General features: G+C 41.3%; 7 protein-coding genes and 1 long non-coding RNA gene across 15 annotated transcripts; 5 read left to right on the top strand and 3 right to left on the bottom strand.

Annotated features, from left to right (window-relative positions):
* Positions 1 to 28642: 28642 nt before the first annotated feature.
* On the bottom strand, positions 28643 to 31629 carry LOC133169648 (uncharacterized). Its single transcript, XR_009718430.1, has 2 exons — positions 31536 to 31629; positions 28643 to 29163 (listed from the first exon to the last, which is right to left on the bottom strand). It is a non-coding gene; the product is annotated as an uncharacterized LOC133169648 (long non-coding RNA).
* Positions 30917 to 34914, top strand: syf2 (SYF2 pre-mRNA-splicing factor). Of its 4 annotated transcripts, none has more exons than XM_061302008.1 (8): positions 30917 to 31005; positions 31273 to 31371; positions 31567 to 31692; positions 32063 to 32180; positions 32315 to 32405; positions 32956 to 33054; positions 33772 to 33933; positions 34209 to 34914. In XM_061302008.1, exons 1-8 carry the CDS (start codon positions 30988 to 30990, stop codon positions 34291 to 34293), a joined length of 798 nt encoding a protein of 265 aa, XP_061157992.1. In that variant the 5' UTR covers positions 30917 to 30987; the 3' UTR covers positions 34294 to 34914. The 4 variants fall into 4 exon arrangements, with proteins under 4 accessions (XP_061157992.1, XP_061157989.1, XP_061157993.1 ...); XM_061302005.1 differs by having other exon boundaries at positions 34203 to 34914; XM_061302006.1 differs by having other exon boundaries at positions 30943 to 31005; positions 31276 to 31371; positions 34203 to 34914.
* rsrp1 (arginine/serine-rich protein 1) lies at positions 34843 to 38028 on the bottom strand. 2 transcript variants are annotated; one of them, XM_061302003.1, is made up of 5 exons: positions 37842 to 38028; positions 36728 to 37227; positions 36469 to 36644; positions 35267 to 35341; positions 34843 to 35195 (listed from the first exon to the last, which is right to left on the bottom strand). In XM_061302003.1, exons 2-5 carry the CDS (start codon positions 37212 to 37214, stop codon positions 35034 to 35036), a joined length of 900 nt encoding a protein of 299 aa, XP_061157987.1. In that variant the 5' UTR covers positions 37215 to 37227; positions 37842 to 38028; the 3' UTR covers positions 34843 to 35033. The 2 variants fall into 2 exon arrangements, with proteins under 2 accessions (XP_061157987.1, XP_061157988.1); XM_061302004.1 differs by having other exon boundaries at positions 36499 to 36644.
* A 452-nt stretch (positions 38029 to 38480) lies between these two features.
* On the top strand, positions 38481 to 39927 carry mgst3b (microsomal glutathione S-transferase 3b). The gene is made up of 4 exons (XM_061302010.1): positions 38481 to 38706; positions 38827 to 38949; positions 39150 to 39222; positions 39584 to 39927. Exons 1-4 carry the CDS (start codon positions 38581 to 38583, stop codon positions 39682 to 39684), a joined length of 423 nt encoding a protein of 140 aa, XP_061157994.1. The 5' UTR covers positions 38481 to 38580; the 3' UTR covers positions 39685 to 39927.
* A 336-nt stretch (positions 39928 to 40263) lies between these two features.
* Positions 40264 to 42676, top strand: tmem50a (transmembrane protein 50A). Its single transcript, XM_061302011.1, has 7 exons — positions 40264 to 40413; positions 40909 to 41014; positions 41181 to 41293; positions 41372 to 41439; positions 41583 to 41675; positions 41834 to 41894; positions 41979 to 42676. The coding sequence occupies exons 2-7, from the start codon at positions 40913 to 40915 to the stop codon at positions 42022 to 42024; spliced, it is 483 nt and encodes a 160-aa protein (XP_061157995.1). The 5' UTR covers positions 40264 to 40413; positions 40909 to 40912; the 3' UTR covers positions 42025 to 42676.
* On the bottom strand, positions 42092 to 44932 carry rhd (Rh blood group, D antigen). Its single transcript, XM_061302002.1, has 10 exons — positions 44649 to 44932; positions 44381 to 44567; positions 44166 to 44316; positions 43882 to 44029; positions 43632 to 43804; positions 43423 to 43560; positions 43230 to 43357; positions 43078 to 43157; positions 42871 to 42944; positions 42092 to 42771 (listed from the first exon to the last, which is right to left on the bottom strand). The coding sequence occupies exons 1-10, from the start codon at positions 44791 to 44793 to the stop codon at positions 42745 to 42747; spliced, it is 1251 nt and encodes a 416-aa protein (XP_061157986.1). The 5' UTR covers positions 44794 to 44932; the 3' UTR covers positions 42092 to 42744.
* A 457-nt stretch (positions 44933 to 45389) lies between these two features.
* On the top strand, positions 45390 to 52787 carry maco1b (macoilin 1b). Its single transcript, XM_061302001.1, has 11 exons — positions 45390 to 45842; positions 46967 to 47108; positions 47207 to 47333; positions 47413 to 47536; positions 47615 to 47793; positions 48000 to 48567; positions 49343 to 49501; positions 49630 to 49812; positions 49917 to 50037; positions 50159 to 50333; positions 50516 to 52787. The coding sequence occupies exons 1-11, from the start codon at positions 45763 to 45765 to the stop codon at positions 50716 to 50718; spliced, it is 2061 nt and encodes a 686-aa protein (XP_061157985.1). The 5' UTR covers positions 45390 to 45762; the 3' UTR covers positions 50719 to 52787.
* Positions 52788 to 55148: 2361 nt separating this feature from the next.
* ldlrap1b (low density lipoprotein receptor adaptor protein 1b) lies at positions 55149 to 68337 on the top strand. 4 transcript variants are annotated; one of them, XM_061301211.1, is made up of 10 exons: positions 55149 to 55389; positions 59450 to 59592; positions 60090 to 60202; positions 61448 to 61562; positions 61906 to 61978; positions 62893 to 62986; positions 64208 to 64343; positions 64461 to 64495; positions 65699 to 65730; positions 66051 to 67169. In XM_061301211.1, exons 1-10 carry the CDS (start codon positions 55302 to 55304, stop codon positions 66095 to 66097), a joined length of 876 nt encoding a protein of 291 aa, XP_061157195.1. In that variant the 5' UTR covers positions 55149 to 55301; the 3' UTR covers positions 66098 to 67169. The 4 variants fall into 4 exon arrangements, with proteins under 4 accessions (XP_061157195.1, XP_061157196.1, XP_061157193.1 ...); XM_061301210.1 differs by lacking the exon at positions 65699 to 65730 and adding an exon at positions 57228 to 57324 and having other exon boundaries at positions 55175 to 55389; XM_061301212.1 differs by lacking the exons at positions 65699 to 65730; positions 66051 to 67169 and adding an exon at positions 67983 to 68337 and having other exon boundaries at positions 55150 to 55389.
* The last annotated feature ends 668 nt before the right edge of the window (positions 68338 to 69005 follow it).

Below are 69005 nucleotides of genomic sequence, written 5' to 3'. Positions count from 1 at the left end.
ACGGTTTTTGTTGTCCCAGTGGTGGTGGTCTTACGTGGAAGTATTGCTGATGTCGGTAGAGGGTGACGAATGGATGAATACCAGTTGGGCTGAGCTCAAAGTTAGAAATTGAATTTTAATGTACCGTAATTTTCGGACTATAAGTCGCGTTTTATTTCATAGTTTGGGTGGGGGGGGCGACTTATATGCATATATATGTTTTTTTTTTTTCACTTTTTTGGGCATTTTATGGCTGGTGCGACTTATACTCCGGTGCGACTTATAGTCCGAAAATTACGGTATGGTCATGTAGCAAATTGTTTTATAAAAATATTTATGCCATACCAAATGTGTAGTACATGTGCTTTTATGAGCATACAGTTTTTCTATACATGTTTTCTGCTATGCTGACTCTACTACTTGTCAATATTTTCGACAAAAATTAAACAGCTTTAAGTGTTATTATCATTTGAAACAGAAGCAGGTTGTCATAAAGCGTCCGGTGCAAGCATGGGGGCTAACTGTAGATAAGATTGATTTACTCCTTTATCCCTCTGACAGCACACATATAGGAAAGAGTCATAATTCTGTGCACCGGGGAGATTAAATTCCTGTATCGCTGTCCGCTACATTAACTGACTTCCTGGATCTCAATTCAATTAGCGCAGCAGCATTCTCTAGCATTAATAAATCAATAGTGACGGCCTGCTGATAGGCGTGCTGCAGCATGTCAAAGATGCTTTCTGTGTGCATGCAAGCTTTTTCAAAACACTCATCGCCTAACAAAATGTCATTCGCTCTTCTTTAATGATCTCCATCTGCTCATGTGATGGAGCACTATTCTATTGTCATCTAAGTATTTGACTTTTTATAAATAAATCCAGGCACGTTTTAACACAACGAAATGGCCTCTGAATAGAAATGAGCCAGCGTGGAATAATACAATATTATAATTGATAATTTTGAACAGCTTACTGCTGCTGCCACTACTAAACCGTAATTAAAGGCCGGTGGTGTCTTGGGGCCAGTAACTCTTTGCTTAACACCTTGTCAAGGACTCCAGCCAAGAAATGCTTGCCACTGTTAGCTCAAGAAAAGTCGGTCTGATTTCAAAACAATTTATTCATCAGTTTGGTCTAACTTTTATCCTGTTCTCCGTCAGATCCCATCAGTGGTCACTTAACTATTCTATTCAGCGTTTTTCCAGAGTACACTCTTCTCTCTCTGAAGTTGATTTCTCCCTGATTACACCAACGATGCATCACTCTGTGAATCGCCAGGAGCTAATTTGGCCGGTCGGCGTGATCAGACAGTTGATAAGGGCATTGATTGGCGCGGCTTCGGAAGAAGAGAAGGGTTTCAACGGGACAAAGATACGTAGCATCCATTTTAGCAATCAGTCCCGCCTTTCCTCCTTCCTTTCCTTCCCCCCGTTTGCCCAAACTCTTCCCAGAAGGCTTTCAATATGGATTACACGACACGGCGCTTGCGGTAATTCAAGGTGAAATAAAACTCTTTAAACCCTTCACTTTATACCTTATTGCTTGCGTCTGCCAGAGGATTGGAAAGTGTAGAAGGACAGACATCAAACTGGAGGTGATTATGTCATTCCTTTGATGCCCCCCATATCTGGCCAGTTCTACTCCTGAAACTTGATTTGGTAGTAACGCTCCACTGAGCACGTCCTCGTTCAAGTCCCTGTCTCTCTGGATGTGAGGAGCAAAAAAAAACATAGGCCTTCATTATCTCCAGTCAGGCAATTTTGGGAACATAATACTGTCCTAGGATTTGGGAGCTTGCCCCCCATCAGGTTTGGGGCCTGATCAAACCATACACATGGATGGGGAAGGAGAGTTTAAGACAAGCTCAGCCTCCGATGGCTTCAATTGCCTTCAAAAGCATATGGTGCAAATTTGATCAAAAGTAGGATGGGGCGGCGGGCGGGAGGGAGGGAGGGAGGTAGGGGATTCGTGTTGCTGATCGAAAAAAATAAGAGCCGGTTTGTAAAAAAACAAATCAAACTTTCTGGGAGCGATTAAAGCAAAAGAAGAACCAGCTGCCTTGTTGTCAGATGCATCTCAATCTCCGCTATATAAATGACCATATAAACATTATATCGATATCGGGCGCAGAAAAGGAACAAATAAGTGACCGTGAGAAATAACAAGGCGCAATAAGGTGATGGAGTTAGGAGTGATGCTACACTGGATGACACTATCGGTGCTGGCACGGGATCAGTTCCTACTCAACTCTTTTTGCAATTGTTCTGTGATTGTCTGGCAACCAGTTGGAGGACTAGGCTGTCTCCCAAATCCAACTGGGATGAACTCCAATCCCTGCTGTCACACTGAACGCAATAAGTGTTATCAAATGTAGAAGCGTGGATAGAGGGAGAACACTTCACCTGCCTCTGGGATGTCAAAGGAATCCTTAAATATTCGCGTCTAGTGGTCATCCTAAGAAACCAGACCTTTGCACAGTCATCAGATTTGATTTGTAATTATCATCCAGACACTTGGATTGATTTGGTCAAATATCTTTGAGCCCATTTTATGTTACACAGTTGAGTAAAAGCATTTCCAATCCCAGAGGTTTCGAGGAAACATCAGTGGGGACTCCTCCTTGAAGTCATCTCCGCACCTTATTGACAGCATTATCTGAGATGAGATGGAGAGAAGTCCTCACCTCCATCCTGGTCAGGGCCCTAAAAGCCCCTTTGTCTTCCACAAGGGACAGTGTAAAGATGGAACCCTAACCCTTCAGCCCTCTTCCAGTGCTCCAAAGCCATGGTCAGGTCCAGAGGTGAAGGTCAAGTCCACAGAGTGTGTCTCCAGCTGTACTCTCGAAGCTTACGCTCAAGCTCCGTCTGTTTGCGTATTTGACTTACCAACTGGTTTCCTTCCAGTCGCAAATAAAAGCCCTCACAGATGATTGATGAACATGTTTGAAATGTTTGACAGTCCTTCCCCTACACTGAATTTCAATCGTTTATCTTCCATTCTCATGTACGGGTGTATTTAATCATTCCTTCTGAAATATGCTCTTGCACAGCCGGCGTAACCTTTATGTAACCACCAGTCAAGTGAGGGGGGAATCATTTGATGGAGAGTCTTGCTTGATTTGTTTGTGGCTCCGCAGAGGCTCACGACATGCGTGCTGCCCCTGTTGGCTTCTGATAAATGAGTGCGGGAGGGGGAAAAGTGTGGATGGAAGCTGGCCAAAGACTTTGGGGTATTTCACAGCTTAACTACATTAAGTGAAAAATCCCACAGACACCCGCATGCATATTCAGCTATTAAATACACATATTTAAGTTCCTCACACACACTGGGTGGTATTCGCTGTAAAACAAATAATGAAGTGGGAAGTTTTTTTTGTTCCAATTCCAAGAGGAAGAATCTTCTCCTTCTTCCTTCACTCAATCATTCGAATCAACTTTTGTACCGTATTTTCCGCCCTATAAGGCGCACCTAAAAACCTAAAATTTTCTCAAAAACCAACAGTGCGCCTTATAGTCCGGTGCGCCTTATATATGGACCAAATTCCTAAATTCAAACTGGCCCGAAGTATTGTGTCATAAAATCAATCATAAGTGGCCCGCTGAAGACTATGAATCATTATTTTATGATTATGAAGTAATTGGTTTCGTCTGAAGTTGAAATAAAAAAGATAAAATGGAGAATGATTTGATTTGGATTAAAAATCTGACATGATGCATTAATGGTGCGCCTTATAGTCCGGTGCGCCTTATATAAGGATAAAGTTTTAAAATGGGCCATTCATTGAAGGTGCGCCTTATAGTCCGGTGCGCCTTATAGGCCGAAAAATACGGTACTCGTCGTGTGTCTTGCAATGAAAATATTGCTAACACTTAAGCTATGCTCATAATAATCTTTGGACACACATGGAAGTTCATCCTCCAATGCTATGATGACTAATGAATGAGTTCTAGGAATATTATTATGGTGACCAGATGTTCACAATATGGTACACGGTGTCCAAAGTCGTCGCCCACCGCACATATAAAGACGCACACTCCCAATGTCAGAGAGCGTGCCATTGGAACACACACATTTACTTGAGCTGATGGCAAACCACAGTAGTGGAGTTTGTGGCAGCTTGCATTTCCTTTAATATCTTGGATAATGTACAGAGAGGAAAGCCACTGGATCCCAGCCAGACTTCCTAGCCCACCGCCACACAAGTCTTATGTAATGTTTTGATCACGACTGTTGGCAGTCCTTTGTGTGGTAGATGTAAATTGGACTTATATCTGGACATGGCAATGTCTCAACTCTTATTAAAGTGTTCCATTTGGCTGCCATTTTCTTCCGTTTACAGTTCATTTATTTATTTCTGCAGATTGGAAAATACAACAAGAAATCTTTCATGGTAGGCAATGTCAAGAATAATTTTCATCATTCTTTATGGTATGTCAAATTACAAGACATTTTTGAACTTTCACGTTATTGGAACTTTATTAAAACACTTTGGGGGACTCTACTGATCTTTGAGTGAAGTTGGTCAAATAGTTAGGCAAGGTGATTTGCTCATTTGAATTTAAAATAGGTAGAAGTGACCTAGTTCGAAATCTTTTGTGGCGATACCAGCTTGTGCAGAAAATGAACACTGATGGTAACGTCGAGCAGAAGCTCTAGTAAAACTTCGGGGGTGTTCCGCTACCCTAACCACAAAAGTTAATCATGGTTACACTCGAAGACGTTCATCGCTCCATTCACTGAAGAAGAAACCACATCTCCTCCCATGAAGTAAAATCCAGTGCCATAGTCAGATCGGAATAAGCATCATCTCTTTTAAACCACAAAAAAGATTCAAATCAAGAAGGGATGCGAGGAAGGCGAGTCAGAGGGCAACGCTATAAGGGAGGCTGTCGGCATTCGTGTCGAGGGGCCAAGGAGGTGAGGAAGGAAACCACAAGGGGGGTTTCGCAACTGAGGGCTCGGGAGTTTCAGTTAAGAGAGTTGTCTCTCGGAAACCGTTACGGAGACTCGCTAAGCTCCGCTTCCTCACGCACAACCTCCTGCCCCCACAACCCCAAAATGGCAACATTTTTCTCGTTTCAAAGTGCCCACATTATGAGTTCAACTCATATTGTGTTATCTTAAACACAGTTGTCATAGCCAAGGCCTGGGGGGGGGGGGGGGGCGATATGGTCCATCACATCATTATTTTGTGGCTCGTGAAAGCAAATCATGTGCTATGATTTTTGCGAAATATTTTTAGCCTACCAAATTTCAAATTGTCATATGTCATGAAAAATAACTTGCATTATTTATTGTTTTAACCAGTGCTTATTTAATTTTTAGGGCTGGCAGAAATTGTTTTGAGTTGAAGCACTTGCAGTCCTTTGCGGGCACAATATCACATTTTCTACAAAGATCTTGGAGAAGTGGATAGGAACATCTGCAAAGCGCTTCAGTGATTATATCTGAGAATGTTGAGACCAAGCGAGAAGTAGAAAGGAGTAAAATGAAGGGGGGCAAAAAAAGTGACTGTGAAATGACTGCCAGATTTCTATTTGTGCATCTTGAAAGGCCTGTGTCTTTGCTGCTGCTGCATATGGGATGTGGGATGAGAGCTCTGGCAAATCAAAGGCACACTGGATAAAGATCTCTGGAAGCTCATGCTAGTAAACAGGCCCATAAAAGCCGCTTGCAGGGAGGAGCGTGAAAGAAAAACTTGAACGTCTGCCCACCGCCAATAAAGCTGGAGCTTCTGCAGGCGTCACTTCCAGCACTGCACATGATGAAGTATGAGGGGGCTGCATCACTTTGTCAAATCCTTTGATTGAAGGTTGTCAGTCAGTCATGGAGAACGTCAACGAGTCTATAATTGTGGAATTGCTCATGCGTTCCTATTTTCTTATGATTTTCCTTTTTTTTTTTTTTGTATATATATTTTTTATTCTTATGATTTTCGTTTGTTTTTTTTGCATGATTTTTTTTTAATCTTACTTTACTATTCATTTAATAACATGACTCATCATCAGTTGAAAAGAAAAAAAAAAAAGCCAGATAAACTGTTCTAGGAAGGTTGTACAGCAAATATATGACACATTTGGAGGCCCATATGCAAAGGTGTTGATGCCAGACTGTTTTATGTGAAAGCCAGTAGCATTCCAACGTAGACAAACCTCCTTCAGATTGCCCAAGGAAGGGAAAAAGGGAAGTAGAAAAACATGGTTGCAGGAGGAAGCTTCATGCTGTGTGGCATTTGTATGTTGTTATTCTTTCCTCTTAGCAAATTCAAGTATTTCACGCTGCCATTCACGTTCTTTAAGGTCAATACTGCTTATAGCAATGCTGCGCTCACTATATCCATTCATTATTTTGGCCTCATTTCTATCTTATTGTATGTTAATTATGACATTAGGGCAGGAACGAGGGCCAACAAACCACAAGTTATATTAGACCAACTCTTAATTGGACACATTCTTAGACACTAATATTTGTTGTGATTGTGTGCACAAAAAGTCAAAACAATACAAACAAATGAAATGTGACAATGAAAATTAAATTGTCATTGTTACACTAATTTTGTGTAACCTTAAAACCAGTTTGATGCTTGCATAACCCCTAATGTATGATATGATACACAAGCAAGGTGACCTAACTTTGCCCCTGCTAAGCTTCCCGTGTGTGTAGCAAAAGCAACAACAACAAAGAGCCCCCTGTGTAAACTGAGACCAAGCAGTGCCCTCCAGTGGTGTACAGCTTTAAAAGGCCCGCCGGGCCTCACTGCTTTACATGCATTCCTCCTGGCTGACCAAAGCACACAGAGCCGCTTTTTTTTCCAATCCCAAATTCAGTTTCCACCACAGTCTGTGGAATGTTTATCAATGTGTAAGCATGCCGCCGTGTAAGCATGGGATGTTTTTTTTTTTTTTGTCTGCTTCGGGTGCACGGAAAGTGATCAAAAATAGTGAACGCCAAACTAATCACGGGATTTTGTTTTGACCAATTTGATAAAGCCAACTCGTGCAAGCTTCTATGGTGATTACACAATTGTGTATCAAATAAATATATGTATATATGTATTAGCAAAATCTTCCTCATCAACCAAGGAAATGACCTGCTCTCTTCTACAAAATTGGAGACAATTATGTGGCACACCTGAAACGGACCAGGATGTTCATTTGCATATTAGGAGTCTAAAAATAGACTTGAATCGTACAAAGCCTGGGAAAAGCCCTTATGGCAAAATATCAAAATAAAGAACATGTGACTCTACTCCACGCTTAACGTTAACTGTGCATGCCCCCACCTCCTAATCTGGTTGCATAGTATCAATGTCATCCTTCACCCAGAGGTTGTGTTTATCTGAACTCAAGAAAAACAGCTGTCTCTCTCGCCAAAAGGAGCCCGAGCCAACAAGAGTCGTCCGTGCGCATGACTCAGCTCGACCGAGCCGAGTCTCGCGCAGACGACTTTAAACGAGGTTGTGAACTCTGAGAGTTAACACCTTTCGGGGTTACAGACGATGAGAACATGTGTTTTGAGTTTGAGCGAGTGGCGTGCCGCCGAAAGAGCAGCGGAGTGACCTTTCAAATGTGTAACACCTCCTCATTTGTCATAACCAGAAGTCCTACCGAGGGGGGGGGGGGGGGAAAGGTCATTAAAGTGCGGGCACAGCAAAGTTTGTTGACCGGGAAGCTCAACGTTTGTGTAGGATGACTTTGCTAAATGGCTTTTCAGTTGAGTGCAGTTCCAAGAAAAAGAAAAAAAAAAGAGGATGCAGGACACTTTTACAGTATACAAGAGCTTCCTTCATCACTGAATGAGCAATTTATAGAAATACAAGTTGGTAACATGACTTGCTCCCTAGGCTGGTCAGGTCCCTCCCAAAGATAATATGAAGACTTGAAACCCAAAAGCTGCCAAGCGTCACAAAGAGAGCCCCGCCCTATCACGGCATCTTCAGTCGCGCCTTTCCTAAACCTGCGAAGCCAACACATTCAAAGTTGGGGAAATGGGAAGCCGACCCATGGGAATCAAATGAAGCTCCCTGCATCTTTATTTTGCCATCATTTTACAAGTCTAAAATAGATGTCGTGAAATATTAAACCCGGTGGAGTTTTAATAATAGACAGTGATGGCCAAGGAGTTGGCCAAAAAAAAAAAAGTCTGCTTGCATTAGACTCTTCTTGAGGTTAGACGCTGCGGCCACCGGGCACAGCTTTTCTTTTCAGCAGGCTGATGGATGATCACAGGAAGTTCGTAAAAGATGACCCCCCCCCCCTCGCCCCAAACTGCATATTCTTGGGCAGACAGTGCTGAGTGCATGTAAGTGCTCCTTAAACCACAACTAAGTATGTTCTCTGGACCTGACGACTCAAGCTGTGGGCAGGATGGGTATAATGATTGCTTTGGAGGAGAGAATGGTTTGTATGCGAGTGTATGTTTGTGCCCGCCTGTGGTATTGAGCGTAGGTTACCCACATGGCTTCCACATCTTGTACGCCGCTCCCTCTGCCCCCAAAAGTGGTATGTTTGGGGTGGCTCTGGCATCCCAAGCTGCCACTTCAAACCTTTATTCAATAACCGGACAACGCTAATTAATGCAATATGAACTCACAACCACTGAAGGCATTTGTCGGTAAAGGAAGAAATAAATCCTTGATTCGTGCCTCCAATTAACTCATAAAGCCAAACATAGATATATAAATATTCATATTTGTTTGATTTATTATTATATTGATTCTTTGTTAATATTGCTACCTGCGTGAAATTGGGCCGAGTAGACTTGATAGTCTCAAAATTCAAGTTCCTTTCAAATCTAAAAGTAGAAGTGTGAATTAGTAACGATTTTAAAACACATTAAATTGCACAATATTAATGCAAGGAACTGTAAATGCCTCTACTTTAAAAAAAAAAAAAAAAAAAAAGATCTTTGTTAGCTCAATTTGCTTGCCTATCAACCCAGCGTTAATACCAATCATCAGTGAGTGATGTCGGCTGATGGTCCTTTGCTTCTTCATCCAAAGCACCGACTCAAGCACTCAATAAGGCCTTTTGGAAATAGGCTAATCAATAATAGATGTCGTGCCCATAACGCTGTGTTGACGGAAGAAGGAAAACTGCTCAATTAAAATCTTCAATGGGTTAAGTTAACAGTGAGCAAATAAAGTTAAACTTTTGTTATACAAATGACATGCTAACATTTCTGTCAGCCCTTCTAATCAAATATCGAATGACGCTACAACCAAAAAATTAATTGTCCAGTCGAGACTAAACTAACATTAATGTCAAATTAAAAATACAATATACAGACAGGTCATATTTAAACACACATTTTATTGCGGGAACCAAAAGTCCTTCGAAACACTTTTCCCAGGTAATGGTTTAAATCTTTTCAACACAACCTCTGATGATTAAAGTAACAAGTACTTACTGGCTTAAAGCTACCTACATGTATTTGAACCTGTGGTAGGAGGTGGCCTTCCTTCTAAAATAGAGGACCATTTCACATGGTCCACCGCTTTGATTCGTCCCGCTGAATGCTTCTTTTCAGCTGACAAAGTGACTCTCAAACACTGAGCGACGGACATTTAAAAGGCGCTCTTTCGAAAATATTTTGGAAAACCAAAATAGACTAGCGAGACAGATACGAGGACGGCGAGTGCTTTTTCGATACGACTGACATCGATGAAATCGTATTAGCCGGCAAAAGTGTGTTTTGCCGATATCTGCTCGTCCCTGTCGAAATATTCGGTGTGTGTGTTTGAAAGAGCCATACTTATGCCCCTCCATGTGTGGGCACTGCCACACACACTCGCCCATCTCACCCAGGCAGGATGAGTGTCTGCCCATCCTTGTGTATACACACACACACACACACACCTACAGTAGCTGCAGCAGATTCAGCAGACCACCCAGGCAAATACGGAACCATGAGAAGGCCACTTTATGCTCCCAGACAGCCCAGGCCGACCACAGTGGCGCCCCTCTGACACCCATGTAGCCGCTATTACCCACCGAGCGCGTGTGTGTGTGCGTGTGTGTGTGTGTGTATCCACATCTAGGTCAAAACTCTTGCGTTGAAAAATATGTCTGGAGTTGTGGACGGGGCTGTGACTCTTCTCTTTATATTCCGTCAACCACAGGCTCCAGCACATTTAACTGGGTTAAATTAGTTTAATTACAGTTCGACATCAGACGTTTCATATTTTGTACCTGGCAAAACTCAAAGCACACTGATGATTTCATTTCTTTCTCGAACAACCGCCTTCTTGCTGATACAAATGTGTTAAGAGAAAAAGAATTAGAGATTGGTCAAAGTGGGAACATTTCTGGTGCGATGCTTTGAGTTGGACTTCATCCGGGCCTCCGTTGGTGCTCATCAATTCCTTCTCACTAGCTATAAATCTCGACCTCGCGTGTTGTAAAGGCTGCGACATTCTTGCTGAGGGAGGAGGCGATGCAATCAAAAGCCAACTGACAAAGCGTGAGTCATTTTTGTGTGATGCTTCTCCAGCCAAGCCTTTGTCACGCCTGGCGTTTTCTAACAGCTGTTCCACCTTTGATGAATGACTTGAAATGTTTTCCGCCGTCTTGCCTCTGAACTTTTATTTAAGTTCCTTGTAACGCTAGTTGGGACTTTTGCCAGTATGCTTGAGGTGACAACAAAGTTAACACGCGCAATTTTAAAAAAAAGATTGATGGGATGACGTGGCGCAAAGAACCTTTTACACATTGATGAGGAATCAGATCGATGGTGCAAAGCAGTCATTTTCATTGGAAACAACGTTATGCAGCATAAGCGTCAAACCCGAGGCCCGGGGGGGAGATACGGCCCGCCACATCATTTTATGTGGCCCGACTTCATGTGTCAAGACTAAAATTGCTTCACTTTTAAAAACTACAGATATTGCTAGCAATTTCTAACACCTTTTTAAAATATTTGAACATTTTTTAGTAGCTAGTCCTTCATCAGTTTGTTATGTAGCCTATCCTGTAAGGCATGGGTGTCAAACTCAAGGCCCGGAGGCCAGATGCGACCCGCCATATCATTTTATGTGGCCCGCGAAGACAGATTTTGCATTAACTTTGTGTCATTACTAAAACGACAAATTGTCTTCACATTTGAAAAATAAATAAAGCTATTACTTGCAATTCGGCTTATAGTCCGGTGCGGCTTATATAAGAAAAAAACTAAAATATCCCCCAATTTTAGCTGGTGCGGTTTATAGTCCGGTGCGGCTTATAGTCCGGAATTTACGATATTTGAACTGTTTTTACTAGTCTCTGATTTCAAAATGAGTTCTTCATCACTTTGTTTCTTAGCCTATATAGAAGACGTTGATAATCATAACGGCCCTCCAAAGGAAACCATGACCACGATGCGGCCCGTGACAAAAATTTCTTTGACACCCTTGCTGTAAGGCCTTGACAGTCATAATGACCCTCCGAAAAGAAACTATGCGGCCCGCGACAAAAACGAGTTTGACACCCCTGATCTCGAGTAACCCGATATATAACGCCATTAATTGGTTGTAAAAGTCCAACTCAAATGATGCTTTATATGTGTGGTGAAAAAGGAAGGAAAGCAAACAGTACGTGAGAAAACCAGAAAGAGTGTCGGCGTCCCACAGGATGATGAAACCACCAGTGTGCGGTGTTCATTCAATAACTGCGTTTCATTTATTTTTCCTTGCCTCGCTCTGATTGGCTGAGCGAGATGTGTGACCAGTGAGCCGCACCATTCCCTCTAGAGTTTGACGACGGATCTAAAGGATAGTTCTCGATCCCTCTTGTTACAAATAACTTCCTCTGACATGTTTGGGCACGCTGACAATGTTTTGACTGAAAACAGCTTTAAGGCTTGGATGGAAGACAAGCTTTCAACCCCAAGGGTGGGCTACTACTTCAACTGCTGCTTTATCCCCCAGAGGAGAAGACGGAGCAGGAGCAGAACAAGCCCGAGCGAGGCCTTGGTTAAACATTGAGATCCAAGTGTGACATAAGTCTGTTTTCTCTCTTCCTCTGTCGCTCTCTCAAATGAACGAGGACAGAGATGTGTCACTTTGTTGACACAGGCAGGCAGGCAGGAGTTTTCTTTTTTTCCGAATCGCCGCCATGGAATCAGGCTCTGTGGTCTCCAAGCCGTTCCAGTTGTTGCATTTGATCTGTGTTGTGGTTCCAAACAAGCTTTGTGTCTGTACTCCAGGTCCGAAAAGGTTGCGCCGTACACGCACTGCAGCTTTGAGCTCCCCGCGAATCCTTTGATTCGAGTCGGCCGAGGCTTAAACGCATTGATGGCGTGGCTGCTTTATTTAAAGCCCTGCTTAGAGCCGCTGTTTTGTCTCCATGATAGCCAAAACAGATTTGGAGTCATAAATATGTATATAAGTCGCTCCTGAGTATAAATCGCCCCCCCACCCAAACTATGAAAAAAAAAATCCGCGACTTATAGTCCGAAAATTACGGTACTGCTTTTACTGATCATTAAGTGGCACAAATCTTGGGGGTTTCTCATAAACTCTTTCTTTTGGGCCAGATCTCAATTTTTCCACCTTGACTTTTTCTCACCGGTCCTCTGGGGCGAGTCTTCCAGATTGGAACACTGGAATGCTCCCCTCAAGTGCCTAATCAAAGGAGATGGTGAAATCAATGAGGTGGATGGATCCTAACAGGAATTTGAAATGAACACCGTGCTCGAAGATCAATGAGTATCTTAGCCTGTTTGTATACGAGAGTGTGAGCGGCCGAAGAGATTCGACCTTGCTTCTTGGATTAGACTTCTATTAATAACTCGTAGAAGAAGGCGAGGATCTAAACTTGTGTTAATTAGAGGTCAAAGGTCTGCCACCAATCAGAGAACTAATGATAATCTATAGGTTATACCGTTGAGGTAGACAACTGACACCATGCAAATCAACCACAGACATGAACAGATGATTGATTTAGTCGAGGACTATTCTCTGGCAATTGTTTGGAAAATTAAAAACGATACCTACATTGATGGACCTTATCTGACCGTTAAGGACTGGGGGGAAATAACGTAGATGAGAGGTGTAGATAACAGGTTAAGGAGGGAATTACCACCGGCTCATCACCATCTGGATCCTATCACCTCAACCGTGACTCTGATGAGGTCACAGAAGGAAGATGGTACCACAAAAGGCCACATGTGTTCCTTGAACAAGGAGATACCGCCTTTGTAAAGTCAATTTGTCAGAAAGCTAAAAGAGCAAACGCCAAGTTGATTTCGTTGCAGAGCAAATGTCATTCGGTTCTGATCGCCACAGCGTGAAAATCCATACGGGCTTTTGGCTCGCTTCTTTTTCAGAATCAGATCCGACCGAAACGCTTTCCCAGAATCTGTCAGGGTTGAGCAAGAACAACGCTTCATCCATCACTGGATGGATTCATGGGCGTTTCATTTGACTGGAGAGGCCCACTTCAGAGAGCAGGCCCAAATTCATGTCATTTGGTTCCCGTATTCCAAAACACTCACTCATTCATCCTCGCTCTTTGTCTCTCTCTATTTCCTCTGTCTCATTTATCTTTATTTCTTACTTTCCCCCTGGTCCCTTCTTCCCACTTCTAATGAGGAGTGGCGAAAATGATGATGTGGTGGTCCAAGCTGCAAATGAAAGGCACATTTCGGAGCTCACCAAAGTGCTTCCACAAATCAGCCCGGAGTGTACTCAAGCATCTGAATTACCGTAATTTTCGGACTATAAATCGCACCGGAGTATAAATCGCACCAGCCATAAAATGCCCAAAAAAGTAAAAATGAAAAAACATATTTATGTATATAAGTCGCTCCTGAGTATAAGTAACCCCCCCCACCCAAACTATGAAAAAAAAACGCAATTTATAGTCCGAAAATTACGGTAATTCCGATTCATCGTTCATCTGAGCAAGAAGCACGTTTTGGCCTCCACATGTCAACACTCACAAGTTAGGGTCCTGAGATGGAAAATTGATGAGGGGTCAGTGGAACACAGATGGTTTATTGACTCACCTCTGACACCGGCCATTTGAAAACAGGGACTGACAAATGTTCCTAAACTGCCTCTTTGTCAATTTGGACTTGTTCACCTCTCTTATCCCGTGCCACCACTCGTACTATCTCCGAGCAGGAAGGAAACTGTTGTTGAGAAACAGTCGACCGTTTCCCTCTGTTCATCTTCTGTTGGCGCTGTTGGAAAAACAGAAGTAACCACCTATAAGTCTTTCTGGACATTGCATTAAGCTTAACTCACAGGTCAACATTTTTTTTTTCCCCCCACAAGGCTTCATTTTTCTTGAGAAGAAATTTATTTCCTGTCCCTCACAGCTTTTGAAGCGCATATTGGATTTTTATTTTTTTTTTCCCCATTTGACTCTAGGTAAATACTGTGTCACGCTCGTAAAGCATCTTTTTTAAATTATATGATAATTAAAGCAATTAGGAGTTGTTTATGGCCCCGTGCTCAGGCGCTGGCTACTTTGAGCAAAGACTCAACCATGTGGATCTTGTTTGGCTGACGTTTGAAGCGGTTCGACTGTTTGGAGTGTCCTGCTAAGTCAAGACTTTTAAATAGCTGCTTTTGAAGCCCAATCTGTGAGCTCCTGGAAACCCAAGGGGAACATTATCGAATTAAACACAAAAACACACTTTCAGATGACTTTTGGGGGATTTTGTCAACTGTAAACGTTCCACCAACCCTGGAGAGACAGAAGCTCCCTTTTTCATTAAGAGCTCAACCAACTTTACCTTGACTATCATTTATGACGTTATGGCTACAATTGGTGCAGTGTGTATATTGTTTCAAAATTGATGTGCACAAATTTCACAATGCACTTACAACGTTATAAAAATGTCTTTAGCATGGTTTGTGGTTATTGTTTGGACAGAAGTGCATTCTATCAGGTGTTTGTAACACGAGAGGAATTAGAAAAACTCATTTTGATGGACACATTGACATGATATATAAACAATGACACAATGTGTTCAAATTGCAACCCTTGATTTTTTTTTTTCCATTTGGATACATACAAAATGAGTCAAAAATATTGCTATTGTTAGATTTTAATTCTTGTTGTTGTTAAATTATGATAGCCTTAAATAAAACAGTAGTGTTGCAATAGAATGTAGGTGTCAAACTCAAGGCCTGGGGGTCAGATATGGCCCGCGACATCATTTTATGTGGTTTGCTCTATTTTGTCACTACTAAAAGAACAAATTGTCTTCGCTTAAATACATTTTTATTCCCATTCTTGTTTTTAAAATATTTGAACAAGTTTTACTAGTCTCTGATTTTAAAACTAGCTATTTATCAGTTTATTGTGCAGCCTATACTGTATGTATATAGAAGACGCTGACAGTCGTAATGGCCCGCCGAGGGAAATTATAATCACCACGCGCCAAAAATTTGACACCCTTGCTCGAGCTTCATATCAGTGTGCTTAATATTGTGAAGGTAATGTGATTTTGGTTTGAGGAATTGCCTTGTCCTCTGCTTTGAGAAAAAGAAAAAAAAAAAAGACAAGTGAGACTCTGTATCAGTCAGTGCATTCCCGGTCAATTTCAGGGAACACTTTCACAAACCACTGGTAAAAATGTCGGTCTCCGGTTAATGGTCCTCGGCTCACGCGAGACCAAACAGAACAAACAAAAGCACTTATGTTGAACACATAGGAAAGCCGATGTTTTATTAATTCCAAATAAGCCCCATACCTATCGTAAACACCTATATTACTGTAATGTTATCATTAATAAGAGCGAGTGGAAGACTTGCAGTCTGATAAACAGCAAACAGCTTTCCATTTTCAAGAATGGCCCGATTGAATCAGCAAAAATAAATCGCTCTTATAACCCTGATTAGCCGAGTTGCCAATGGGAAATCAGAACCTTCTAACTCTGAATCATTTCTCTTTGCTGCATGTCACCTGAATAATAATACAAATCTTTCTGCACCTAAAACATGCGGCTGATACGAGGTGTGGGTGAGCCGTGCAACAGTGTTGCCAGCATGGAGAGTATTTATAAGTGTCACAAGTAAATGCCTCATTCATTCCCAGCATATCAAGCCCTCCGCCACCCTCCTCCTCATAACCTCAACTAGAATATCTTCATGTCTGTGTGCACAGCACCACAGGAAGGCTTGCCAGTGTTTACACGGAAACACACAGTGACACAAACTTGCATGTATACGCACACATGCATCCATATATATAGATATGTGTGTATGGAATATAAATATATAAATGTATAAATAAATAAGTACCGTCATTTTCGGACTATAAGTCGCACCGGAGTATAAATCGCACCAGCCATAAAATGCCCAAAAAAGTGAAAAAAAAACATATATATGTATATGTCGCTCCTGAGTATAAGTCGCCCCCCCACCCAAACTATGAAAAAAAACGCGACTTATAGTCTGAAAATTACGGTATATATATATATATATATATTTATATATTTTTTTTATATATTTATATATAATATCAAAGACAAGCGTCTTTGGGTTCTTGAAAAGCGCTATACAAATATAATGAATTATTATTATTATATATTTATATATATATATATAATAAATATATAAATCTAATGAAGGCTGATTTAAGCAATTGTCAACACATTTGACTCTTCTGCTAATTCACAGTGACTGTGGTCCAAAAGGTGATTTAAACAACAACGCCCGTGCTGTCCTCAGAGCAGTGTTGTATATTAATCGTCAAGAAAGTGGAATACTTGAAAATGCACACCACACTTCCCCTGCGCACATACAAACATGGTGTGATTTGGCCCAGGCCTGTGCAGCTTGTTGACATGTTAGAGGAATGGAATGTCTAAGAAAGTGTGCCCACACATTGAGCAGCCGCCCAAAAAGCTTCAGTTGGCCTCGCACACCTGCAGGAGAGGAATGCAGACAAATAACTTATTGAACAATGCTGCTGCAATTAAACACCAACTTTCTCACCCACCTTTGGTTTCAATCTCCCTGATAGGCTTTTGGAGATGATGGGTAGTAAAGTTTGACAAGATGATGAGCATCACGCCAATGTAGCTCATGTTGATGAGCCGCTTTTATTTATGACTTAATGAATTTCTCTCTCGCAACCACCCACCACGCACCATTTTGAATGTGGATCAGGTTAGGTTTTTGTCTGCAGGCGCTTTTGGATTGGCACAGGTTCCCCTCAACCGCTTTCGATTTGCCCCAGGCACTGATGAAATGAGGCCAATGTTTTACCGCACCTACTGTTTGAGATAGTTCAGGGTTGCATCACAGTCGTATGACGGGGCCCCGAGGATTAATGAATGAACAGGGGGGCGGCTGTTTCATATTTTTTAGGCCTGTGCATCTGCGGTCTATCAGGCCCGGCCCGTTCAGAGGAGCCATAGAAGTGTATTTTGGGCCAGACTGAGTTTAGGCCCACACAGAAACGCTGACAGAGACAGTCAAAGAAAAAAAAAAGAAAGGAGGGAAAAACCAAATTATCCAAGAACAATTATGTCCAAGAGAATTGGCAGATCAAATGTTTAAATGTGCAAAAGGTTTATGTACAAGGGAGAGAACAGCCAGTGTGATGTTTCAACAAATACACAGTAGTGTGCAGACAGTCGCGACGAGCTGGATTTTTTTTTTTTTTTTTTTGTATGTTTTTCCACATAGTCATGAATAGAAACTTTTCGAAACTAGCCTAGAAAAATCTAAAAAGGTAAAGGTGCTAATATATTAATTTACACCCATCCATCAGTTTTCTATGAATTGAGAGGTAGACTGCTAACAAATAAGTGTATGTGCAAATAATTTATATATTTAAAATATATTTATTTATTTTTATGACAGTCTACTCTCTTCTAAGATTTATTCTTGTGAGCTTTTTACAGTTTAAGAATTGATCTTGTACTAAAAAAAAAAAATCTTGGTAAAAATAAAATGACATTAAAATAAAGACAATAATTACCCCAAAACAAAAAAGAAGAAAATCCTTGCCTGTAATTTGTGCCTGCTTGGTTTAGTCTATATTAATAGCGTTAAAGATAACAGTTGTCTTATTGATACACCTGATCAGATCCTATTTCATTTGGCTCACTGATTGAGGCAATTTGCATGGCCCGTGTAATATGGATACAGCTCATGGGCTATGATTCCCAACATTAATATTTAATGGCCATCAAAGTGTCTTTTCAAAGTATAGGGTGACGCTCCGATCTCCCGTTCGAGTCACAATAGAGCAGATCCCGGAGCGGGTGAGGAGCGTCCAGACGTCATCTTATCCCTCCCTCCCCGCCGATGACACCTGTAGCGCCTCTCCACCGACGGTAAATCACGTGACCATTTCCTCACAAAGAAATCTTAATCCGTGTGACCAAGCGGCCTCCTCGGCGCAAGACGGATTGAAACCCGAGGCGACGGCATTAAGAATTAAAAATGCAAGAAAGTGGTCCCCGTGCTCGCCTTGTTTTGTCATCAGTGTTCCATTAGTGTCACTTTATTCCGCACCTCCTCCCGTCAGCACGTTAGGGTCAATATCGGGAATACCGGGACGCTTTCTGCTCAAATGGTTACAATATACCTTCTTCACGCCCATCCAGTGGTGTTAAATATTTATCAGCGACCTGGAGCTCTTCCCAGCTTGCGTAATGTTAACAAAAAAGTTTCACTTGTGCGCGTCATCAATAAAATAGAGCTTTATGATTTATTATAAGGGCCCAGATTATAATATTACCTCCTGCAAGGCTCCCTTATGCTCTGCATCTGCGTCTGCTTGCTTTTGTGTCTTCTTCTTTTCTTATAAAGCCTTCTTGTAGAACTGTAAAATGGTTTGGAGGAATGATCTGTGAGGAATGTCATTTCTGCACTTAAAAAAACGATCGTGAAGAAATGTCGAATGACTAAACGTCTCCATGCAGTTGATTAGTACCAGTACAAAGAAGGAGATCTTAAATATGAATTTCATATCACGCGAGCATAATACAATTTGTGTATAATCAAGCAAATAAGATTATATCTGTCTTACCCTCAACTGAACGGCATCTCACCGAGTGACAAATAAATGAATCCTTCAGTTTCCAGCTTACCTCATTGCAGAATGGCTGTTTATATATTAACGCTCGTTCAAAAAGTTTCCTGGAAGTGACCATAATTACATGCTTTAATGAAAACACGTAAGGCTTTCCAGTTTATAAGGGAGGCTAAAATGTAGGTCTGTCTGGACTAAAAGGAGCCAGCTCACAAAGTAAAAGTGACTGCGAGGGACTATTTTGCAGTGTTTTAAACTTGATAGTACAGGAGAGATCAGCTAGTGTGACATCACACAAATCAGGCTTTGGGGAAGTATTCATTTTAAAAAAAATAATAATAATAATTCATACATGCATACACACTGCTTTGGCTCTTGTCTACATCCTTTATCAAAGTACTCCTAATGCGGTGTCCATCGTTTTTGTTCATGCTAGTATTCAAATGTTTTCATTTTATTTTTTATTTTATTTGTTTTATTTATCTTTTTTTTTTTGTGAATTTTGTTTATTTTATTTGTTTGAATTATTACATTTATTTATTTAATTGAAATGATTTAAAGTGCGCCATAGCTCTTGAATCTCGGTTGCACATCAATAAATACAGCAAAAATAGCATTAGCAATAAGTTGAACTATACGTATGCCCATCCTCTAATATGATAGAATTAGTATCTGTGTTTTTAAGGTTTGGCCATTTAGGTGAAATTCTAAGCCGGACAGGGAGTAATTTGGACACAGGGAAAATTGATTTTGACCATCAGCACTTTCTCATTTTCAAACAGCGCCTGCGGCTAAATGGGTTAGCCGGTTAAACACATTACACAGGTAGCTTCTCCTTTCCTCCCCAATGATTATGTGTCTGCCTTGAGCAATTGATATTTCTTGCAAATAAGAAAATTATCATATTCCATGACTGGAAAGAGAAATTAGGGTACTCGGGACCGAGCGAGAGAGACAGCGCTAGATTTTTCTTTATTCTTTATTTCTTCAAAGGGTGGGGCGCACATACATATCAAGTATCCTGATCTATATGGGAACCAACGGTGGTCCTGTCAGACCTCATGGATAGAAATATACGCTCAACTATCAGTGTGACAGAAGGAAGACTTTCCCGCTGCTCAGGCAATTAAAGAAGCCTTCTATTCATAAATCATAATCCCAGCCTGTTATTCATTTGGATCTGAATCAAACGGATGTGAAAAGCATTGATCCTTTTTCCAGTCACTTGATTTATCTGTTAAGTAACAATAACGATCAGTCTGGAGCCGTGCCGGAAAGAATCAACAAGGCGCTGGTTGGTAGCAATGAGGTGTGTGCCATTATGTGGTTTATCCAGCCTACTGCATATCCAACATCTGTTTGCAGATACGTAGCCGGCCGGAGTCCTCAGCAGAACCACATGGGGGAATCCGATAGCGGCCCTGGGTTTGGACTAGCACTTAACCTGGCCTGTGAGATGAATGGTCACCTGCCACTGGACGTGACCTTTCCGCATACATCCTTACTCACAGATACTTGGATGTGGCTCACTTTCTGGGCTCAGCTCATCCATCCGACATCCTCTCATTGGTTTTTGCGGCCGCCGTGCCCACAGGAGTGGCCGAGCGATAAGGAGCATTTACTGTAGGGCCGCTCGGCACGCCAACGCCAAACACGCTAATGAGAGTGAGACAAAGCCACAGGCCACAGACATCCAGTAAACAGCAGACCACAAGATGCAAGCTCTCTCCCTCCATTTGGATATGCAGGTATTGAACACACAGGCACCACCTTTCTCTCAGAGTTTCTTAGTGCTTTCACTTACTTGCATAATTAACTACACTGGGCTCAGTTAGTGGTGAATTTGCATTAGGTGCAAAGGCTATTTTTTTTTTCTTCTTTCTAATGTGTGCAATGAATCGGGGACATGAGTGGTTCATCTGGCTTGGTGTTCAATGAAATATTTTTATTTTTGGTGTGTTCCATTATGGAATTGGGCCTGTGATTGTAAAAAGAAAAGATTGAGATGATGAACATAGAAGCAATGGGAAATATTAAGAGAGAACATTTTTACTGTCGCGGAAATGTTGTTTGATTTCACAAGCGACACTTGTGAGGGTTAACAATTCATTTCCGTTCACCGTAGAATGAAGTTTTTAAATGAGTACCGTAATTTTCGGACTATAAGTCGCACCGGAGTATAAGTCGCACCAGCCATAAAATGCCCAAAAAAGTGAAAACAAACATATATATGTATATAAGTCGCTCCTGAGTATAAGTCGCCCCCCCCCACCCAAACTATGAAAAAAACGCGACTTATAGTCCGAAAATTACGGTAGATTTTTGTTTGTTGTATTTTGTTGTGGTGTGGTTTGCTCTGGTTTGGTTTTTACTGGTGTCAGTCCAGATATGGAACAAATACATTCATGTGACATTATGTTCTGGAAATTTTTGTTTTGAAATGACAACTTGCAAGTCAAATTGTTTCACTAACCCGATTGTGATTGACGATGGCAATTCCACTGTATTTTATATTCAAAACAAAGCAGATATTCGATTAGGAAATGAATCTGGACTCATGTAGTTAGTGTGTGTCTTTCTGACTTTCTGATCTGCTTCTGCCAGCGTGTTGTTTTCCTTTCGGACCGCTCGGTGGTCCCAGACTGGGGTACGCCGATGCTTTCATTGGGTCACAAATGTTTGAGCCCCACATAGTCTGCCTAGCAACAAGGGGTCAGAGAAAAGGAAACGTTCTAACGATTCAATTGATCAATTATTCCCCTGAGTATTTACACAAAGTCACATATTTTGCTTGTTTTAAAATGAATCATACTGTAAATGTTCTGTGCTGTCTGGACCATTCATAACGCTGATGGGAATTTCGGAGACTGTGACGAGAACAATTAATGTCGTTTCCAGGGATGTCATCTACTAAGTACTCCACTGATTCTTTTCCAATTGTGCCAGGCAGGTGGCGTAGCAACTGTGGAATAATTGTGTCATTGTTTTGCATTCTCGCAACTCAAAGTAACGAACAATATTTGATGCTTGACTCAGGCAATCGGAATAATCCATCTCCGGCTTGTCTAATATGCTGGGCGAGCCATGTGCTTCCAGTTACGTCAGCGCTCGGTCCTGAGCAGAGGTTAAGTGAAACTACCTGCTGCTCCGTGTCGGGCGATTATTTGCTTTGTCCGCGGCACTGCCAGATCATAAAACACTTTCACCCTGGGGTTGATTATTGTTACGTTTAAACGTGTTACTGCTTAAAGGCTTTTCTTTTTTAATGTGGTGTGACAACACTGACCCCCCCCAAAAAAGGAGAGCAGCTAACTATAGATGGTCCTCCTCATGCATATTCACAGGAATGATGAGTCTGGAAGTGATAGAGTAAATATTGAAAAATGAGCTTTCTACTTGCAAATGGGATGTGACATGAAAGTGAACTGGAGGCCTGGCTCTGGTTTCCTGTCTGAATGACTGCTAATTAATGCAGCAGACGAAGGACATCACTCTTGTCTGGTCTGAAAATGCCACAAAGTAGTTCTGGGACCATCCACACGCAACTTTCTTTTTTTTCATTTTTGAAGAATCCATGGTCCGTTAGTGGATTTGTAAATCCATCCATCAATTTTACATACGGTATATATCGTCATTGGGGTTCTGGAGCTTATTTCAGCTGCCTTTGGGCGAGAGGCGGCATACACCCGATCGAGACTGGCCGCCATCCAGCTTTTGCAATCTACCTTTTTTTTTTTTTTTTTTTTAAGAGAAAGAAGATCAAGGCTTTTTCACCCTCTATTAGTTAGCAGAGCCCGTCCATACTGCAAGCTTTCCGAAACCGCAGATGATTAGTCAACGTCTCTCCGCTCGACTTCATTTGCAAGATCGTGAGATCAAAAGGCCACGTCGATCCTCCAAGATGATCTATAATCACTGGAGACTCCAGCGAGATCATTAAATTCTCTACTATGGGTGTCTTTGCCCCAGTGCCAGGTCCAAATTTCTGCTCCCTTTAGCAGACGCCACTCATGGGGAAACATTGGCGCCTCCCATCGACTGTGATTAAAGTAAATGAATGAAATAAGATACAAGGAAATTGAAATGATTCGTTTTTATAGTAACCACGATGACTGGCAAGGCCCCCGGAGCTTCGGAACAGGAACAGCTGAGCCAATACAACCATTCACTTGGATTGTAAATTAGGCTAGACGAGCAAGCAGAGCGGCCGGGCGGGCGGGCGGGCGGGCCTCTCGATAATAGCAACGAAGCAACGTAAGACAAAAATTACATTCACTATACATTCCAGCCCAAGGCTTTCGCCATGAAATACAGTCAGCTTTCAAATCCCCCCCCAAACAATGTCTGGTTTTGATCACAGACAGATATTGACATTTCTGTCACACAAGAACGTTATTCCCGGCAAAACATCATTTCGACTTAGATTTCAGTCGGGGGCAGTATGTTTGAAATGAAAGTGAAAAAGTGCCTTGAACCTTGCTCGTATTTACAGTACAGAAAGAAAAAGCCACACATGCTGATCGACTTCCATGTTGTTGTCATTTCCATCATGTTTTTCATTTCTCCTCATGGGATGAATAGGGAATCGAATGGTGTCGTAAAGTACGTAAATGGAAACATGATGTAGACTGAAAGTGACGCCAGCATCGTCAAAGCATCGTCAAATAAACATGTTCAGCATGTTTGTAAGTTTCCTCGGTCAGTTTTGTTCTTTTTTGGGGGGTTGTGTGCTATTTGTTAATTGTGCACTCACAAGCGTTATTTTATTTGCCACAAGCGTTATTTTATTTGCCATGACTGGTACGCTTGTGAGGTGGCATCAGAATAGAGTCAAAGATAAATAAAATGAAATTAAATCATTTTTTAGTTTTACCAATGTCTTGTGTGACGTTATCACTGTTGGCGTTCTTCAGAATTCTTTGGTTGAACTCCAAATTGTGTAACTTTTGGAAAAATAATAATACATTTTGGAAAACCAAAGTGGCTTTTCACAGACACAACATCACTATGAGAAATTCCCAACCTCAAAAATTGCATGCAGAACCAGTTCGGACAGTGGATCTGTCAAACGAAATGGCAAATTACAGAGTCAGGTCAAATAGAAAAAAAGGGCGGTATCATTTATAAAACGTGCTTTCCCAATTTCAAACGGGTAAAAATATAAATAATTTACATTCTCAAATACTTCAAGCCTAAAACCAACGCAAAAGTATGTTAATGTTCCGCTCCATTTAAAATGAATGAAACACAAGGGTGGCTTAATGCTATCAAAATAACCACACAGCCAAATTGTACACCCCAAAATATGCTCCATGCAAGAGAATGACTTTCCACTGCAAATGCAGCCTTCATATCCTTGTGCGATTTGTTCCTCTCCATATTCTCTCATCACCTGTTTCCCCTCTCGAAGCCACACATGCGGCCGGACGGCCGGCCGGCCGGCGCCACTGGGCCTCAGCTTCTTTTCCACCTTGCAGCTTGACTACAAAAGTCTGCGGAAAGGCATGAGTGGAAAGAGAAGAGGGTACTTTCTTTTTTTTATTATTATAAAAAAGCTACGACTGCAAGCAAGATTGGCCTTGCGAAAAGTACTCCAGTAAGTCAAAACAGCTGCATGGATGTGCATCTTGCTGTGGGGGGTGTGGAGATCATGGCCGGTTGCCAAGTTGGAAGCTCCGTAGATTCCTACTAGGGCACACAATGTCGCTTGCACTAGTGGCCAAAACCAAAACCACCATGACCATGGGGGGAAGTGACATCATTGGCTATGGTTTGGCAGCCAGCTATGATGGCATTATAATAGTGATGGCCTCACACTTGAAAAAGCATCCAAAAATTGGTTAACCACTGAGCAAAAGACTCACGGCCACAATGGATGATGAAGGTGAATGTTATTTCATTTGCTTGTTGCCAAACAGGTACAATAGAATAGAATCAGGCCGCCATGGAGCAACCACTAATTTGGATCTGGATTATCGGGAGGTTTTATGAAGAATTTATAGTGCGCGGAGTATAAATCTCGATTGTGATCTCCCACGTGGCGCATTTTGCCATATAGTGTAGAACGAGATTGTGGTTGATTCAAGCGTTGGATAATTTTAAACGACTTTGCTGGTCCAGACAACGTAGTGGAGACTGTGTAACACGTAAATCTGAGATTTGGACAACATATTCTGACTATATTAAATAGTTATGCTTAATTTTTTTTTGTCTGTTTTTGTCTTGCTACTTACACTACCGTTCAAAAGTTTGGGGTCACAAAATTGTTTGGGTGACCCCAAACTTTTGAACGGTAGTGTATATATTTATTTAGATAATTATTTATAGATTATACATATAATCTTCTGTGTAAAAAATCTTATAACATATATGTATACTTATATTCATAGATTATATATAATTTTATACAAATATAAAATATAATTTATAATATTTAATTCATAATATTTTATTATGATAATATTTACACTACCGTTCAAAAGTTTGGGGTCACCCAAACAATTTTGTGACCCCAAACTTTTGAACGGTAGTGTACATTATTTCAACATCCCCCCCCTCCCTTCATATTACAAGAATTGGTACCTTACACTTTCCTTTCATTGCTGGTGTTTTGAAACAAATGATTCTCCTGAATCATCCCCAAACGCGTGTTTATATGGAAGATTCAATCTTATTGTGATGTGTGATCTGAATTGAATAGATTCCTCCTCTTTCACCTTGCTCCTCTGTTGCAATCGGATATGACAACAGGAGATGGGCACGGCACGGCTCGATCTTTCTAACTTGATCATAGCAAGCCCCGCGAGGGGCCATGAGAGTCTGAAAACACCCTGGTCCATTACTCAGAGCGAGCAGCTAACCTGGAGGTGGAGTGTTCCCTCAGAGGCTTTTTGGCTTTAATGGACTCTGTTAAACACATTCTCTCAGTATATTACTTTTAGGCTTGACCCCGATCTGGTTTCTATATACCCAAGCTTATTGTGTCCCATGTTGGTCTTTTTTTTATATCCTGGCTTACATTTGTAATATTAATGTATTTTTTTTTCTGCGCAGGTACTTTAATGTTTTAAGATTTATAAATGGACCAGTTGTCTGAAATTTCTTTGGGCAGTACTCTACTCAAAAGTATGTTATTAAATCACATGAGAGCAGAAAGTCTCATTCGTTAGCGCACAAGTTATCATTGCCGCTCGGTGTCTTGTTTTCACACACTGGGAATGTTTGTTTTTATTTCAAACTTTAAAATGTGCATGTTCCCTTTTATCAAAGACCTTAGTTCCACTTTTATTTCATAGCTCATTGAGAGTAAGCCTTTATTTTCAATGATGTCAAGAAATATATTTTCCCAGTATTTCAAGTCTCTCCACCTGGAAAATCATTTATATAAATGTTATGCCTCACAAAATGTCTTTCTTAAAGGATATAAAAGATCTTTTCAATACCTAAATAGCTCCGAAGGAAAACCATACTAACCACAAAGAAAGGTCTCATTTATCACGGAGAGGGTTGCCAGTGGTGTTGTTGTTGACACTTGGTGAAGATATTTGGCATCGGCTTGCTCGTCATCAGATTTCAAGTCGAAATGTCAGCACCTTGTAGTCGACATGAAAGAAGTCTGTATTTCTTAGATGAAACAATTTGTTGGTTCACATCAGATCAGATGAGAACTTTGCTGGAGATATGGAATGTACTTTTGTGTCTTCTTTGAACACGCAATTTTTAGAAGCTATTTTTTTTTCCCAGGAAGTCAAATAGGGGCCAATTTATAGAAGGCTGTTGTCTCACGCACCGGTTTGTCCTGAGGTTTTTCTCCGTTATCAACGTTCATCTATTGGGCATTGTTTGATCAATTGAGAAATTCTGAAGCAACTTGTTAACCATGAAATGGGCCCTGCTCAAGGGAAGTCATGGGTATGTGGGTATCATGGGGAGAGGGGTATTTTTTCCCTTTTTTTCTCTTTTATTTTTTCTATTTGTCTTGTTTTTCCCAACTGCTCTGTGCTTTCACATACACTGAAAGCGCCAATTGTTTTGGCTGGTGAGGACTATAAGAAGCTTTTAAATTGTGAGGGTCAACTGTAAAATGTATCGTTTTTGTTTTGTTTTGTATTGTTTTGTCAACTGTCAGAGAATTTCAGTCAAATGTCTCCCTCTTGTGGTTGATTTGGGGTTTGATATGCAGAAGCGGGCTATTATCAATTACAAGCCCCGGACACTTTACAAGTTATTATTATTATTATTATTATTATTATTATTATTATTATTATTATTATTATTATTATTATTATTATTATTATTATTATTATTACTATCGTTGTCGTCATCGTTGTTCTTTTTGTTGTTGTTGTTGCTCAAGCGTTCCTCTCTCCCACAGTCCCACCCACTTATTAGACTCAAACTTTTTATGGCTGTCCTTCGAGTTTATATTGTTGTTGCACTTTTGTTATGATCAGTAATTATGATCATAAAGTTGGTAGATCATTCCATTGGATGACAACTCTGGAGACATGGATGTGCCCACAATGTACTAGCTGTGTCTCTGTGGTTGCTGCTAGTGGAAAAACCATAATGGCCTTTAATTGGAGGCTTAATTGTGTGTGTGGTGGAGCAAAAGCATTGGCTACAAAACGTGTGGTATTTGAGTGCCTATACGTGCTTCTTCTGCATAATAGGTGTAGTTGACACGCACCAAAATGGCTTCTCCTTACGGCCAGTGAATAGCTAAAGATCCAAGATCCTTCACAAATTATGAATGTCATGATGTATAATATTAGTATCCATTTGGCTGCGGGGGAAAATGAGTTTATTAGTGAGTCGAGATACACGGGCATTTGTGTTGACATAAAGATACGTTTGGCGTGAGGCGCATTCTAGATATCCTTTTCCAAATAGCTGCGTGATATACTATGCCCTCTGGAAATGTCGTGCAGCAACATCAATAGGACTGCTGGGATGACTGATAATGTGCTGTGAAGAACGGTTCCAGATGAAAATATGTTGATGACCATGGAAGAGATGAAGTCTCCCTTTAGAATGTTTAGAAACATTGCAATAACATTTTGGCAAAAGACAGCCAGCCTCAACACTCAGACGTGTTGAGAAAAAATCCAAAATGGCATAATGGAATTACCAGTTCCTAAAAAACAAAAGCATCATTTGTTCAAACTAATTAATTTGATCAGTGTTGTGTATTTCCAATCATAGTTGTGTAATGTAAATTTTCATTTCCACTTGTGTGTGTGTCGCAATTATGAGTATGAGCAGATATTTTCCAGGATGCTGGTCAAAATTGTTCAAATGATTTTTTTCCACATCAGAAAAAGAGATGAAACTGTGATCAAGTCTTCCAGGGTCAACTGTTACCATCATGTATTTATTAATTGTAGAGGAATGTATGGAGTGTCATTTTAACATGATGAACGTCATGCAAGTGTAAAAAAAGAAGTCAAAGGAGAAATTGCCTACGCACCGGTGATTTGCAAATTGAAGATTTGTCAGACGCTTTTCCATTTTGTCTCAGACTCAGACAAGTTGGCAGTATTTCTGGAAGCAGTTATTTTCACTTTGCATGGTAGAATTTTAACAATTACCACTGTCCACTGACAAAACTTTTCCAAAGTTCATGAACCCCCAGTTCCAGACTCATTTATTCTGTGTATTTTGTGACATACTGCCACGTCACTGCTCAGTTTGCCATTTCAATGTGGATTTTTTTTTTTTGCAGCTGTATGTGTTGTTATCAAAAAGACATATACCGAATTGTACTTATAATTCTTCCTTGGAAATTAGAGCAGCACAGCTCTGTCTTGTAGTGTGGTTCAAGCTAAGATTGTCAGTGAGTGTAGAAAAAAAAAAAAAAAAAAAAAATCAGTCCCACAGTTTGGAAGATGGAGGGGGGCAAGGAGAAAGATGAAACAACTCAAGTTGTCCCTGGTCTTGATCACGGTGGCACTAGTGGGGAACATTCGGGTGAGATGGAAAACAAGACGCCATCTTTATGTTCCATTCATGTCTGCTGTGCCTCAGCCCAGCCCGAGCCGGGCCAGGCCAGGCCCATCGGACTCCCGCACTCCCGTTGACACATTCACATAAATGCACACTTGCTCCAGCTTTTGGTTCCACTCCAGTGACAAGAGCCTGTAGTCAGCGTGGCGACGCTTCAGGAGTAGCTCCTCATCTTGGAGAAGCATGTTTGCTTTGGCCTGGAATTAATAACTTTTCATTTAGTGCGGAAATGACAGGAATAGTAATTAAGGAAATGGAATGATTTTATTGGCCGTGATGTTTATATTAACTTCCAGATGTGAAGCAGCTGCCTGTGCAGTAAGCAGCGCCCAATCCTCCCCCTATGTGCAATCTGGATAAACTTTTATTAAGAGTAACATATATAATAATGTAAATATGATAATATGTTTCCAGGATTTGAACTAATATCACATCCAGGTTGATTAACATAGGATGCTTGTGAGGCACCCACCATGAAGTCTGTTGGCTATTCATGAATGTGTCCCCCAAGTGTAATTTATTTGCAGATATAACGTTACTCTATTTGAGGCATGATTTGCTTGACTGGTAAAGTTAATACTGAAGAGTGGCTGCTCAGCAGTTTTGGGTGGGCTCTCTTCGCACATGTGAGATCCATATCGTACTGCGCTAAAGTTCGCTGAACACTAAGCGGCAATGACACGATTGCAGGATTCCTCATATTAGCCTCAATCTATTTACGATTTAAATCACGCTCGGCAAAATAACCGACTCAAATACAATACACAGTATAAAAAAAAAAAATGGGATGCTTCTGATAAACTTTTGATCGTTCTCAGAAGGAAAAAAAAAAGGGAAACTCAAAGAGGCTGTAACTCGCATCACTTTTGAAATCGTTTGAGAAGCATTTGAACATAAAGTTGCTTTGTGTTTTTCACAGCAATAGACAGAGCGTTTGCATTACTGTAGCAAGAGATGGCTGTGTTGTGCTCCCATCTGGTTTCCAGTGAAAATGCATCACTCCATTAACAATGCCTCTGATCTTCAGGACACTTTAATCTAAGACTATAAACCCAATTTAATTACATCCTGCAAAAGGGCTCTATTAGTGCAATGCAATCAAATACGGATTGCATCCATTTGGCAACTCAAAAAGGATCAAATGGCTTTTGAAAGTGTTTACTTTTGTCAGCGGCGGCACATCGACTCATATTTAAAGGCCCATGGATATGGTCTAAGGATATAATTGATACTTGTGCTTTTTTATGGTCAAAAACACATTTCGTTGGTAGGATGATTGAGAATATGTTTGCCTTTTCTGAACAGACTTTTTATTGAGCACGTGGCTGCATGGTAAACCTCCCATGTCCCGCTGTACAGTGTGTGTTTGTGTCGTGGCAGTTTTTTTTATTAGTCAAGCGATAAATTGTCTTTAATTCAATTTTATAGTCGCACAAATAACTCAGATTACATTATAGTAATCCACGAAACATAATTGTAAAAATGTAATAGGTTTTTTTAATTGAACTGTAAGTGAACACCTACATGATATATGCATGTATAAATGTTACTTTCTAAAAATTGCATGATAGTTTAATGGAACACTCGACCTTGTTTGGTGTGATTGTGAGTGGTTGTTTGTTTTTGTGCTCATTTAGATACCATACAATAAGACAAGTTCAGAAGTGAAAACGTTTTTTCTTTTTTCTTTCTTTTTTGTATCATATGCGCTGCATTGATATCACACGTTTTAGCATATACACAAAAAGTAAACCTTTAAATGTCCCAGCATTGCCTCGGATGGGAAAGTTGCCCCTGCCAACATGGCCGCCACGTAGGCATGGCTATGAGACGGGATGTTACAGCTTGCTTTTTTTTTTTTTAATTGAAAACAACAAACCCCAGTCATTCCTGTCGTGTCCATATATGTCGAACTATACAAAGATATATGTTTTAAATAATTTAATATATAAATTTAAAAACAATTATATTGCGCAATATCCGCTTCACTACTTTCGGTTCTTCCGGTGTGTAGTACGGTAATGGCGTCCGTTAGTAAGGTTTGTATTCCACCTTGTTTTCGTGGAATTTCGATTGAATTTCTCTGCCGGTTGACTTTTATAACAATAATGCGTGTATTATGTTATTATATACATATGTATTTCCGTACTTGGTAATCGTTGTAACGATACGGCTTTGTGGCAATGTTGTTATGCTAACGGTTGTGAGCTAACGTGAAAATTCTCAAGACGCGTTCTGTTATGAAATGATCCACGATTGAATCGCATACTATTTTTTTGATTCATTAACTGTAAATGTGACTCCAGAAGACGAGTACACCCACTGAGGGGGAGCTGACGGAAACAATCGGGTCTTCGAAGCGAGAAGACAGACTACGGAAGTTCCGCGAGTTACATTTTAAACGGGTAAGAGGCCTACATAGACTTTTAGCGTCTCCATTAGTCCAGTCTGTTACAAAATTTGCATTGTGTCTCAATTTGTCATGCTTAGTGCTCATTTAAAACGGCTCTCTGGTATACATCTCCCACTTCTCAGGGACCTGACAAGAAACATGTATTTTCTTACTCACACTGAAAGGTGTTTTGCATCCTCCTCCACAGAATGAAGCACGCAAGCTCAATCACCAGGAAGTTGTCGAGGAGAATAATAGGCTGAAGCTCCCCTCTAACTGGGAGGCTAAAAAAGCCAGACTGGAGTGGGGACTTCATGAAGATGAGAAGAAAAAGGTAAGTAACACATGATCCTAAAAAGTCTAACTTCAGTCAAGTCAATGGATAATGGAAAGAAATCCATTGTGGTGGTGTTAAGAGTAGACACGAAATGATCAAGATGTGCTTTGGGAGCTTAAGATCAGGGGATGCTTTGAGAATAATTGTCATTTTTTTGTCTATATGAAGTCCTTTGAGACTGCTTGTGATTTAGGGCTATACAAATAAACTTGACTTAGCTGCACATTTTCATATTTGACTTGAGGGTGTTTACACCCAATCTTGCTGTAGTGCTCTGTCAAAGTCAAACAATAATGAATGTTGTTTTGTGTGATCATAACAACCCACGCTGAAGATCTCTATCTTCTAAACATTTTTTTTTTTTTAGGAATGTGCAGCCAGAGGGGAAGACTACCACCGAGTGAAACTTCTCGACATCACGGCTGGTGACGCGGAGCGGTGGGAAAGAAAGAAAAAGAAGAAGAATCCTGACATGGGATTTGCAGGTTGGGTGAAATTGACTTTAAATCTTTGCAATTGTTTTCCTTCCTCGCTCGGTGATTCAAAAGACACTATTGAGTCATGAGGAAAATCGACACCGTCAACATTTTATAACCCAAAATGTCGCATCCAAACTCAGGTTATGCTGAGGCCCAATTTCGGCAGTATCAGAGGCTCACCAAGCAGATCAAACCAGACATGCAAAACTATGAGAAGCAACGAGAGGAATGGTGAGTAAATGTCCAATTTCTACGTTTATGTATGAGTACAGTACTTGGAAATCGCCTCTGGCCATTCCGCTTTTGTGTTTCTCTGATGAAAAGACAGAATGATATACGGGCACTTCTCTGCTTTTATAACCAAATCTAGCCAAGCATAATCGATCCCAAGGATTTTGCTTGGCTTAATGGTTTTAGCGTTCATCCCGTCACATGTGCACAAAGTACAGCTTATCCATAAACGACCGGACCCCACTTTTACCCTGGGGATAGTATCGTTTCATGCAAACTCTACACTGTAATCTAAAGAATTTCGACTCTGAATCTCTGGCAAGCGCACGAAGGTCATGGAAGTGCCTGCAGGCTTGCCTTGCCTTTAAATGTTGCTGCATGCGCAAGCGTGAAGGATGCACCGACACATTTGGCCCCCGGGCCACACTATCGTCTTTCAGCCCAATGACGGAGCTCACAAAGGCGGTATAGAGAAGCCCGTTCATGTCTGCTAAATTGCTGATTTGCCATGCCTCTGTATTTCTAATTTATTTTTGCACTTACCCCGCAGTGGTGAGGACTTCCACCCCACATCCAATAGCTTGATCCACGGCACCCATGTTCCCTCGGAGGAGGGCATTGACCGCATGGTGGAAGATGTCGAGAAACAGTAAGTTCCGGTCAAAAGACGCCCGGTTATTACTCTGATGCTTGCTGGAAAAATGGGGAGGTTTCACTCCTGTTTAAAAAAATAATAATTAAATCAATCCCCAAAGAAATGATAAATTCCCTTAAATAACTCCTCAACCAGAGAATTCCTCTTTAGTTATTTTTATGTTCCCTTTTATTGGTATTTTGTGACCTGCCATTGTGAAGTAAAAATGTAGTATTTGCAAGTACATTCGAACGGTGCATGGTGAAGATGTTTTTTTTTTTTTTCTTTGACATAATGTCTTTATTTGGTACGTATGTTCACATTTGCGTGCACGCGGGCTAACCCACGGTTATCGATAAAACAGCAAACACTTGGGCTGTAAATGAAACCCTTTGGTTCTTTCAGCCATAGCGTCAGCCAGTTTACTTTGGTTAGCCACACCCCCAGGTCGAGCCTGTTCCCATTGCTGCAGACTGATGTGAGATTATACTTTTCACAGAATGACTTTGAGACTCGATTTGATCACACACAACCGTGCAAAACCACCCGACTGCCCCAAACGAGTAACAAGGCACGACTGTGAGAATGGTTGACACGCAACAAATTGTGTCTAGAGGGACCTGTTTGGAGGAGATTGGCACATTATATAAATTAGGTGGTATCAGAAGATGGGGGTCAACGGAGCCATTTGCGCTATCAACCGCTAAGATGCCGTTCTTCCCTGTCGCGCAGGATCGAAAAGCGCGCCAAGTACAGCCGACGAAGGGCCTACAACGACGACGCCGACATCGACTATATCAACGAGAGGAACGCCAAGTTCAACCAGAAGGCCGAACGCTATTACGGCAAATACACAGCAGAGATCAAGCAGAACCTGGAGAGAGGCACTGCTGTGTGAGTTGCCCTTCAAAGTCATCCAATGTTGAAACGTGTATCCAGTAAATGTCATGTTTGTACAGTGCAGTTTAAGAATACTGTATTCTCACCCTTATTTTTAAATAAACCATTGAGAGAACACAAGTTGGTTGTGTGTGTGTGTGTGTGTGTGTGTGCGGTCTTATGATAGTGACATTTCGAGCGTGAGAATTAACTACCGTCAAGACGCATCCGACCTCGGGGTTTGTTGGATGGCGACGGCGCACTGATGAATGTGTTTGATGTAGGTGCAGTGTGGTAAGGAGCAACAAGAGTGTCATTCAATTCATTATCATTCACCCCATCTGTCTGGCTAACTTGCCCGAAGCAGCTACATGAGGAGAAGAGCCTTGTGACTGGTGAGATTAATGGCAGGCCATTCCCATCCCATGCGCCCGACCAACTACTCTTACTTGTTCAAAGCTTACTCGTGAGCACACAGTGCCCTCTACTGGGCCTCATTGAGTTATTCCCTTTATTTTATTCCTAAAAAATACGGAGTAGTTTACAGACCATTTTATTTTATTTTCCAACCCCCATGACTCTTGAATTTTTCTAAAACTACACCCTCACGTAAAATTGGAGCCTTACAACCTTGTAGCTGTAAACTACTTGAAGGCCTTTTTTCTTTTAGAATTCATGAGTCATTTTAATGTGATCATAATTTGATTTTTTTTTTCCCCCCTTCACCTTAATGAACATTTGTGTTCTACTGGTCAGCTTTTCAGGATGGCCACTCTAAGCAGTATATATATACCCTACGGATAAACAATGAGATGCTACCTAAATTTACAGGAGATAGTAATTTTGACAGTTGGCGCTAAACTAAAGCACATAGTACGTTCACTTCAGCCACTTGTTTCATAAAGTTGAAAAAAAAAAGGACAGTTTCTTTTCATCAATAAATACTTTATTTGAACATAGGTACATGACTCGGGGAATAAACTAATCCCACCTGAATGATTTCGTCACCTCTTCCAATTTAAATCTGAAAGAAAATGTCACGATGAAAAAATGATTGCGCATATGTACAAATTATTTACAGTACATGCAGTATGGTCTCTCGGTTGTGGTCTATCCTAACGTGACTTCTTGCGCACTTGCTTCCGTGGCCTGGCAGACTGACTGGACACGACTGGGACCCAGTGGCCATAGGGATTAGTGCTTTCATAGCTGTCCACTGTGGGCGCTGTTACCTTAGGCTCACATGGCACCATTATGCCTGGTCTTGCCACACAATTCTGGGAAAAGAAAAAACCTGGTCAAATGTGTTCATCCGAAAAGAAAATGATGAATGCAACTCTGAACTTACATTGATGCTGAAAGTGATGGTTTTGGGTTTTGCGGCCATCTTTGGGCTGATGATGGTGGCCTCCGCTTCATCGCTCTGTTGTAGAAAGACAATAGCACGACCAGTGAGACTTGAGTAGAACACGTGCTGAACTTTTCTTTTGGCTTGTGAGTGTCTAGACTCAAATCTAGCTTCTGACAATAGCGTCATAGCAAGAAAGCAGCACTTGTACGGCAGAAAACCACATGCACATTTACTCTCACTGTTGTCACAGGCATCTCTTCAGCAGACGCCTCATGTACCGACTTATCTTTGGCATATGGAGACGACTTCTTCATCTGGTTCTAGATCTCTTGACAGGAATTGTCACTATAACGCACACGCCCACGCTCCATCAGCAAGTGGTGGATTCTGCTAAATAATGATGACCCATTTCAACTGCAAACCAGATACATTTGTCATGTCAACAGTGCTGCCTTGTAGAACGCAGTGTATCGCTCCGCTAATTGGCTCATTATGTGTGCTTTTAATGACATTACTCCAGGTACACAATACATAACGCAGTGTGTGCAGGACAAGAATCATCAACCTTTCACGCAAACTTATTGTCCGTCACCCAAGTCACACGACAGCCTTTTATTCCCAGGCGCCGATGAGTGAAGACCACTGTCATGTTATCTATGAAGACAGGAATAAATACAGAAAGTATGTGCATTCCCTCAAGGTTCCAAAAAGGTCAACACAAGACAGGAAATACATCACAAAACAGAGTCCTGTTGCGGATTGGATTGTCTTTCAAAAGTGTTGCCAGCTGGATGCTTTAGTTTCTAATTGTCAGTGGAGCTAATGCAAAAATGAGTCAGGTGGCTCATTCAAATCATGATACAACTTTAGCTTTTCGCAGCCCATTAAGAGCTTTTTTTTAAACTCATTTCCATTCGAGAAGAAATATCATATGGGATTAATTTATGATGTGTCTGTCCGATGCAATACGTTTTCTTCAGAGGTTTGCTATCTCATCGACGCTCACACTGCGGGCATGACGACTTTGTTTTATTTGAATCCGGGAAAAAAAAAAAATCCATTTTTATGTACTGGTTCAAATGTTATTGCTACTCAAGGAGAGACTCGACCTGCTGTGGTAACATCACTTACACCGTTCACAGTTCTCTGACCGATCGAATCATGGTTGTGTGGTGCGTTTAGCAGGGCCGAAAACCCACCTGTGATGTCTTTTCAGGGTGCGATCTCACCCTTGGCTCAAACTTTGGCAGCAACCTTCGTGGCTCCTCCAGCTCATCTGTCAGGATCGGTTTCACACTATCAGGAATCTCCAGTTTCCCCACTCCTAGCAGCTTCATGGCATTGGTCTTTGCAGCTTTAAGAAGTTCTCTTTTATCTGAGGAAACATAAGTCAGGTTACAGTGATTGTTTATAATATGGTTATGGAGCTATTTATCTCATTTTGCTTGTTCACACTACCTTCCAAGCTCAGGCTGATTGAACTTCCAGAAGATCTTGATGGGCTTCTATAGGCTCTGGACTGTGATTTGGGAAACCTGTTAAGACGACTCTTGCTGCACCTCCCACCAGCAAATGAAGACCTGGAGCGAGATCTGGAAGTGGACCTTCGACGGTGCCCGTGATACCTGTCTAGTGAGGGTGAGCGACTATAGGATCGGGAGTGTGCTCTGTGCCGGCGTGCCGAGTGGCGGTGTCTTCGATGGCTACGACAGTGAGAATGTCTGTGGCAGCGAGGATGAGAGCGGGACCTGGAACGAGAGGAACTATTGCTGGATGATGAAGATCTGTGACGCCCCCTGTCACTGCCAGAAGATAGGGAAGGGCTGCTTTCATAACTATTTCTGGAGTAGTAGGATGAGGGGCTGCACTGATTAAAAATCACGCTAGAGCCATCACTCTGATGAACCTGAGCCATTGCAAGGTGAGCGTCTTCTCCCTTGGCCATTGTCTTGCAGAAGCTGGGGGAGAGAAAAAAAAAAAAGTGTTTATGGTCAAAACGATAGTTTCTCATGCTAAATTGCACAAAATTCGGAATTCCAGATGTTTTAGATGTGGAATTTTGAATAAACTAAAACGACTGTTTAAAAGTTTGGGACTGATGCAATTAGTTAAAATGTCTTCTTAGCCCATTACAGTAGTTAAACCTTTTTTTATTACACTTCATGGATTTGCAATGAACATAGCTATACTTCATGACGTAGCTATTCTCCCTAAAGAGGTAAGTTTTCCGAAATAGGTAAAAATTAACTAATCAGATAAAACTTAGAGAATGTTAACTAAAACAAATCGTATTCGATCGATCGATCGTACGCGATTTATTGCTTTGTTGTTTGCCTGCCCAATCCGCTTGTGCGTTGTTGCGTAATCGATACGTTCTGGAAAATTCCGGTTTACGCAAGCTAGCATTAGCCGTAGCACATGGCGCGTTAACTTGTCGTCGACAGGCGTTGGCTACTCGATTAAATACAAAGTCATTTGATTATATTAAAAAAAAAAAAATCATAAACAATATGCAATTACTACCTCTACAAATTAAAATCAGAGGAACAATAAAATCGTTTGAAGAACTTACCAGTTAAAACTGTCGCTTGAGTTGAAACCCGGAACGACTATAACCAACGTAGAGTATAATCGTCTTTTCTAAAGTAAAGTTTCTTATTCTGATTCTTATAAAGTAAGTGAAGAAATCGGACCGTTTCTGTTAAATGCAATTGACCAGTGTCGTCGACGTGCTGCAGAGAATGATCCCACCTAGTGGAGGCAACGAGTTTTCACTGTGCTTCTGGAAATTTCCAATCACGTGACTTCCCTACGTGACGCCACCCATTGGCGAAAGCGTTCAAAAGCCTTGCCATTCAAAATAAACAGCACGTCACTAAATCTTTTTGTCCCTTATACTCGAGAATACACAAGTTTATAAATATTCCAACGATACACGCTGAAATGACTGCACGTTAATACATCCGAGTTAAATTTACGATGTGATAAGGTTGCGTAAATCAGCCAAAAATGTGAGGAATGTGAATATAATAAGATATTTGGGATCGATTTCGACAAATTGCAAAGTAAATGTGCCATTAATATTGGGGAAACATAGTCGATGGAAATCTCGCGATAAAGCATCGTGTATGGCTGCCTCGCGATCTTTCCAACAGTGGGCGTTATGTTTACTGACGCTCCAACGGTTATGGCACATCTCGCGATATTTTATACAACCGTCTGAAATAGCTGCGCGAGCGCGATACCTGCTCCTCACACTCTTGTCCGAGCCCTGGATCTCACCTGTAATTGTACCGAAAAATTGTTCAGCGATGGATATTCTGACTGTTTTGCCCTCCCATTTTGGATATGTCATATTTACTTATCTTTATAGTTGGATTATGCTGGCTTATCTAGCTATTAAAGTTGGAGGAGCCAGGAAGAAGTATGGCGTGAAGGTAGTGTTTTTTTACTCAGCAGACTACGTATTTATTGGTTGTTGGTATTTGTTGGTCGTTTTTTTTAAATTCCCTTGTTATTCCCCCTCCTAAAATAATCATGTATCACCTTTTGCACAGTATCCAACAATGTACAGTGACAAGGATCAAGTGTTCAATTGTATCCAGAGAGCCCATCAGAACACTCTTGAGGTGTATCCCCAGTGGCTTGTTTTCCAGACCATTGCAGCCCTCGTCTATCCGGTGGGTTTTATTTTTGTTTATTTTCAAGATATTCGTCAGAATGGGTTCAACCTTGTCCAACATCAGCCTTCTAGGCGAGGCAGACGTCTTATCTTCGCTCTCTGAACTGATTGGAATGAAGCCGATTGCACTGTCACAATGACGAAGCATATTTTCTGGATTGTAATCTTTTGTTGTTGTTGTTGGTTTGCTACCCTCAGTTGTCAGCGTCAGTGTTGGGGGCCATTTGGGTGACCAGTCGGCTTTCCTATGCCTGGGGCTATTATACCGGAGGTAAGACTTGACAGTTGCTCTATAATATAGCTTAAAGTTTATTCCTAAGGCCCACCATGACAATTGGTGTGCCCAAAATTTTGAATAAGAAAGGAAAGTCAATTTATTTTGGAAAACTGTTAAAAGTTCAATTGTATTGTGTTATATTACTTCACCACACACAAAATGAAATCAAGCCTTTATTTGTTTTAAGGTTACGTATAACAAAGACACATCCAAAATCTGTTGCTTCCTAAAATTTAAATATCATGACAGTTCAAAATTGGCTGCCTGTATATCCTACAAGATACAAAATGATGATAAATCAAATTATAATTCAAATATAATTCAAATAAATGTCAATTAATGTGTTTCATTACAGATCCTGCTAAGAGAATGAACGGTGCCTATGGCTACATCGGATACTTTGGAGTCATCGGTCTGTCCATTTCTGTAGCCTTGCAATTGCTTGGAGTTTTTTAAGATCATTGTCCAAAACAAAGATTGCTGTCATTGTTTCCAGTGTGACAAAACATGCTCAATATAACAATGGCATGTTTTGACACATATAATCCTTACATTCATTTGCACCAATAGTTTCAGCAACTGTTGCGGAAATTACATATCATGAGCAATATGCATTTTCTTATTATGTCTGACATTCTCATTGCTGTAAATGTAATCCAAGGTTGACTAATACCTTGAAAAATAAAAATTGTTGCCTGACGTTCTCGTGACTCACATGACTTCTCAGACACAAAGCTGGCCAGTATATCCACCAAAAGGAACAGATTATATCAGAGCGTGCACGAATCACTTTTGGGTCATATAGTCCGGCCACCGCTCAAACTAAAGTGTAGATTATTTTAATGAGAGGATACCGACACTACTAATCAGTAATGACAATAACTAATCATCACTTTAGTGGTTACAGTTTAAAACGGTTGAGGTTTTATTGATCATTGAAATATAATAGTACTGTATCTTAGTAACAGTATTTAAGTTGATAGAAAATGAAACTATTGTAAAATCCAACTTTTGCTTCAAATGAACAAATTCCATTCTGTCCCACAATCCTTGAAGGCACCATTATCAATAGCTGCTTAGTGTTCTCGACGGTGTGGGCGAACTGCGCATGCGCATGACCGAGCTCTCGGAAGCAAAGTCGGCCTGATCCAAAGGGTCCACACATCAAAAAATCGAAAAGAAGAGGTACTTACTTAATTAAAAACGATTTTAATGTGTGTTACTATCACGGGTGTATATTTTCTCCCGTAGCATTGTTGCTGTCGTGTCGGTTTCGTGATCGTTTTTAGCGACGTCTTGATGAGAAGGCACCTTAGAGGAAATGTTTGCTAGTATCAAAGCGTCGAACAAAAGAATGCTACGACATAATACTGTTTATTAACATTCTCGAACCGACTATTAGTTGTTCGTTTATGTTTTGTTCATTTGTTATCATTTGTGTGGTTTAATTTCTGTTTCACAATTTCGAATCACGTAGTTAGTCCTTATTTCTAGCCAGAGTTGAGCAGCATCATCATCATACAGCAGTTACGAACGAACGTCGCTTTTATTTTATTTTTCTAATTTCACGTAAGACCATGATTTGTACACGGTTAAGCTAGGCGTTAAATTCGTCTTTTTTGTACAACATATTTGCTTATTATTTAGTGACTTGTTGACCTGAAGTGCTCCCTTCTCCAGAGTCATGTCGGGATTTCTGGACGGTGTTCGGTGCGGAGACTGCGACTGCAATGTGGACTGGGGTGAAAAAAGAAACACTGTCGCATCGATAGCTGCTGGTGTTTTGGTATTTCTCATTTTTATGCACCCTGTCCATAGGTTTATTAATGTCCAGATTACTAACCAATCAAATAGTCGATGAATTTTCATGCTGCTAGTTTAAAATGGAATTTCTGTACGCTAGTACTTACCTCACCTTTCATTATGTTTGTTTTGATTCTGTGCCATTGCAGTTCTTCACAGGTTGGTGGATCATCATTGATGCAGCAGTCAAGTATCCAGCTGATGAGGAGTTTTCTCATTCTTATCACACATGTGGAGTCATTGCTACAGTGGCTTTTCTGATGTAGGATTGGCTTGACAAACACTTTCTAATTAGTCATATATTTTAAAATTGGATAATGCATGGTTTTTTTTCGTGTAGGATAAACGCTGTGTCAAATGGGCAAGTCAGGGGTGACAGCTACAGTGAAGGCTGCATGGGGCAGACAGGTATGTGCAGCTATTTCATTGGCACCAAAATGACATGCTTCAGTGGAGTCATTCATTGGTTCGATGATAGTTTTCGTGTTCCAGCGCAACACAAGCACACAACAGTCAAGCACAAACCCAGGCTTTCTTATCTCTCCTTGCAGGCTCTCGCGTGTGGCTCTTTATTGGCTTCATGCTGTCTTTTGGATCCCTCATTGCATCGATGTGGATCCTGTTTGGAGGTTTTGTAGTGCCTCGTAAGTAACTATTTTGCACATTTTTAAGTGGATTGCAGTGTTGCATTAAAAAAATAAATAAAAAAAAGACAAAAATAAAACCACACACACAAGATCAATTTGGTCAATGTGATTGAAATAATTCTGATGTTTTCTTATTTTTCTCTTGCTCTCCTCAGAGAGTCCTATCGTCTACCCTGGGATTGCCGTTTTTTTCCAGAACGCGTTCATTTTCTTTGCGTGAGTCAATAGGCCAAAGTGACTTTGCCGTCCGTGTATTTTGCAAAATAACTGACTTCAAGCTCTTCCTTTTTTCGAATTCAGGTCCCTGGTGTTCAAGTTTGGACGTACGGAGGATCTGTGGCAATAACTGACTCCAAGTGTGTCTGTCTGTCATTGTTATACACTGCTTACTTTATTATTTTTGAGACAGTATGCTTCAGGCTTCAGTGGTTACTACTCACCAAATTGTATGTAGCCTTCGTAGCGTTCAGGATTGACTTTTTTTAATTTATATTTGTGTTGCTGTTTTAAAAGGCTAAATCGTAACCAAGCACAAATCAAACTCATCCGCAGATTGACTGTTTTCAACTGTGGGACATTTTAAAATGTGTGTCTGCCCCCGTGCAGCTGTGAAGATGGTATATTATTGCTTTTGTGTATAAGGTCCAATTAAGCCCTCTGTGGGTATGCTTACGCTCTCCCGTCATTTTTTTCACAGTAACCCATCAGCAGTGATAAAAACACATTTTGTGATATGTCAAATAACTAAGGGAATGATCATGAAATACATTCTGACAAAACTTACCATGTGAGATGATATCTTTATGAAATAACAGTGAGCTCTGAATCTTGTCATGCTGATTTATTGTAAAATGCTTTTGGTCTTGCGGATCCAAATTGAGGTCAACATTTTTCACAACTGTCTGGTAGATTTACTTAATATGTGCATCCATTTCTTACGTTTGTACAAGGGGGTCAGTTTCTGGCTACCATAGCTAAATTAAACAGAATCATCCTGAGCAGGAAATCTCTTTTGCATTTGTTTTCTGTCACTCTTGTGTCCACTTCCAGGGTCAGACTCGTCAGATTACTTGCGAATTGCAAGATGCTCAAACTGCAAAACATCATTTTGTTTTTGAGGTTATGTAAAATATTTTTCATGAGAGTTGTCTTGAGAAAATTGCTGCTTTTTTTGTTTAATTTGTTCTCCTACCTTCCAGAAAGTCTGATCATCAAAACATTTTTTATCTTGGGGTGGTCTCCAGATGTCCCACTTTAGTAGTACTCCTTTGAATGTATCCAGAGAGAGACACATTTAGAAGTGATGCTGCTTTATATTTGAATATTCCCATTGTGGATCAATGACCATGCTTTGCAGTCCTGCAAAATTCTACTTACCTGTCCTCATAATTAATTGTACCTGTTATGATCCCCATGGTCAGGCTTACAGCTATGGTGATGAGTAGAACACAAATGTGAAATACACCGAACCGGATCGCTCTGTAATTGAAAGACCGCTCAGCCGCTCAGTGGTGAGTATCATAATCTGCCCCTCTGACAAAACATTCTTACATTGTGCGATCATCACTCTGTTGAATCTGCAGGAGGAGGTGGATCAGCCATCCCAGAAGGCCCGGGAGTCCATGTACGCTCAGAACACGACAAGTGTCATGGCAGCCAAAGGCAAACAGCATATGCTTCTGGTTGGATAGTCGAGGTATGATATCGATTTTCAAACAACACCATTTAATGTATTGATCGGTACCGTGAGGTATCGGAATCCAACGGTTGACACAGCAGCCGCGGCCAGCCCAATTGTCATGGCCTCCCACGGGTAACGGATCACTGGCATGGAAACCCCGACAGCAACACCGCCCGCAAGTATGCAGGACTGAAAATGGGTCTAATAATAGAGTGACCACATAAGTTTGGTGCTTCTGAAGCGAATCGCTCCAAACAATCTCTTCAACGTACTGGGTTGATTTCTCCCTTTGGGCTGGAGAGCGTAGACACGGCAAAAGATCCTACAGCACTGACAGCCAGGGCCAGGTAGGTGCTGCACACAGCCCACAACCTCCTCTCGGGAAAACTACGCTCCATGAGGATGGAGTTAAAACTGGGCCAGAACATCCAGAGAAACAAAGTACCTATTGAACCGGAATGTTGAAAAGTTGTGAGAGAAGTGATCAACTCTGTTAATTCTGGCTATTCTAATCAAACACACCTAACATGGAGAATAATCCTGTTTTGCAGTCAAATTTCTCCTTTTCGAATCCCTGTTGTGATTCTTTCCGATAGAGAATCCACGTCAGCACAAGACCAAAGAAAGCTCCAAAGATATGAAGCACCAGGATGAAGTTCAAATGTTGTACCTACGGTATAATCAACAACCATGCTCTGAATTATTTCCAAGAAGCGGATTCACCTATGATTTACTACGGTATGCTTTTTCTTCTTTTATTTTTTTAACTAGTCAACATCAAGTCTTTGAAACAAAAGCTTCCTTACCGGCAGCAAAGTCCGCAGGAGCCACTCATTCAGGACGAAGCCAAATACTTCCATCAGTGCCATGATAGTTAGATGGACAGGATTTGTTTTTCCTTGCACAGCCCCAATTGAGATGAGAACCGAGGCTGTGCATATCTCAGCAACCACCAAGCTACATGTTAAACTGCCCATTAAGTTTCTAATGACTTCAAGCAACATGAAATGTGATACAGTACCTCCTCAGGTCGATCCAAATCTTCCCTCTGTAATACCAGGACTCAAAGCCATCGAGTATGAATGCCCATTGGATGGCAATGACAGCTATAAGAAGGTTGAAGCCTGAACCACTGAAGCCATAGCGTACTAAAAAAGTGCTCAAAAAGCCAAAACCTAAAAAGACCATTACATTTAAATCCTGGAACACTGCAAAAAAAAAAAAAAAAAAAAGTTTTACATTCTCATTTGTTAACTGGTGTATGATGTATATCATAAAATGTTACTCACCTGGATAGAAATTTCTGAATATAATCCCATTCCCATTGTTGTCAACCTCAACATAGAAGTAATACACAGCAATAAAACCTATCTGTAAGAAAAGCAAAAAAGGAGCCAAACGAGAGCGCAAACTTGGGGCGTACTTAGGAGCCATAATAGATTACTTTGCAACAACAGACACATGCTTCGCTCTTCTGATATGAAACGGGGGCACAGCCCTCTGTGCAGCTTTTTATCATCTACTGCATGAGCAAAGACAGAAAGTAAAAGCCTACTTCTGAAATTGCAATCCTGACACAATTCATACATATTGGATGAAGAACCTGAATAAGTGAAAGTATCCAGATATTTTGGTCAATAATACATGTCAAATTCATATTAACATTATTTAACTTTAATGTTATAGTCTCCCACAGACTGCAGAAAAAGCACCAAATCATCGACAAGCAACATTAACAGTAATAATATTATAATAATTATGGTAACATTATGCATATGTATACACACCCACGCACACACAATCGAAACAGAAATGTGGAACTCAATATGCAAAGCTGAGATATGTTTTCAGTTGATATGTACAGAAATGTGGAACTCCAGATGCAAATCTTAAATATGTTGATATGTATTGTCATAAAACGTTACAAATGATAGGAAAAACGTCTTAACAAACCCCGCCTCCGCCATCATCTGATTGGCCAATGAGCAATACCCGATTTGTCCACAAACAACGTGATTGGTTTACCGAGGAGACATTTCACACGCCACTGCTCTCTTGTCATGGCACAGGGGAAGTGATCGAGAGGTCGCCTCGCAACATAAATGGCTCGTCTCGGTATCCGTCAACGACAGAGGCCTCGGTGAATAGATTGATTGGATAGTCACAACGTCTGCCAACGAGATACACGTCAAATACAGCGCGGCCAGGGCACACTGAGCCTGCGCTAAGAGCAAAAGAGGAGGTTCCCGAATAGAGTCCTTTATTTATTTCTTTGTTGCCAGTCGGGAAAATAATTACAGCGACACATTCTACAGCACTTCATTTTCCCCCGTTGCCCGTATACACTAGAAAACTGGATAAGATTACGGTGGTTGCTCGAAGGCCAAAGCCAAGTGGAGGAGGATGAAGCGGCGCAATGCGGACTGCAGCAAACTCCGACGGCCGGTAAAACGGAATCGAATCACCGAGGGCATATACGGCAGGTAAGGTGTACGGAGGCTGACAGATGTGTTGTCTTCACCACATCAAATCGGAGCGCGCATTAAAAATGACAACGGCTTTTATAGCTTCAGAATATGCACGCTAGCCAATGTTTATATTGATACAAATGCTGCTAGCTAGCCCGTTAACACAGCTAACTAGCGGCTATTGATAGCTGTAAATAGCATCTAGCTATGTGGTGCTAGCATGTAGCGCGAGGCCACACAGCAGCCTGTTTTGAACACCATAACAAAGCTGTCTTGCACGGTCATATTCATAGTTTCATGCTAACTGCAGTCGACTTTATGAATAAGCTTTAATCGACATTGACAATTTGCTCAAGCCAGTTGACATCTGTCGGTCATGGATAATTCAGCAGCTTTGCTAACGTATTTTATATGGCCACTCGAAGGTTTGTGTGCAACTAACTACGCGGGTCCTATTTGCAAAATAGACATAATAAAGTGTCTATATATTTAAAAGATTAACTATAATTTAGGAGCCATAATAGAATTAAAACTGCCTGGAAATTGACTACTACTTGGTCTCCACAGCCACACCTGACAGGTCCAACCTCTTTGGATTTCTATATATAAATGAACCAAACGCTAAAGGGCAACAGTTACACACGTTTCAGGGCTTTGAAATATTCATAAAGTACTTCTTCAAATCACACTCACAGGGTTTCACTTTTTGTGACTCAGCCAAGACTCTGCAAAATAAACTTTGGTATCTATTTAGGAAACAGAATCATAAAGTTTATGGCCATTTATCTCGTACACTTTCCACCTACAACTGGTACGGTTCGCTTTAGACCAGTGATCCTATTGCCAGCAGGAGCACGAGTAACTTCTGTTCTATAAATAGCACAACGGTGATGGAACATTTTATTTTGCAGAAATGTAGTTGGGAACTTTTCATAATGTAAACACTCGCAGAGATGTATAGAAGTCAACTGTTGCATGTTATCTGATCCTACCATGTTAAATCATTGTTGATCAGGTGAGGAATCATTAACATGGTCACTCTCTTTACAGAGGTGAATATCAGTTGTTATTAACAACTATTTGAACAACTGTATTTCAGAAGTATATCTTTGGATTCTGAAATATCCCCATCTTTGCAGCACTTTCCTGTACCTGAAGTTCCTGGTGGTGTGGGCATTGGTTCTACTAGCCGACTTTGTTTTGGAGTTCAGGTTTGAGTACCTCTGGCCGTTCTGGCTCTTCCTCCGGAGTGTGTACGACTCTTTTCGATACCAGGGGCTGGTGAGTGGATATTTATGAAAGCTGTGTAAAGCTTGACTTTGTAAATCCCAAACGCACCTTTCGAAATGCACCGTAATTGCCTTTACTCTCCTCAACAGGCGTTCTCGGTATTCTTCGTGTTTGTGGCGCTTACTTCGGACTTCATTTGCCTCCTCTTCATCCCGGTGCAATGGCTGTTCTTTGCTGCCAGTACTTATGTGTGGGTGCAGTATGTCTGGCACACAGGTAACACCCACTCCTGTTTTCGTCCCCCAAAAAATCGACATGTCAAGATAATGGCTTTTAAAAAAATGTTCGTCCTCAGAAAGAGGAGTCTGTCTCCCCACCGTGTCACTATGGATACTCTTCGTCTACATAGAGGCAGCCATCAGATTCAAAGACCTGAAGAACTTCCATGTAGACTTGTGTCGCCCATTTGCTGCTCACTGGTGAGCCACTGTTGTGTTGTTGTTGTTTTTTGGGCCAAAAAGTTGCCATAAAGTTGTATTTTTGTATTCCTTTTGTAGCATTGGCTATCCAGTGGTGACGCTGGGCTTTGGCTTTAAGAGCTATGTAAGCTATAAGATGCGCCTGCGGAAGCAGAAAGAGGTGCAGAAGGAGAATGAGTTTTACATGCAGCTCCTTCAGCAGGCTCTGCCTCCAGAGCAACAGATGCTCCAAAGGCAAGAACGAGAAGCAGAAGAAGGTAGGATTCGATCGTGCGCACTAGGTCTTTTTTTGCATTTTGCAAAGAAAACTATGGCAAGCTGAGCATATTTGCTGAAATTACAAGGCTATGGACTTTTAAATCAAACAAGGTCTCGAAATGATTCATCAATTATCAAAGTGATTAGTTTGATCATCAACCTCCTAATAAACCTGACTGTGTCATTAACAAAGTTATTCTTACAGCCGCATCGAAAGGAATAGCTGAAGTGGACACGCCTCCAGTGACACAAAATGGCACCCCTGCCAATAAAAAGACCTCGGCGTCTTTGCCAGAGTTGGAGTATCGAGAAAAGGGAAAAGAGGGAAAAGGTGGCGGGGAGGCTAAAAAGCAGCAGCAGCACAGTAACAGCAGCAGCAGCAACAACATCCTGCCATCATCAGTGGACTCTAAACTCCAAGAGATGGAGTATATGGAGAACCATGTGAACAGCAAAAGACTGACCACTGAACTGGGCAGCACAGAAAACTTGCTGCTCAAAGAGGACAATAATTCCTCCTGCTCATCCTCTTCCTCCTCCTGCTCCAAAAACTACAAAAACAGCAACGCCACGACGCTCAACTCATCTCCCCGTGGCCACAGCGCTACCAACGGCAGCGTGCCCTCCTCGACGCCGTCCTCGTCGTCCGCTGGGAAGAACGAGAAGAAGCACAAGGTATCAGTGGGGAAGGGGACCTCCAGTGGCTCCAGCAGGGATCCTACAGACAACTGTATTCCCAACAATCAGTTGAGCAAGCCGGAAGCGCTTGTTAGGTAAGCATACTCGGCGTGAGTTCTGTGACTCATAACGAAAGAAAAAAAAAAAAATCCAAACGATGCAATAAAGCCATCAAAACAAAAAAGATTTATTGCCCAAGCATGAAAAGATGAGCCTTTTGTATTTTTTTGAAAGTAGAAACAGCTACCACAAGATGGCACATTAAAGTGCATGGCCACCACGATTTATAAACGCACACTATTTTATTTGTTTTAGTTTTTTTTTTTCCCCTTTTTTTTTTTTTAAACCTGCACGTGGCACAATAAACCATCAGTAAGAAGCTTGGTGAAAAGGATACAGCACTAATATGGTTCCTCTGCACAAGTAGGCACATGTTTGGATCAGACTTTTGCAAATCTGAATTGATTTAGAACATTTAATGGAGTAAGATTAGACCGCTTTTGAGCACTTAGGCATCAACTGGATTCTCTGTACCGAGAAATGCTGACCATGACGCGAAGGCCATCAGAAAAATGGGTCGTGGCTTGCTTTGCCTGGATGACAGACCCAAAAAAACAAAGAAACATTAAGGTCACGGAATGGCCTCGCCAGTCACCAGACCTTAATCCGCTAGAAAAGGGAGCTGATACTTTGAGTTGCCATGCGACAGCTGTGGACCAAACTCAGCTCGGTCATGTTTGCAAACCTTTTAAAGTGACATGTTCCCAACACTTTGCTAGCTTATTCTAAGTTGGGCAAGCAAAAAAAAAAAATCTGGAGTGTGTGTTCTGTTGTTGCTTGCAAGTCTGCTTATGCTCTCATGTGGGACAGATTGGAGCAGGACGTTAAGAAGTTGAAGGCAGACCTGCAGGCAAGCCGGCAGATGGAACAAGACCTGCGCAGCCAGATTGGCTCACTTGGCAGCGCTGAGCGCTCAGTACGTACCGAGTTGGGTCAACTCCGTCAAGAGAACGAGCTGCTGCAGAACAAGTGAGTGTCTTTAGTCGTTGAGAGGGTCCCCAATGAGGTCGGGCTTGGGTTTAGGGTGGGGACCAGAATGCATGCTATGCCTGTTACTCGAGCCGCATAATTATTTGGCTGTGTGTGTGGAATTGTAGGCTCCATAATGCTGTCCAGGCAAAGCAAAAGGACAAGCAGGCTGTAGGTCAACTGGAGAAGAAGCTCAAAGCTGAACAGGAAGCTCGCACCACAGCTGAGAAACAACTCGCAGATGAAAAGAAGCGCAAAAAGCTCGAAGAGGCTACGGCAGCCAGGGCAGTAGCTCTAGCTGCTGCTTCCAGGTAGTTCACCCTCCCAAATGTTTTTTCCCCCAGAAGCTGATGTTGGAAAAGAACCTGTTCGCTGTCATTTTGTTGGTGTCAAATGATGCCTTCCTTCTTTTCAGAGGAGAATGCACAGAGACACTGCGACGGCGGATCACAGAATTAGAATCCGAGTGCAAAAAACTAACCCTGGACAACAAGCTTAAGGAAGACCAAATCCGAGAGCTTGACTTGAAAGTCCAGGTAATACGTTTGGTTTATTTTCATCAACACACACACTCTGGACAACCTTCAGTTGTACTGTCCGCAAACCGGCAGCAAATGATGTCGAACCTTCACTCGAACCGTGTCTCTGACCTTTCAGGAGCTTCATAAATACAAGGAGAACGAAAAAGACACAGAAGTGCTGATGTCGGCACTGTCGGCCATGCAGGACAAGACCCAACACTTGGAGAACAGCCTTAGTGCGGAGACCAGGATCAAACTGGACCTCTTCTCTGCATTGGGAGATGCCAAGAGACAGCAAGAAATCGTGCAAGGTCTGTGGTTTGGAGGAGCGAGGGTGCTAGTGGTTGTTAGCATGACTTAGCATCACAATTCAGTCGAAGAGGTACAGGCTAATAAACGCTGGCGCTGATGCACCAATTTACAAGAACGTCGCGTGAAGGCACTTTGTCTGCACCGGTTTGCGTAACTGTCGATTATCAATGTGTGTCCTCAGGTCAGATTCTCCAGAAAGATCAAGAAATAAAAGATTTGAAGCAAAAGATAGCCGAAGTGATGGCCGTCATGCCCAGCATCTCGTACACGACCGACACCAGCAGCATGACCCCTGTGGCCCCCCACTACTCCTCCAAGTTTATGGACACTAGCCCCTCTGGCTTGGACCCCAATGCCTCAGTTTACCAGCCACTCAAAAAGTGACCGACCGCTTTGTTCTATCTCGCCCTCCAGTTTCCTTTTTTTTTTGTGGGGGTTGTTTTGTTTCCCCCGGGCCAGCATCTTTTCAATCTGCTCGGCGTGTCTGCAGCTGAGAGTGTTTTTCTTGCCCCCCCCCCCCCCCCCCCCTCGCCAGGTCAGAAGGATGTTTTATTGCGTGTAGGTAAAACAAAAGACAACAAAAAAATCAAAGCAGACTCCACGTCAACTAGGAAGTCCCTTTTTTTTTTTTTTTTTCTTCCCCTCCCATCAGTGTTTAGTGAAACGTAACAGATGTATCTCGGGTACATCTCAAGGATGTTGCTCTCCGTTCTCTGGTACAACTCTCGGCCACAACTAAACTGCAATTTAGCCCCCGGGAATTATTTACCATTTGGGAGTAAGGCTACAACTAACGATTATTTTAATAATCGATTATTCCATTGATTATTTTGTTGATGAAACGAATTGGACGAATAATCATTTTAACTTCTATCCCTTTATTAACCATCAGGACATCATTTCAAATTGACAGTGCAGAAGCTGAGGTTTCACTTACCGGTTTTGTCCATAACATGTCGGAATACAGGCAAAATTATTCATTCTTCTTCTCCTGAGTCAAAGTACACGTCTTGTTTCAATTAATAATTGCCCCTCTGTTTCGGAGTATGGCACAGCATTGCCCCAAAATATATTCCCACAGATTTCTTTTCATCTCAAGGTTGCAAGAAAGATCAGTGGAATGTAGTGCAACGTTAGCACAGATCCATATTTATTATTTTAATCCACAAACAGTTAGCAGCCGATCCATGCTGCTACGGGGGTTGGCGGCAAATTGTTTTTAAGATGTGCCAGTCTGTTTGTTTGCTCTTTTTTTTCCCCAAGATGGAAGTGTGGGAATGCGCTATGTAAACAGAAAGAGACTAAAATAAAATAGCAGCGCCTCCTCCTTTAATTTAAAACCAAATCTAATTAAAATGTTCCGAAAAGCACTTCAAATCAAGGTTCCAGAATCAATTTGCAATAAATAATAATTTGCTTATAATACCGACCTTGAGTGAGGAGCTACTGAGTTTCAAACGGAATGACAAGATTTAAGTACATCCTTCGATGTTATGAACTGGCAACAATAAAATATCGATCCCGGGCTGCGAACCGGCACAAATGTTGTCTTCTAGATTAATTTGATTAATTTTCTGGACCAATTTGTGAACACTTGAAGGCAGACTGTTGTTTATATCAATTGAAAAGGAACCCAAAATCCCCACTCAGTGTTTTGGCACGTTGATCTGCACATTGATTTTGGCCTCGTCACAAAGCCGATCTGCTAATTAACGCCATCAGTCCGCTTATCATTCTCAACTTCCAATTTTTGCACTCTACAAAACACATTTGAAAGGGAAAGAACGTCAAATGGAGCACGCAGTGACGGAGAGATTTGAAATGCCAAATCTTAATATTGCACTTACGAGTCACTGTTGAAATAATCCTCCCTCTCCAGTTTACGTGCCATGAATGCAATTTGAATTTGTGTCATCGTGCATTCAAGAATGTATTGCAAATACATTGGCGGACACATTTGTCAAAAATCGTATTGATTATTTGTTATTGCAGGTAGCAGGAGTGGTGACTTGTTTGGAATAGACGTGTAGTTGCCAGCAAAGGGACTCGGACATCTGATTTCTTCTCATGAATGTTAACAGTATTTGCAACTGGGTTTCCAAGCCGTTTTCTTAACTCCACATTCTGTTTTCACTGCAGCCAGCAAATGGCCGATGAGGTTTCGCCATCATCTGAAACCATCTTTGTTGTGTATGTGGTTTTGCCCTTTTCAGTATATGGAGGCGATTTGGGGGGGGCTTGATTGCTGTCATTGGCTCTTGAAAAAAAAAAAAAAAAGTGTTGTGGAAAAAAAAGTCTAGACAGTTGTTGGTCAACTGATTGTCGAAAGTATAGAAGTGTTTTGTTTTTTTGTTTTCTATGCCCAGTCACTGCTCTCCCCCATCCAGAGGTCTGACCTTGGCTGCGCTCTCGCTCTGTTTACAAGGAATAAATGTTTTTGTTTTTTTCTTGCAGATTGATTGTCTCCAATTTTGTTCTTTACTCAAAATATGTGGGTATGGTGCAGTACAAGGTTACAGCCACACGGTGGCACTATATACAAAAGGTCTATAGAGACCTGCCTTTCACAAACAGAACTTAAAAGAACCATTCACAAAGAGCAAGTCTTCCTATTTCTCTGTTGCTGTTGTAACTCACGTTAAAACGTGTATTTGAAAACCTTTACAACACTGTTTTAAGATGGAAAAGTGCCAGTGCAAATCTTTTACAAACATATACACAATAGACAGTTTTATGATTGATCACTCACGGGATGCTCTTGGAAGTGTTAAGGCAACACAATGCCAAAACAGAAAAGAAGCCTTGCTCAGCACAATGACGTGCCAAGTGCTCCTGCTAAAAGCATCTAGTGTTGGAACAAAAGAGGATCCGTCTAAAAAAGACATCATGCATAACAGCTACAGTCAAATTGATAAATATTGGTGCATCAAAACATGACTGATCTTTTTTTGCTCTAAACGTCCACCATGGATGGATGTGAAATGAAACGAGCATGATGTACTGCTGCAGACTCTGCTTTAATGTGTGGCTATTCATCTTAATCAAGTCAGCAATACATTGCAAACCCAAACTCCACTGTGTTTACGACGTTGTGTAAATCATATCAAAACAGAATACAATGATTTGCAAATCCTGGCCAGGGGTGCAAATATTGATCATTTTGGATAGGATTCTCTTTTACAGTGGAGCTTTCCTCTAACTCTGAAAGCTACCCTAATAATGGCTATGTATAAGCACATATATCATGTTTTCAAACTGTGAAAACAAAAGGTAGAATATTTTGTGGCAGAAACCTAACCCACGAGACCAAAAGCAACGAGGCAAGCTTGTAGAAAGGCCCCATTCCCATTGACCTAAAAAAAATCCCTTTTCTCCACATTTTCATATTTTGCACACATAAATTCACCATATTTTGTCTTCCTTCATCTGATTACTCTGAACCTAATTCATCAATGACTAAAATGTATTTCATTCTTATACTTTAAGCAGCTTCATCATCATCCATCATCTTAGGCACTTTCATTTCTATTGTCTTTGTTGTTAATGCTACACTTTCAAAAGCTGAGCACTTACCATCATTTAACAATTCCCTCTTTGCTATTGTTAGTGGTGAAAAGAGCCATTGTTGTGTTTCACTGCTAGTCACTGTCACCAGAATTTGAGAATAGATTAGGAGATGTTATGCAATACTAGGCTGGCTATACATCCCTGGGGACTATTAGCGCGTGTCTCTTTTGTCTCTGAGCTTGTCAGCCTCTCAGAAATCCTGTCTTGCTGGATTTTTTTTTTCCCACCCTCCACAGTGATTCCTTCTCTGATGTCAGTGGTGGGGAGTTACTAAGTGCAAATACTTCACTAGGTTTCTGTTCTTTTTTAGCCACTTTCAATGCCCAAATACTTTAAACGCAATATGTATACATAGATCAAAATAAAATTTTTGTTTTGGATTATTAGAGTTACAGTCCAATTTTATTTGAGTTCCTGTTAAAAACATTTCATTGTGTCTAACATTTACTTAAAGATGAAGTCCATGTGGCTCTCCCTTAGTCCAAACATGCTCCTGTAATATTCCTCCTTTATTCGTTGATCTTCTAAAGTTGCTCCATTTAAAGAGATTCTTGCTAGAAATCACAGTCTTCCTTGATCAATCCAATTCCTCATCATGATTGATTGATAGAACTTTATTCATCCCACAAATTCAATTGTCGCAGCAGCGCGTATGAGTGCAAGAATAAAACAAGTGCCAACATTATAAAGAAGGTGCGCCAAATAATTTAATAATAGTCTATAAATAGTCTAAAAAACTAAACAAACAAAAACCACCCAGCTGTGCTGATTTTGGTGCATCAGATAAATTCTCAAAAATGTCCAATACCTTCTGCAATGTGCTTTTTGCTCAAGTACAAGTCATTGCGGTTTGGTGCATTAAATGATCTTTTTCTATGTAATTTTGAGATGTCCTACTTTGTGAGCGGCAGTTGAATGCACCTCAAGTTTATCCCCGATTGTGATGACAGCGGAGGCGGGGTTTTAATGAACCAGGCTTCCATGTTATAAGAATAACCCCCATTGTGCCGTTGTGCCAAAGATAATATGTAATTATAAAAATCATCCTATCATTACGTATGGAAAGAATATATAGTTAGTTAAATTGTTTGAAGCAGTCTTTTTTTTATTTAGCGGGTGAGTTTCTTTCCTTAGGAAGCACCGCCCCTCCGGAACACGAGCGTCAGCACTCCGAGCGCTCTCCTCACGTTTTTCTACAAACGAGCGTCACGCATATTCTCAGGTCAATTTGCATATGTAACACCGCCCAAGGGGGCAGAGCATGTTGATCCACCGTCGATCGAACAACCGTGCGGAAAACAGATGAGAAAAGTTCACGAGTGCTGCTGTTTGCAAACAGCCAGGGGCTTTCGACACAGTGCACGGCTTGACGGGGGTTTGCCCCACTTTTACACCGCAACATGGACGCTTTGAAATCCGCCGGAAGGGCGATAATACGAAGCCCCAGCATCGCCAAACAGTCATGGGGAGGCGGCGGCCGGCATAAAAGTGAGTACGATGTATTTGATCCTCTGCAGGAAAAAAAGGGGGCCAGCTTGTGCTAATTTGGCTACACTAAGCTAGCAGCAGATCTACCGGCGCGTGCCTTAAATGTCACCCTTCGCCAGCCACACTTGTTGGGGCAACTTAAAAGTCAATGTGGCGGTCGCTCCGTAGAAATAAGGGCGGTGTAGAATAAAACTTGCCAATTAAAGTCGGAAGCGTGTACATTCAACGCTCTGAACTTGACTTGGACTCTTTGACAGCAGCGCTCCGCATCTCCATAATGGACACTCGCGCGTGTAAAATGACACTGACCATCCTAATGTCTCACTCGTCAAGTATCGTCTAATCTTTGTCCAAACGTGAAGATGTAAAATCGCCCGGTGGATTTTGTGTGAAAAAAAAAACCTGGTGTTGTGTGCCACGTCACGTCTGAGATTTACAACAGAGGTGTACAGGCTTGAATTAGTGGTCGTATTTTCTGGCAAAGCTCTACAATCCATTCCTAGCAACCCACTGTTGCTAGGCGATGCACTATGCAAAACAAAAATGAGTCTGGGTGAAGTCTTATTCAGTCCTAACAGCCCTAACTGTAATTCTTGGCTTTAATCAACCACTTTTGAGATGAGCACGTTCTCGGGTCAGCATGCATGATGTTTTGCAGGATGACAATGTACCAGTGACAGGGATGTGTCCCCATCATGACCTCCTCATGGTGTGGGGGCGATGCTGGCATGGAGCTGTCTGTCACACGTGCAACACAGTGCAATCAATGCTTTGTTTCAATGAGTGATGGATCCTCACAAGTTGGCATAACTGGCATCCGCATCCATGTTAGAGCACCACATATGGTGTACAAATCTGCTTTGCAAATGCTTGTGTATTCCCAGAAGATCTGGAAGACAACCAAAGCAACTAGATCAGTTTAATCCCCCCCCACACCATGATTTTAACTGCAATTATCGACTTGTTGGCATTTGAATGAAAACGAAGGCATGGATCAGAAAGAGACCGACCAGCAAGCACGTTTGCCATAGTTAGAAATAATTAATGAAAGCTCCTTCGGCCATGTTTCCAGCCATATGGTCAGTGTGGTTTTTAGCCCTCTTTTTCTCAACAATATGCTGGTTGGCGAATAAAAAAAAAAAAAACAACCCGGCAGACTTTAAACAAATCCATCGATCACCCCTTTATTTGTTCAGCTTCACTGTGCCAAGTTAAACACAAGTGCAGCCATTAAAGTGGTTCCGTTTATTGCTGTGATGCTTTAAATGCAAGTGGGGGTCTTCCATGGCTTAACTGATATTGGCTGGCTTTGCTAAGCTTCACAACTACGGGTCCTTTTGAGTCCTCACTTATTTTCAAATCTCAGTTACCATTCTCCGTGACAGACTAAACACTAAAAAAAAACCTTAACTAATAATAATTACATACTAATCGTTTCTGACCTCCACTTCGATTGGCTTATTTGCAAATGAATGAATAATGGCCAGCAATGCGGGACTCTTTGTGGCACAATTAAAAACTTTTCTGTTTATGCCTCCGGGTGTGTTTCTTTGTGTGAGTCGGAGGTTTCTAAATTAATCACTTGTCCTAATTGGAATGGAATAATGCTGGGATATCTTTTGCTTTGTTGCAAAGATGGGATGATGCCATCTCAGCACAGTTTGCTCAAATGAAAAGAGAGAAATATTGTCCCTGGTCCATCCCAAATCATGCATTTTCACTTTCATGACCTATTGCTGAAGTTCTGATCACTCCTATTTAGGTGCACCCTAGCTTGCCTGGATTCAAAATGTCATCAATAAATTGTAGCTCACATCTCTTCTCATCTTTTTATTCAGGCTTGCAATGTTGAGTCGATGTTCTCAATAGCGTCACGTGGGATGGCTTACCTGCTGAGCAATTGGCTCGCCAGTTTGGCTGCGACCCGTTGCTGCCGTAAGCCGCTTCAAAGCTCCACGGATTCAATAAGTAGTTAGACGACCAGAAATGTTCCATGATTTATACTGATCAAATGAAAAGTGTTTTTTTTTCTACATTTTATTTTCTTCATTTATGTCTGAGTACTTCATTTACTTGAAGCGCCCCTCTCCACACCAAAACGACCTTGTTCTCTTAATTTTTCTCCCCCCTCATCAAGGTATTAAAATTCCAAACTCGAGGGCTCATTTCACCCCTAATACGAAAGATATTTTTTCCTCTACGTGGTTACTTTAACTTTCGTAACGGAAAAAAAAGGCAATTCATTCTTATCTGGCGAAATGAAATCAAAAGTATAAAAAAAAAAAAAGAAACAATGTTGCAGTGCCGCGCTTGGGAATCATTTGGTGGCCCCATTTCAACCCCTTCCACTGAGTGCCAAGCAGGGAAGAAATGAGTACCAGTTTTAGAGTCTCCGGAATGACCCGGCCGGGGCTTGAAACCACGACCTCCCAATCTCAGGGCGGACACTCTAACACAAGGCCACTGAGCTGGTGAGTCATTGGCTGACAAAATTCAGGAAGGATGACGTTCAGTGTTGCAATTGTGTAATGGTTCAAAAGGAAGTTGAATTTCACAACAATTTTTTTCAATATAGCATAATAAGCGTGAGAATTGTATTTCCGTCCTACTGCAGATGACAATTTCTTTTGCTCTGTATCAGGCCTTTTGATTGTGCGTGGAGCCGCTGGTAAAAGAGGATCAAGCCTTTGGCAGAGCCGCAAAGAGCCCGAGCCAGTACAAGACCACCCGGCCATCTTAACCGGTCTCCAAACATGATTGCTAGAGCAAAGCTTGGTGTCTTTCCAAGTCTAGTCCCTAAACACAATCCCTACTGACCACTGAGCAAACATGACCCCCCATCACGTGTTTGTTCGCTTATTTCCCGCAGGCGAGCAATGCTCACTGACCGGCCGAGCACTGCCCCAACCAATAAGCCTTCCAAGTTTGCATGAATGCAAATGTGACCAATATGGATTATTATCGTTCCGCGTGAAGCAGCACGCATCTAAAATTAGAATCCAGGATGTCATGCTTTATAAAAAGCTGTTTGATCACGCTTTAAGATACCTCCTCCGAGATGGGATCTTGTTGTCGTCAACATTTCTTTCATGTTTGCTGGACTCCTACTGTGTCAATAGGTTTGATCTATTCCTTCATGCGGGGGGATCAGTGGAGTCCCCAGACTCTATTGTCAAAGTGAAATGCAGCTCTTGGAAATTGGGATTTTTTTTCTTTTAAATATAAACTCGGATATGTAAAACTGAACAGCTTTATCTACAATACCGCAGATATGATTTTTGCGGCCAAAATAGGACTTGTTATGTTCTGATATTATTCAATATTTTGGTTAATGGTTGTTCTATTCTGCAGGACACCTTATGGTTTAATTTTGAACGATTTGAGAATAAAATAAATCGCTCACTCAACTGTATTAGCCCAAATATTTTTTTATAATTATATCTCGCTGCAAATAATAATCGTGATGAGTGCGCTATGGTCTACTAGCTGCTAAGGAATGATCGTTTTTTTTTTATCTGTCAAAACTTTGCAACCACATTGATCCATTGAAGATGTTTAAGGAGTGGAATTGGATGATTCTATAAAGAGAGAGAGAAAGAGATGGGGGTGTCACCTCTTCTTTTTTTTTTTTTTTAAATTAATTAATCTGAAAGCAATTTTCTGCATGGATTGTCACCGTTAAGATATGACCATGATCGTATTGTGTGAAGTGAAAACCCAAATGGCAGAGAGCCAGCGTAGCGTATTTAATCCAACTCATTTTACACAATCAGCCTTTTAAATGAAGTAGTTCATTGATGTATAGCCAATTATCGTTCGAGCTCAACTGATTCAATCAATTCATGTTTATCGTTAACGTCTGTGTTACAACGCACGTTCGGAACCTTTTCATTTGTACAACACGTGCTAAACATCCCCTTGGTTGAACGAAAATGACTTTGACGATCAAATGATCTGATCCATTTGTTTGGATTTTCACCCGCCCATTAAGAAATGTGAATAACTCTTTCCAAGGTAAATGGCTGAATTGACATTGCCTTGTCTTATTCTCCATTTGCAGAGCTTCCGGAGAACTGGACCGACACGAGGGAGACCCTTTTGGAGGGCATGGTGTTCCAGCTCAAGTACCTGGGAGTCACGATGGTTGAGCAGCCCAAAGGAGAAGAGCTGTCTGCGGCTGCTGTCAAGAGGATAGTGGCCACGGTGAGATAGATACCCACACACCTCATGAAAAGATCAACATGAACCGGTTTCATATCATTTTTTGGAATTCTCATCCAGATGGCTACTTGTCAATACTGACACTGATATGAAAATGGACATTGAGCAGCTCAGGGGATCATTTAGTTAGTGCTGAGCGAATAGTGGAATCACAATGAGGAAGAGGAAGAAGGATTGCTGCAAAACTACCACTGTTGCGACATCCTTGAAGGATCTAAATGGGTTTAAATCGAACCTAACTTAATCTGGTAGCCAGAACTAGTCTTTTGTATCCGCTCTGAAGGAATTTATCAAGAGTCTGGAGTCATTTTAGTTGGCCAGCCGTCTCGGGGAATGTTAACCACTCTTCTGAGTTTGTGGCTAATGTGCTTGAGTGCTAATGGTGGCGCCTACTTTGTTTGGTCTGACAGCTCCAATTGTAGTCGTCTGAAAAATGTGCAAAATGCATTTTGGGTCTCACGTTCTGTTTTGTCCTTCAGGCCAAAGCCAGCGGAAAGAAGCTCCAGAAAGTCACACTAAAAGTCTCCCCTCGCGGGATCATCCTTTACGACAGTGCCTCCAACCAGCTCATAGAAAACATTTCCATTTACAGGTCAGTTCTCTGTTTTCTGTCATGTTAATGACTCAACTGGGCAAACCCGCTTATTGAATCCTTACTGTCCTAGCTTGACTTCAGCTTGTTCGTCACATTCCTGAAGTCCGCCGTCACGGGATTGTTTTGTGGGTTAGAAAGAGGTGTGCCGCGCAAGTGTGTGTGTGCGTTTCTGTCAGCACGATACACAGCGACTGCATGTCTGAGCTTTCATGCAGGTGTGACTGACTGACATGCGCACAGTCTGGCACACCCGAGTGACGCAGACATTCTTACAATTCAAACCTTTTGCCTGCCTCAGCCTGCATGACCTTAGTTGACCTCAAGCTAAACAGTCATGCATACCCAAATGACATCCCAAGTTCCATTTAAATGAGTCAGCATGAGGAGAGCTAGGTCTGGAATATTCCCTTAACAAAGATTATTTATTATTATTATGATTATTAGTATTGTCATTATTATTATTATTATTATTAACAATATTTATTTTATATATATATATATATATATATATATATATATATATATATATATATATATATATATATAATTATTATTATTCCCTTAAATGAGAATCAGTCAAAAGTCAAAAGTGCCCATTAATATCCACCAAGCTGCTGTGTCACCGCGTGGTTCAAGTGACACAATTGAAATATTTCTCTTCACGAATAGACTATTTGTAAATCCAGCCTCGGTGCCATTGACAGCAAAGCCTTTCATTTTTCTCGCTGTGTGGCAGGATGTTAATGCCACAGCTTTGCACGATCTATATTAAATCTGCTCCGTCCTTTTCCAACGTTTCACTCTCAAAAGGAGAATCAAGGCAGCCTGAGAAACGTGGCTGAGGAAGTACATGAAGCAATCTCTTCAACGGCATGTGAAAACATAAAGCAGTGTGCATCCATTCACCTTGCCGTCTTGAGTTTTACTGCTTTAATATTCTCCAGGAAGTTGGGTGATCAATAAAATTAATTGATCGGACTCTTAGACACCCAATTTCCCAGCGCCCTCGTTGCAAACACATGCCAGTAAATCTCATGCTGGCTCACTGCGATTCTTGCCTCCAACTTTTTTTTTTTCTTTTTAGCTCTTATTGATTTCAAATTTGCATCTCTTTAGATTCACCGCGATGACTTTGGGATCAATTTACAAATGTACACTGAGCTCCTCTGACAGCCCAGGAGGGAAAACAAACACTGGAATAATGAATCTCCCTCCACCCTTTTAACTGTGCTTCCATTTCAGAATATCCTATTGTACGGCGGATAAGATGCACGACAAAGTGTTTGCCTACATCGTCCAGAGCCAACACAACGAGGCGCTCGAGTGTCACGCCTTCCTTTGCACCAAAAGAAAAGTGGTAAGCAATTAAGACGTACGATGAAAGAAAAAAAAAATACAGATAGCAACCGACCTTGTTGTTTCTTTCACAATTGGGAAGAAAAAAACAAATGGAGGGGGAGGATAGCTTGTCATCATTCCTTCCTTCCCTGGAGATTTCCACACCCTCACCCTCTTCCTTCCCCTCGCTAATTTAGTTCTCACCGCCTCGTGACTTGCCGTTTGGATTGTTTAGCTCTGTGCATTTGTCCGTTTATTATGTAATAGCTGTCGTTTTGTCTTCCTTTCTTCATTTCCCTCCCGCGTGTGTGTGTGTGTGTGTGTGTGTGTGTGTGTGTGTGTGTGTGCGCTTCCTCCAACAGGCGCAAGCAGTAACCCTAACCGTGGCACAGGCTTTCCGAGTGGCATTTGAATTCTGGCAGGCTGCCAGAGAAGGTATGCACGGTTTCCTCGACGACACGAGCAGCGATGAGGGGAAACGCCTCTCCGTCTCTCCCTGCCGCCCGCTCGTGTTTTTTCTTTGCCTTTTCCTCGAACTTATCGAGCTGCATTGTGGCATTGCATATGGTACACAATATTTATCTGATGAGGGTTTTAGAAAGCGAGTGCATGTGCAGGCTATCCAAGACAATCCGAATTGCTGCGTAAGGAGCCCGCGGCTTCTTGTTCCTTTCGCATAGCTCAGCAGAACATTATTGTCATTAATTGATTGCATGTCACCATGAAGGTGGAAGATTTGTTTCAGCGTCACCACTTCTGCCTAATTTGCATATTTAGCAAAAAATTCCATTCCCGGTAGTTTTAAAAACACGGTAGAATAGTCAGCCAAGCACTACTGGCAGTGGGCACATGTTCTCACTAAGGCGGCCATATTTGCTTTGAAAGCTCAACTACTCCACTAGCACCGCCGCTCTCTGTTTACACGGTGTACATATTTGGAAGGAGAGCAAATTAAACGGGAAGGGGAAATACGATGACGATTGGTTGTTCTTCTCGATGGCTCTGTCGGTGCCCTTCCTGCTTGTTCCGTTGAAATGCTGCAATCACTATCGAATGAACTGGATGTGATTATTTTTTTGCAGTCCACTGCCTTGGTCATTCAAGCGGGTCAACTTAATTAGGCTAATCTCATCAGCCAATTGCTCCTGCTTATTTGTTCAAACATAAGCGCTTTGGAAGATGAATGAATATTATTGTATGTGTGACTGGTGGAACATTAGATTTTTTTTTTTTCTTCTTTTTGCAAGGACAATCAACCCATTGTTTCAGCTTTCCTGTGTCGAAGCCCGCTGGCCTTTTCTATAACTGCACTCTGTCTCTTTCCACCTTTTGTGCTGCTGCACACGCAGAAAAGGAGAAGCAAGTGAAGTCGGGTTCAGACGGCCAAGGAGTCAACGGCGCCCAGTCCGACAGCTCAACCAGCCTGAAAGGAGGAGGAGGAGGTCAGTCATGTCACCTAACATCATGCCATGTGGAACAAATGTTGCCTTTCATTGTGCCCAGAGTTGACATGACAGCTTGGGGCTTCATTGTGATGACAGTGAACATGGTGATGTTTCATTTTCAATTGGACAGCTGCAGTTTGTTTACAAACCACTGGACGTTGACCTCGTTGTTTACACCGAAGATTCTACTCTTTGTGCCTCGTGAAGAGGAAGTTATTAACATCCCATTTTCAAGGCATCATTAGCTGTGTTTTCTTTTTTTTCACGCCCTGCCCTGCACACCCGTTCACCAACGTGCCTGTGTGGGTTTCCTGTCACGTTGCTAACATCAAATATTAACTGCTCCCCTTTTCTCTGATCCATTCCATAAGGGAGGGGTCGGCTTGATGCGAGTCCAGGAGCATCCGAAATGGGCTTTGTAGTCAACCTTCCAGCCAAATGGCCCCGAGCTAGAATGGGATGGCTGCAATCTGTTCTGACACTTTATTTGGGAAGAGTGGGGGCAAATGTAAGCCCATAGGAATTTTCTTTAAGGGCAGAAGAGGCATTCGCTGATATGCCTGACACGGTGTCGTTGTAGAATCGATTCTCATAAATACAATCGGGATCATTCGAACATGCCTCTCTGTTTGTCTGGCCCAGATTGAGGACAGCTCAGCATTGGAACCATTACAAGGTTATATTTATGCCCCCCCCCCCTTCACTCTGCCTGATCACGCACGCAGCAGGTCACCGAGTCAGTGAGACCGGTGCCACGAAATAGGATCTGCTCCCGGCAACTTAATAACAGCCCTTCTTACGTACACCCACTTTAACAAATGACTGATCCAATCATCAATAATACCTTCAAAAAGGGAGATTTCTGTCAATGCTTTGCAAGGTCACCTTCACCTCGTATGTTGTGACTTTGAGATTGCACCAACGGTACAATGGCTTACGTAAGTGTTCTCGGGAGACGTCGTTGCTTCCAAGAGTGCTCAAGTATTAGGCTTGACAATTATTATTGACACACAGCCGCCAAGCGCTTTTTACATAATGCACAGATGGTAAGCCCAATGAGGCACTTCGTAAGAACAAGTGGATCTTAATGAATGAAGCATCAACAGGATTTTTGAACGCACGCTACGGTTGCATGAGCACATCAGGATGCAGCTGTATATTAAAAAATAAATAGAAATACACTTGTTAATTATGTCAAATTGTCCTTGTTGTGTTTTGCAGAGGTAGCCACAACCAAACTCCTAGATTTGGCAGAAGGTGCCAATGTAACCTTGGTCCACTCAGGAACAATGCAAATGGATTTGGATTCCTTTACAGTGCATAATCATGCCACTGAGAACAACAACACAGTCTGGGTAAGACACTGGGCCAATGTTCTGTACTTGCAGAAAGAAGAAAAATCCTGCTTTGATTAAGAAATGCATCATGACTACATAAGATGATTTTGACATGAACTTCCCTGTGTCTGTTAGGAGCTTGAGGATGGTCTGGATGAGGCCTTTTCAAGGTAAACAATCTTTTTTTTTTTTTTTTATTATTAAATCAATGAAAGCAATACATACCCTGAAGGTGTTCGTTTTGTTCATAGTTTGTTAGGAGGGAATTGAAGACGGTTTTAGCAACTTCATTCCTTCTTTTTAGCTGTGAAACTACCACCAATGCAATTAAATATTCGATTTTATTATAAATATATCTTTCTAAATATTCTGTGAATTCATTCAATTCTACAAGCAAACTGAAGACTTTAAAACCACTCTTTAAATTGTGACTCCTGGTTTGCAGTTAGCTTTTTGGGTTGTTGTTGTTCTACTCCCACCTAGTGGTAATATCTATAACTGCATTTTGTTATGTTTGAACTGGATTTGCACTAAAGGTCAAATGCCCACTTCCGATCAATAATATTCTTTTGAGTGGTTGACATGTCTTCATTAGTTCTGAGTTCCTATATATTCCATTTTTTTTCCCCACCTTTATGCCGCCATGATGCCTTTGTTCAAATGATTCTACTCGGGAGCTAAGATTGGAATCGTCACTCGAATCAAGCAGTGTGAAATGGTCGTTTTCCCAACAGTCTCGTGTTTCCTTGCTGTTGTTTATGATTGATCGGCGGAATGGCTCCAGCGGGTATATATGCCATCCATAAAGTAATCTGAGTAGAGGTGTGATTGATTGACTATTTTAGCGTGAAGGTGGGATGTGTTACAGTTCATCCCAACAAGTACCCGAGGCATTTTGTGCTCTGTTATCAGATGATTATTATTTCCCTCCACACTGTAATTAGACCCCAACATCATAAATCTCCACTCTCCGTTTAATGAGAATGCTCCGGGCATCAGCATTATAGAGCTATTCCATAATTATCGATTAAAAAGTTTTTTTTTTTTTTTAAAGTTGTTGGTGTTGGAGTGTAGGAGAAAATTGCACTGGACTAACGTTTTATTCATTCCATTGCAGCATTAGGGTTGATGAAAATTGTAGTTACCCACCTTCTCCGCTAGAGGGCGTAAAAGTGCATGAAATGAAAAATCTGTACTCGACTGTGCACACAGCTGATTGGCCAAAAATGTTGAATTTTATGCAAAAGAAAAAATGGTTTGGCTGTTCCATCCAACCCAGTGAACAATTTTCAACATTATTTAGACATACTATTGGATCGTTTTTGCTATTTGCAGTGTTACCGCTGACTTGTGATATTTGCCCCCCTTTCCAGCCGCAGTCTGGATAGCTTTGAGTCCTGCTCAGGTAAAAATGTCATTTACTGGATGGAGTGGGATTCACCTCATTGCCCGCCACGTTATTAGATTCATTCCAACATACCATCAACCATTCGCGCTGCTCAGAACCCGTGCAGCGAGACAAAACCGAGTCATCATACGTTGTTTGTCATCTGCCTGCTAAGGAATCACACTTTAGCCATTAACTCATTGCGGACATGAGGTTTTTTTTTTTCCCCCTTTGTAGGGATCATATTTGAATGTGCCTCCAGCTCATCTTCACATCCCTATGCTGCATTGTCCGTATGTTGTACGCAATTTGAATCTCCTCCTTGTGTGTCCTCCCAGACTCGCTGAGTCTCGCACTAACCCCCAGGTCCTGGACATTGGGGTAAACCCTCAGGATTTTACCGCTGATGAGTGCCTGTCCCCGGGCAAATGGGACCAGGAAGACGCAGACTTCCCAGCACAAATAGACTCGCCGGGGTTCTAATGGAAAAAGCCTCCGCCCAGATGGATTGGCAGGGGGGGAAAAGACGAGCAGCCCGTCCGTCGGCTCCCCCTGATGTTCAGACTGGCAGCTCTCAGGTGCTTCTGCATCTACTCAAGCAGAAGTTGACACGAGCAGGCTTTGCACTCAACAGGCCAAAGCAATATACAATTCTGAACAACCTGCAGTCTTTTGATGTAACACTCTTGCATCTCCATTCATGGTATGTATTGTGCTTGTATGTTTTTATTAAGAAAGGAGTTTGCGACAGCAGGTCAATGTCTAAGCGTGCTGCCATTGTTACTTTTACGGATGGAGATGTTTCAGTTTCATTCAAAGTCACCAAAAGACCAATACACACTCATTTTTGGGCAAAACTCAATTTACTACCTGTGTACATCAAGGGCAATGTGAGCTTTAAGGAAAAGTATGAATGTGTGTGTGTGTGATGAGAAAAACAAATGACAATCCTATTTTTTTTTTTCCTCCAAATGCAAAATCTATTTTTGCACTGTGCACGTTTCCATGTTTAAAAGCACATCATTTATGTCAGGAAATTCAAAGTCTAAATTATTTATGCTCACAGTACTTTTCTTCTCCACATTATAAACACTTGTAGCGTTTAGAAAGCTGCTTAAATTGACCCTAAGAATCAACCACACAAACATGTTGGTGGAAAACTGAAGTCTTCATATTTACAATGATTTATGATAAAAACATATATTTATCGGATTATAATTCTTGTTGGGTTTATTATTTTGTCCTTCAGTTTGCAAACCCCAGAAGCCACGTTACGTTTAAACAGCACCATTAAAAAAAAAAAAAAAAAAAGGATTAGAGGGAACGTATTCAATTGGTGCATTGGTTTATCTTTGGGGTTCACGCTTCAGTGTTATTTTTGTACCTTTTTGTTTTCATGTACGACTTTAACTTAACAGATTTACATTAAGTCTCAATAAAGTATGTTTGCTTATGTACACTTGTTCCTTCATTGTAAACTCTTTTTAAAATTCAAGGTTTTTTAATATAATAAAAAAAATAATTTCAATAGCATTTTATTACATATTCAGCATTTAAACTAAAAATGTAAATAAAATGTGCAAAAAAATCACAATTTAAGTGCAACATTTCTCACAGCAAGTACAAAAACACACATTATTTAAAGTATATGTAAAACAGCAAACATTAAGATGCTCCAAAAGCTATGTTGCTTGTTTACTGAACTGTATAGTAATTTCCACAACAGAAATATCTGCTAAAGCATTTAAACATTTAAACACGACATGCATATAGTTGAAAAACACTGCAAACAAAAGTGCTCATGTAACAAGTGCAACCATCACAACAAATGTTCAAATCGCCTAGGCATCCTTGAGTTCTTGCTCTGCCATTCAGCCAAGGATATTTTCCTTCCGCCTTTCCTTAAGCGTACCTTGTACATCCTGAAGGCAAATGCAATTGTCATCCATCAATTTACGCATTCCAAAAATAAAGACAGCACCTGCATGTGAGGTCAGAGGGATGTTGCCACGGTCTTTCCGAAGACTCGTAACCCACTCGAGCCATAAGACCTTGCATTTCACCGACGGCATCTTCGGAAAAGACATCAGCATGATTCCATCTCGCAAAAGTAACACAGCACGGTAATCTGTCATTACCTTGATCCGCATTTGAAGCCTCACTGATATGTTTGTGAACCAACCGGACGTACATCCTTTTCTCTTGCTCCCAATCTCTAGAGACTTTACTGGTACCGGGTCTTGCAACCTCTTCTTTGTCATGATCCGCAGATGATTCTAGAACGGGGGAACCGCTATTCGACGCCTCCACGTTGAAATTTAGAACGGAACTCGAGGCTGGTGGGGACTGGAGCGATGGAGTAAGGCACATGGATGAATATCCATCATCTGTTCCATTGGGATCATCATCTTTAGAGAGACGCCAGCTATCCTGAGAAGAATCGTCCACTCTTTGCTGTGGAGAGGCAATATTGAGAGGCTGGAATTTAAAATGCTCGGGAAATGTGTTAGGACATCTCTCAGCGAATACTGCCTTTCCATATTTTGACAATGGTTGAAGGTGCTTGAAAGTGGTGCTCTTGCTCGACATATTTTTTTATCCAAGTCTGTTGAATAAAAAGAAAAATACAATCAACCAACTTTGTCAATACAGTTTGTATTTCTTACTTTTGGAGCGTGAGAAAAAAACCATGCCGTGAAACAGCAAATGTATGCATTCCATTTCAGGATCTCATTGTATTAGTCCTATAATTTCTAAAATTAATTTAGCCTTAATGCTATAAATTAATGTGTGTATTTTTACTTGCAGGATGCACCGACTTGAACGCTCGCTTTGAACAGACACTGCACTAAGGCTTGCGCTCATTGGTGATTCAATTCATGTTTATTTTTGAAAAATCATGCCTTTTTTTTTTGCGGTCACCTTAAAAGTGACTATAAAGGAAGAACAAGTATTTTTAATCAGTTTTGGCTCCTGCACGACTTCCAAATACATAGTCAGTCGGGTGTTAATTGATAAATAACTCGACTGGCTGGCACCGCTTTAGCTTTGCGCTAATGTCGTCGATATTAGATTCAAGAGATGGCAAAAGTATTTGCAAGCACAGAAGCTCAATTAAATTCAACTTACACGATGTTGACTCGCTCAACACTCAAAGTCACAAACGGCAAATGCACAGTGTGCAGGAGAATAATAATATCAAAATACCTTTGCATGCAGCGGGGGGACACAGTTACATGATTGTTGGCTCGTGAGTGAACGATTCGTTTAAAAGAACAAATTCCTTTCAGTGA

Source organism: Syngnathus typhle, linkage group LG16, assembly GCF_033458585.1.
Source record: "Syngnathus typhle isolate RoL2023-S1 ecotype Sweden linkage group LG16, RoL_Styp_1.0, whole genome shotgun sequence".
Lineage (NCBI taxonomy): Eukaryota > Metazoa > Chordata > Actinopteri > Syngnathiformes > Syngnathidae > Syngnathus > Syngnathus typhle.
Note: the sequence above shows the minus strand (reverse complement) of the source record. Positions and strands in the feature narration are given on the sequence as shown.

Excerpts from the sequence above, each read along its gene's own strand:
- syf2 (XM_061302005.1), top strand. Across the intron at positions 32,406-32,955 it reads GAGAAGCAACGAGAGGAATG|TGGTGAGGACTTCCACCCCA; the intron begins GTGAGTAAATGT and ends CTTACCCCGCAG. Across the intron at positions 33,934-34,202 it reads CTGGAGAGAGGCACTGCTGT|GTGCAGTGTGGTAAGGAGCA; the intron begins GTGAGTTGCCCT and ends TGTTTGATGTAG.
- rsrp1 (XM_061302003.1), bottom strand. The coding sequence starts at position 37,214 with ATGGCCAAGGGAGAAGACGCTCACCTTGCAATGGCTCAGGTTCATCAG. Across the intron at positions 36,645-36,727 it reads AATCAGCCTGAGCTTGGAAG|ATAAAAGAGAACTTCTTAAA; the intron begins GTAGTGTGAACA and ends ATGTTTCCTCAG. Across the intron at positions 35,196-35,266 it reads CCATCACTTTCAGCATCAAT|AATTGTGTGGCAAGACCAGG; the intron begins GTAAGTTCAGAG and ends TTCTTTTCCCAG.
- mgst3b (XM_061302010.1), top strand. The coding sequence starts at position 38,581 with ATGGATATTCTGACTGTTTTGCCCTCCCATTTTGGATATGTCATATTT. Across the intron at positions 38,950-39,149 it reads TTGCAGCCCTCGTCTATCCG|TTGTCAGCGTCAGTGTTGGG; the intron begins GTGGGTTTTATT and ends TGCTACCCTCAG. Across the intron at positions 39,223-39,583 it reads CTGGGGCTATTATACCGGAG|ATCCTGCTAAGAGAATGAAC; the intron begins GTAAGACTTGAC and ends GTTTCATTACAG.
- tmem50a (XM_061302011.1), top strand. The coding sequence starts at position 40,913 with ATGTCGGGATTTCTGGACGGTGTTCGGTGCGGAGACTGCGACTGCAAT. Across the intron at positions 41,440-41,582 it reads AGGCTGCATGGGGCAGACAG|GCTCTCGCGTGTGGCTCTTT; the intron begins GTATGTGCAGCT and ends CTCTCCTTGCAG. Across the intron at positions 41,895-41,978 it reads AACGCGTTCATTTTCTTTGC|GTCCCTGGTGTTCAAGTTTG; the intron begins GTGAGTCAATAG and ends TTTCGAATTCAG.
- rhd (XM_061302002.1), bottom strand. The coding sequence starts at position 44,793 with ATGGCTCCTAAGTACGCCCCAAGTTTGCGCTCTCGTTTGGCTCCTTTT. Across the intron at positions 44,317-44,380 it reads ATTTGGATCGACCTGAGGAG|CTTGGTGGTTGCTGAGATAT; the intron begins GTACTGTATCAC and ends TTTAACATGTAG. Across the intron at positions 44,030-44,165 it reads TCCTGCGGACTTTGCTGCCG|GTACAACATTTGAACTTCAT; the intron begins GTAAGGAAGCTT and ends ATTATACCGTAG.
- maco1b (XM_061302001.1), top strand. The coding sequence starts at position 45,763 with ATGAAGCGGCGCAATGCGGACTGCAGCAAACTCCGACGGCCGGTAAAA. Across the intron at positions 45,843-46,966 it reads ACCGAGGGCATATACGGCAG|CACTTTCCTGTACCTGAAGT; the intron begins GTAAGGTGTACG and ends CCATCTTTGCAG. Across the intron at positions 47,794-47,999 it reads AGAACGAGAAGCAGAAGAAG|CCGCATCGAAAGGAATAGCT; the intron begins GTAGGATTCGAT and ends TTATTCTTACAG.
- ldlrap1b (XM_061301209.1), top strand. The coding sequence starts at position 55,302 with ATGGACGCTTTGAAATCCGCCGGAAGGGCGATAATACGAAGCCCCAGC. Across the intron at positions 60,203-61,447 it reads GAAAACATTTCCATTTACAG|AATATCCTATTGTACGGCGG; the intron begins GTCAGTTCTCTG and ends CTTCCATTTCAG. Across the intron at positions 64,344-64,460 it reads AGAACAACAACACAGTCTGG|GAGCTTGAGGATGGTCTGGA; the intron begins GTAAGACACTGG and ends TGTGTCTGTTAG.